The sequence below is a fragment of the Dioscorea cayenensis genome, chromosome 19, assembly GCF_009730915.1.
Source record: "Dioscorea cayenensis subsp. rotundata cultivar TDr96_F1 chromosome 19, TDr96_F1_v2_PseudoChromosome.rev07_lg8_w22 25.fasta, whole genome shotgun sequence".
Lineage (NCBI taxonomy): Eukaryota > Viridiplantae > Streptophyta > Magnoliopsida > Dioscoreales > Dioscoreaceae > Dioscorea > Dioscorea cayenensis.
This window is the reverse complement of record NC_052489.1, coordinates 21,333,227-21,385,586: the sequence shown is the minus strand read 5'-3', so window position 1 is coordinate 21,385,586 and position 52,360 is coordinate 21,333,227. Positions and strand designations below refer to the sequence as shown.

Here is a 52,360-nt window from a genome sequence, read left to right as displayed (position 1 = left end):
AAACTTGATTATTACAACAAGTTAATTACTAGTGAATTAAATCTCTGCCCAAAGACTAAATTTAATGTCACAACAATTGACTTGCAGATGGATGGTTGTTATTTATATGTTTGATTATTAGATTTTTGTTATTTAATTGTGAGTTAATTTTATTAATTGCTCTATGTACAGTTGATATCATGAGTGTTGGCAATGTGTTTGCTACACTCAGTGGTGTTCCTGTGCTTAACGGCATAAACTTTAAGACCTAGAAAACAAGGTGACATTTGTTTTGGGATGTATGGATCTGGATCATTCATTAAGAGAACCATGTCCTGCACCTCCCACAGATCAAAGCTCTCTTGAGGATAGGAGAGTTTTTGAGAGGTGGGAGTGGTCTGATAGCATAGGTTTGATGATCATAAAGAATACAATCCCAAAGACTTTTCTGGATACTATGTTTGAGGAAAATGATGGTAGGCACTTTCTCGACACCTTCGAGGAATGCTTCGTAAGAAGTGATACAACGGAGAGGAGGGCTATCCTAAGGAAACTTGTCTCTATGTGATATAAGGGTGATGGAAACATACGTGAGTACGTTCTCGATATGTTTCATCTTGCTGGGAAATTGAAGGGCTTAAAAGTTGAGTTTCCAGAAGATGTTCAGGTGCATCTAGTTTTGATTTCCTTTCCTCCTTGATTCAGTCAGTTTGAAGTGAGCTATAACTGTTAGAAGGATAAGTGGACATTGAATGAGCTCATCTCATATTGGTATAAGAGGAAGATAGAATGAAACAGTATAAAGTTGAGAGTGTGCATTTAACATCTTCTAACTCAGGCCCTCAAAAGAAGAGAAAATACGATAAAGCTACGGAACCAAAACCGTATAAGAACACCAAGGCCTTGAAAAAGAGCAAAAATAACTGAAATGCTTCTTCTTCAAGAAGGCTTCTCATATAAAGAAAGACTACCCTAAATATCACGCTTGGAGCGTAAAGAAAGGTATGTTTTTTGCTCAAGTTTGTACTAAAGTTAATTTGGTTTTAATTCTTAGATATACTTGGTGGTTAGATTCAACTTCTACAATTCACATAAGTGTATCAATATAGAGTTGCCTAAACTACCGAACGGCTAGTGATGGTGAAAGATACATCTATATGGAGACTGGAAGGGCAAAAGTTGTAGGCGTAGGGACTTTTAGATTGTTACTTAGTATTGGTTTTTATTTAGAATTGAATAACACATTCATTATATCGTCCTTCAAATGGAATTTAGTTTTTATTTCAGTTTTAGACAAAGAATGTTATTTTTATTCATTTGGTAATAAAAATGTGTTCTTCATTTTAATTCGATGTTGTTTGGAACCAATACATTAAGTGAAAGTGATAATCTTTATTTGCTTGATATGGTTAATACAAACAATAAATCACACAATACTGAAACTAAAGGAATAAAATCTAGATTACAAAATGAAAATTCCTACTCATTATGGCACAAGCGTTTGGGTCACATATCTGAAAAGAGAATTGATGGGCTTGTAAGAGATGGAATTCTTGATGTAATTGACAAAACCGACAATAGTGTGTACATTGAGTGCATTAAAGGAAAGACTACAAACAAGAGAAAAATAAAGGCTGGGAGAAGTAAAGAAGTCTTAGAACTTGTACATACCGATATTTGTGGATCTTTCCCTATAGCATGTTGGAATGGTTAACGGTATTTCATTACGTTCATTGATGACTACTCTCATTATGGTTACCTCTACTTGTTACATGAGAAATCAGAGGCATTAGACTTTTTTAAGTCATTCAAGGCAGAAGTTGAAAATCAATTGTACAAGACTATAAAGGTCGTTAGATCTGATCGTGGTGGTGAATACTACGGTAGGTACGATGGATCAGGGAAGCAACTTTCAAGCCCTTTTGCTCAATACCTAGAGGAGTATGGAATTATTCCTTAGTACACCATGTCAAGTTGTCCTAGCATGAATGGTATGGCAGAGAGACGTAATAGAATCCTTAAAGATATGGTAAGAAGTATGATTACTCATACAACATTGCCTAACTTTCTCTGGGGTGAAGCATTAAAGACCGTAGTCTATCTCCTAAATAGAGTTCCCACTAAGGTTACTAAAAGACCCCTTATGAATTATGGACTGGCAAGAAGCCTATCCTAAGGCATTTATGAGTTTGGGGTTGTCCAGCTGAGGCAAGGCCTTATAGTCCTAATGAAAGAAAACTGGATGCAAGGACAATAAGTATCTATTTTATGGGGTATTATGAAAAATCAAGAGGGTTTAAGTTTTATAATCCTGCATCAAGAACCTTTTTCAAAATGGGAAATGCCCGATTTTTTGAGGATGTTGAGGTTGGGGAGGAGAATCGAAGTGATGATTTTGTCTTTGGGGAGGATTTGAATACGTTTTTCTCTGCTATTGCTAAGGATCATAGTCAGGTTTCTTTTTCTGTTGTCATTCAAATGCAACATTCGATACATGACAGAGAGGATGTTATTCCTACCTATTATGAGGAAAGTCCTCAACCAGTTATGGGTAAGGAACAATACATTCAACCTCAAATTTAAGAAGAACCAGTGCCTTTAAGGAGGTTCACGAGAGTAAGGAGAAGTCCAATTTCGGATGACTATTTGGTATTTCTGCATAAGCATGAAGGATTTGTTGACTTAATGGAAAATGATCCAGTTACCTTTAGTGAGGAAATTAATGGCTCAAACTCTCATAAATAGATCGAAGCTATGGGTGAGGAAATCCAATCCATGAAGGACAATGATGTTTGGGACCTTATCCCATTGCCGGAAGATATGAAACCTATTGGATGCAATGAGTCTTAAAGACCAAAAGGAATTCACAAGGCAATGTTGAAAGGTATAAGGCACATCTAGTTGTGAAAGGATTTACTCAAAAGGAGGGCATCGATTACAAAGAGACTTTTCCTCCTGTTTCTGCAAAAGACTCTTTTAGGACAATAATGGCACTTGTGGCATATTTGGATCTTGAGTTACATCAAATGGATGTAAAGACGGCATTTCTTAATAGAGACATTGAGGAGACCATTTATATGATGTAGTCATAGGGGTTAGTCGCTGTGGAGACCAACCAAATGGTTTGCAAACTTAAGAAATCTATCTATGGGCTTAAATAGGCTTCTCGTCAATGGTACCAAAAGTTCCATCATATCGTTGTCTCATTTGGTTTTGAGGTGAACACTGTTGAGAATTGCGTGTATCACAAGTTCAGTGGGAGTAATTACATATTTTTTTATTCTATATGTCGATGACATTATGCTTGCCAATAGTGACATGGGGATCCTTTGGGTAACTAATAAATTTTTCTCTCTGAAGTTTTAAGATAAAAGATCTTGGTGAAGCATCCTTCGTATTAGGGATCTAGATTCATCATGATCGTTCATAAGGCTCCTTGAGTTTATCTCAGAAAAGCTATATTGAGAAAATACTGCAAAGGTTTGGCATGCAGAACTATAAGCCTCATGGCACCCCCGTGTCGAAAGGAGATAAATTTAGTTTCAAATAGTGTCCTAAGGAAGGAATTGAATCCGAATACATGCAAAACATTCCCTATGTATCTGCAGTAGGAAGTCTTATGTATGCACAGGTCTATACCCATTTTGTCTTGGCATTTATAGTGGGAATGCTTGGAAGATATCAATGTAATCTAGGTAGAGAACATTGAGTTGCAGCCAAAAAGGTCTTTAGATATCTTCTGAAGACAAAGGATTACATACTCACATACAAGAGGTTGGATATTCTTGAGATAATTGGGTATTCTGACTCTGACTTTTATAGATGCTTGGATAGTCGTAAGTTGACATCTAGTTATGTCTTCATTATATTTGGTGGTGTTATTTCATGGAGAAGTGGAAAGCAGTCCTTGGTTGCTTCATCAACCATGGAGACAGAATTCATCACATGTTATGAGGCATCCAGTCATGCTATTTGGCTGTGCAATTTCTTTGAAGGACTGTGAGTTATCGAAAACATAGAGAGACCTTTGATATTGTATTATGATAATAGAGCATCAATTTTGTTCTCAAACAGCAACAGAAGTTCTTCTAGGTCTAAGCATATTGATATTAAGTTCTTAGCTATTAAAGAAAGGGTTCAGAGTGGCTTTGTTAGTATTGAGCTTATAGGGACAAATTCCATGGTTGCGGATCTGCTTACAAAAGCATTGGCGCCTACAGTTTTTCATGAACATGTTGCTAGCATGGGCGTCATTAGTATGAATACTTCTAATTAGTTGGAGATTATTTTTATTTTGTAGCTTGATACTCATATTGATGTTATGACACATTCGATTATTTTTTATAAAATTTACCATTTATTTCTATTATTTACTTTGAACTATGATCTCATAAAAACTTTAAAGTTGGACCAATTGGAAATAGATAAGCGTAGATCACATTAGCTTATAATTTCCATGCTACGCATCCACACCTTATCTATGTCCTTAGTTGAGTGAGTATGTGTGAGCATTGTGGGTTTAGTTGCATTGTACTGGTGACGACTGCCCCTATGTTCCATATGTATAGATGAGGCTGATGGACGAGATTGATTTAGATAATTTTCAGTTCTAATTACATTTGGTTGTTGATAGTAATTTATACGCGATTTTGAATTCCCGAAGATGCATGATTGTATGGTCCAAGTGGGAGATTGTTGGGTTGTGGACCACACGTTATGTAGGGATATAAGGACTTATGTGTATAAGTTGTGTAGACGTACATAACTAATGTTTATAATTGTGTATACCTTATTATATTAAAGTTTTGAATGAACCCAATTGCTGTGATCTAATTCAAGTTTGAATAGAGTTCTAATTATCTAATTTGAAATGTGTGGATTAACATATTAATCATATGTTGTGTAGAATTCCTAAGGGCAAAAGCGTCAAATCTATGATGGGCAGACTTGTAATTAGCCACATAAATTTTTTTTATAAATAGGGTGTGGTCCCTGACTGAGTACACAATGATTTGAGATTCAGAATTAAAGTTTTTTGAATTAGGGTTCCCATCTCCCCTCTCTGCATGTACTTAGTGAGAAGAACCACAAGACTCAATCATCTTCATCATAATCAATGAATTCAAGTGCAAGTATGCTTCCGCCACTTTCTTTGTTCCTATGCAATCTCCAAACAAGAAGATCTATGGTTTTTACAGTGTTTGTACCCATTAGATCCATCAGTGGCTTCTTATATTAGGATTTTGAAGAAAGAGAAAGGGTCAAGCTACTTGTCCTCATCTATTGCATCATCTAGCTTTATACCATCTATATGTTGCGCGTGAGGAAGCACGAAACTAGTGTGGCAATTCGTCGAACACTTGGTGTGAAATATCACAATACTTTGCAATAACACAATGATTGGGCAATGCAAGGATAATATATAACCAATCTCACAAGAATAAAATAAGAGACACCAATTTAACGTGGTTCGGCTAAGAACAAGCCTACATCCATGGGAGAATAATGTTTCACTATATCATGGGGAAAAATAAGAGTACAAGAGTACAAGAAATAGGCATAAAGCCACAAGAGGGTTACCAAGCTCTAAGAACTATCATTACTTCAAAAAGAAAGGTCTTACCTTGTTTTAATGAGATTAACCAAGAATAAGAGCTCTCCTCTACACCTTCACACTTTCCGCTGGCCAAATACAAGAGAACTCATACTCTTTATCTCTCTCTTTTCTCTCATTACACAACACCCAACAAACATAACCCTATATAAACAATAGAGTAATCTATATCGTTGGATTAAAAGAGATCAAGATTTGGTTTCATCCCGAGGATATCAATCCAATATTTAACACTATATAATTAACCTTCTTATGTCTTAATCCCTAATCATGTGTCTTGATAGCTTGTGGCTGTGAAATAGATAAAGCAAGCGAAGGATTCCTCTCAACAACTTTCATATTGGTCCTTAAACCTAGTTCATATCACCCTCTCAAGTTCTATAGCCTGATCAATTTTTCCTACAACACCTTGTGAGAAATAAAATATCCTAGCAGCTTTATAATAAGGTCATTCACCTATATCTTCCAAACGTGGTTCCTAAGACCTTTAAAAAACCTAATCTTGGGCTAACTTTCTAGAGTAAAGATATCCATTAAACCATCATTAAAGTATAAAAACCTCTAGTTTATCCTCCTTAAGAAAGTTCTTATTTATAGCCGATCCTGGAATAACCTTCTTGAAAGAAAGTTTTTGTATCCTCCTCCCTCTCCCATAGGCACCTCTAGGAATGCTGAAGAACTCATATTTACCTTACCCTTCAAGTGTTATGAGCTAATAGGTTATTTTTAGGGAAAATTACTATTCACCCCTCATGAATTTCAAATATTCCTAAATAGCCCCTCCAACTTTGGCAAACCCCGGACAACCCTTTTGTTAGTGTTTAAGTTCCCTTTTACTCCCTACAGTTCACTTCAAATGGGTCCATGTTATGAAATTTTATTTTTGCCCTTGAAAATGGTGGGAAAAAACCGCCCAATCACATAATGTCTGACCTTTATACATACAATTTTGCATTTTTTTTTGCCTTTCTGTTTGCTTTTTGTCAAACAAAGTTTAGAAGGCTCATCACATCTTCTTCTTCTTCTCCTCATTTGGTTTGTTCGATTTGAATTCTGCCGGTTTCCTGATAAGGTGAGAATTTCTTCGATTCGAGTGCTAATGTTCACGGTGCTGACTTCTTGGGGATCAGTGTTAGCTGAGATATGTGAGTGATGGGGTCTCGATGTTTTCTTTGTTAAGGTGAAGTTTATCACACCAGATGGATATAAAACGGTTTGTCCCATAGAAAACGAGGTTGACTTCCAGCGGATGTGTCAAGTGTACTTCATCTTCAAATGCATTGTACTCGATCTTGTTGTCGAGACAGACGATGTGCCATTGTCGAATTCTATTGAAAATGAGTTCTTTTCGTTGTAAAGTTTTTCTCTTTTATGTTTATCTGGTTGTATAAGTTAATTATTGTTTAACTGTGCAAGTATATGTTTAAATATATTACGTTTAAATTTAAACATTGTCTTCTCTGTTTAATTTCTTTTGTTTATGTTTAAATATTTGTGTTAATGTTTAACTTTTTACTTTATCATTTAAACACTTTACATATCTGCTTAAAATATTGATCTTTTTCGTTTAAACTGAAGTGTTGGCAGGTGACAGATGGTGCGTTTATGGTATCCCATGCACAAGAATTAATGACGCCATTAAATTTTCTAAATTTTGACATAAATATCGGAAATCCCCTTCCTCGTTATCAGTCAAGCTCTGTCCCCCGTGCGTTTTCCTTTTTTTTCTCGGATTTGAAGCGTCAACCGCCTTATGGACTTCATACCATAAATGAAAAGGAAGACCCTTTTCCCTGGACACTCCCTCCTCCTTCACTGCTTCTTTTTGGATGAGTTTCTTCTTCATGTGTCCAGGATATTCGCTTCACACCATAAAGGATGTCTCGTGATCATCTTTTTCTGGAGAATCAATCAGCCGCAATCACCCAACAAGTTAAACTATCTTTTCTTACCCAAGTCGGAATGCTCGCGTAATTGCCTGAATGTGGAGGATTCTCTAAAGGAGGATGACAAGCAAGCAATTAAGCGGGCATTTCGACTTGAGAAAGAAAAGAAAGTTTTCACTTATTGCTTGATTGCGGAGGATTCTCCAGAGGAGGATGACCATGAGTCATCCTTTAAGACGGAGTTGATGTTGATCACTTGAGAATTGTTCTTATCCTTTAAAAGCTTTTCTTTACTGTGCAAACATCATTGTCTGCGTTTAACTGTCTCACTCTTCGTTTAACTTCTAATATTATAGTTTAAATATAATTTCATCTATTTAAATATCATTATCTTTGTTTAATCTTGTTTAATTGTTCGTGTTCTACGTTGTATAAGTTCAAGTTGATGAGCATGTTATACAACCGCCGCGAGCAAGCGAACAAATGAGAGACCTTCTTATGCTCGGACATACATTCGAAGGTAGAGATACTTGTTGAGGAAAGCTGAAATCTTCATGTTCGTCATTTTTAATAAACGAAAGAGGATCGAGTCAGAAGTGTCCGATGTCCGAGTAGGCATTGTAAATATTTAAATATTTTAAATGAAACAAACTTATTTGAATACTTTTGATATTTAAACTAAGACATTCTCTCTTAACGTTGTACTTAAACGTTTTGAGAAACAAAAATGGCATTGTAAATAAACAAAAAGTTAAACAAAAATGCTTATTATTTAAACAGTGATAATGGTATTTAACCCCAAAATAATGATATTTAAACAGTGAGATAATTTTGTTTGAACTGGTAAACTTAGAAATCAAACAATGAAAATGATATTTAAACAACATCAGTTATAATTAAATGAGATACAATGTTATTGACACAGTATCAGTGTCGTGAATAAAGGGGATGTTGCCGTCGGGGGAAAGGGTGTCATTAGGCGTCGAGGGCGCATTCAATTTAAACAATAACATATATTTTTAAACAGTTAAGCCAAAATATTTAAACAATTTACATATGTTTTTAAACGATAGACAAAATATTTAAACAATGAACCGATAGTTTAAACACTAAATCACATGTTTTAAAAATAAAAGCTTGAAGTTTAAACAGAGGCTCATGATTTATTGCCCTCTTTCCTTCGAGCAATGACAATATCGTTTCTATCGTCGCTTGCATTCTTCCCGACGCATCTCGTTTGCAGTCGAGCGGCTGCTTGTGGGACGTCCTCCATCAGCCACTTGTGATTAGCATGCGCCCATTCATATCAAACTTAGAAATCAAAAAATGAAAATGATATTTAAACAACTTCAGTAATAGTTAAATGAGATACAATGTTATTTACAAGGTATCAATATTGTGAATAAAGGGGATGTTGCCGTCGGGGGAGGGGGTATCATTAAGTGAACGACGTCGAGGGCGCATTCAATTTAAACAATAACATATATTTTTAAACAGTTAAATGAAAAATTTTAAAGGTTTACATATGTCTTCAAACTATAGACAAAATAGTTAAACAGTGAACCGATACTTTAAATACTAAATGACATGTTTTAAACATAAAAGTTTGAAGTTTAAACAGAGACTCATGATTTATTACCTCCTTTCCTTCGAGCGATGACAATATGGCTTCTATCGTCGCTTGATTTCTTCCGACGCATCTCGCTTGTAGTCGAGTGGCCGCTTGTGGAACGTCCTTTATCAGCCACTTGTACGTCGCTTGCAGTCGAGCGACCACATATCGTTCCATCAGTTTGAAAAAAAAACTATAAACACACTGCAAACTGGTGAAATGCACAATACTTCTTCGAGATAATAGTGGAAAGCGAAGAAGAACTTTGAGACAAGGATGCCCAGCCAAAAAAAACATAAAGAGGCAGAAAGAGAAAAAAAAGTATAACCGACGCTAGTAATGATTGTCTCTCAGGATTACCCCTTGTCGATCACTTCAAGTGGGTCCATGTTATGAAATTCCTTTTTTACCCTTGCGATGGAGGGAAAAATACCTCTCAATCACATCATGTCTGACCTTTATGCATACAATTGTGTACTTTTTTTGTTTGCCTTTATGTATGCTTTTTGTGAAACAAAGTTTAGAAGGCTCTTTACATCTTATTCTTCTTCTTCTCCTAATTTGTTTTGTTCGATTCAAGTTATGCCATTATATTATGGAGAGTTTTTATGGTATTGCTAGATACAATGGGGAGGAAAGAGTGCTAATGTTCAAGGCGTTGACTTCTTGGGAGTCGGTGTTATCTGAGATATATGAGGGATGGGGTCTCGATGTTTCCTATGTCAAGGTGAAGTTTATCACATTGAATGGATATAAAACGATTTGTCCAATAGAAAACGATGTTGACTTCCAACGGATGTATCACGTGCACACCATCTTCAAATCCGCTGTCGTCAATCTTGTTGTCGAGACAGACGATGTCCCATTGTCGAATCCTACTGAATATGAGTTTTTCTCGTTGTAAGATTCTTCTCTTTTTTGTTTATCTAGTTGTATAAGTTCATTAGTGTTTAACTTTGACAGTCTCTGTGTAAATATATTGCTTTTACATTTAAACTTTATCTTCTTCGTTTAATTTATTTGTTAGTATTTAAATATTTGAATTAGCATTTAAATTTTGAAGTTATCATTTAAACACATTATGTCTCTGCTTAAAATATTCATCTTTTTCGTTTAAACTGAAGTGTTGGCATGAATTCGGATTCTGTGAGTGCTCCTGGTCAACCCCATGGCTACCCTGACGGTGTGGGATGCCTTCCTTCCTCGTCAGATCATTCTGAAGTATTGTCGTTGGATATCATAAAACGTTTTGAAGGCGTTGAACATTTCAGGAATGCACTTCAAAATTTTGCAATCAAACGGAATCTTGACTTCAAATTCATAAAGAACGAAAAACACCGGGTGACTGTGGAATGCTCTGCCTTCGGTTGTCAATGGTGCCTTCTTGCATCAAAAGAATATAATAAAAATAATTTCAGAATCAAGACAATCAACCGGTCACACACTTGCGGTGGTGGAGTAGGATCGGCCTCACTTCCGAAAGCGTCCAAAAAATGGGTAAGTGCACGAGTGATTCAAAAGCTCAAGGATCGGTCCTTGTACAAAGCTATTGACATTCAGAAGGACATGTTACGGGAATATGGTGTCCACATTCCATACAAGCAGGCTTGGTTGGAAAAAGAGCATGCCCGGGTGGTCCTCGATGGCAATGACATCTCCAGCTATGATTTGTTACTTTGCTACGTGGATAAGGTGGTTGAGACAAACCCCGATAACATTGCGATTGTGGAAAGAGACGGTGAGCATTTTAAATGTGCTTTATTTTCTTTCAGAACGTGTATTGTGGGATTCAAGAGAGCTTGCAGGCCATTGCTATTTCTCGATGGTACCCACCTCCTTGGAAAGTATCGGGGTACTCTACTGGGTGCCACAGGCAAAGATGAAAATAATGGCTTTTTCCACGTCACCTTCGGTATTGTCGACAACAAAACCGATGCCAATTAGACTTGGTTCATAGCCAAGTTAGGTGATGCTTTATACGAGGAAGGAGATTATCATGAGATACTTACATTCTTGTCGGACAGGTCCAAGGGCCTTGTGAATGCTATTGCGAGAGTCTTCCCTTCTTCCCCACATGCATACTGTCTTTGACACTTGGAGGCCAATTTTATGAAAGCCAATGTCAGACTTGGGAACGCATTGAGGGAGGAGTGCTGGTCTATATACTTTCGTATTGCGTGGACATCCACAGCTAAAGAATTCGATAATACTGTGAATGATCTGCATGCCACATCACCCTAAGCCCATCACTAGTTTATTAATAAATCGGATATGGCACATTGGTATAATTATCTGTTCAGAGGTGAACGTTGGGGTGAGATGTATTCAAATGTTGCGGAGTCATTCAATGCTTGGGTCAAAGAAGCTCGGCATTTACCGGTGATGAAAATAATCGACTCCATTAGGTATTCGAATGTTCATTTACACTTAAGAATTGGTCTTATCCTTTAACACTTTTTAGAAATATACAAATATCATTTCCTGTGTTTAAATATATGCCTCATCGTTTAACTTGTTATCCTACTGTTTAACAAAATATATTTCCGTTTAACTATCAATGTCTTTGCTTAACCTTGTTTAAATGTCCGTATTCTATGTTGTACAGGTTCAAGTTGATGCGCATGTTATGCAACCGCCATGAACAAGCGAACAAATGGGAGACCTACTTATGCCCAGACATACATTCGAAGGTAGAGATAATTGTTAAAGATAGCCAAAATCTTCGTGTTGGTCGTTGTATCAATGATCATTATGAAGTGATGGACCAGTGCAGCAACTCTGTAGATCTTGCCATTAGAACATCCTCATGTCGCAGATGGCAAGTTTATGGTATCCCGTGCAAATGCGCTTCCGCTGTAATAATGCAGACAGACACCAACATTCATCAATTTATTAGCGGCTACTTCACTATCGACAATTACAAACTGGAGTATAAGGAAGCTATATTTCCCATACCAGACGATGACAAGCCTACAGACGAAAATCATGAACTACGTCTGTGACCGCCTGTGACGAGAAGGCAAACTGGGCGTCCTAAACAAAAGAGGATCGAGTCGCATGTGTTTGAGGTCCGCGAGGTACATTGCAGCCGCTGCCATGGCTCCGGTCACAATCGCAGATCTTGCAATGAAACTGTCGCCGACTAGCCATTGTAAATAAACAAATTTTTAAAAAGAAACAAACTTAATTGTGTCCCAACTTTTGATATTTAAACAGAGAAACTCTTATTTTAACATGTAACACATATATTTAAATAGAGACAGTGTTTGCTTAAACAGAGACTACTTTATTTTAACATATTATCCTATGTTGTTTGTTTAAACAATGACTACTTTATTTTAAACTTAAACAGTGATATTTAAACAATAAAATTGAAAGTTAAACAAAGAAAGTCAATTACATAAGTATACAGACTAGTAAATTTACATTGAAAAATAATTTTCATGTTCTTCAAAAACAATGAATTTAATTTAAATTTATAACGACATCATCGAATTACATTTGAAAACAAACAAGATCATGGCAATTTTATTTCCCCGCTGTCGAAGACCCCCCCTTTCTCAGTGATGCCGGCTGTCCTAGCTTCCTTAAGTATGCGGGCAACATACTTTAATCTCAAATAAGGGACGTCCGTTTGCGGTAGCCGTAGCTTTTCATCGTTGAGTAATTGCTCGATAAACCGCATGACATAGACGGCGCAGTCGACACTTCCTCTTTTTTGTCATGGGGTTCCCATGTCGTGGACTAGTGGGTACTTTGTGGTCACCGTCTCTCCGAACTCCATATCGATATATGTGTCGAATAGATTACGCTGTCGAGGTATATAACTTGAGATTAGAATACCGATTATTTACCAAACACTATTAGTCAAACTCTATTTAGCAAAGAACTTACCATTTCTAACGCGTCTTTGTCGTACTCCACACTTTCGCATGAAGAATAATGCCTGTATTTTTGTTTGTTATTGTCAAGGACCATGACATGGAAGTGGCCATTCATGATTATCGGGAGGATGATAATGTCAATATCATGCAGCTTGCGCGCGGCATCTTAGATCATAGCGAAAGTCGTGTCAGACGTGTCATCCTGTTTTGACATAAACAAAGCCAGTGGTTGTGTGATGGAGGCGTGCTTCTTATAAGGATATAGTACTCTGCTCAATGACTTTTGTATTATGCATACAAAAGCATCCATCACATCGTCTGAGAACGTCTCCTTCCCCTCAAGCAGCATGAATAGTCTGGCCTGTGTGGTGCTGAGAGAATTATTCATCCACACGATAGTCTTGCGTTTAAATGGTAACCAATATTATGAAACGACATTATAATATTTAAACTATATACCAAATATTTAAACGATATAGCAAATATTTAAATGATATTATACATATTTAAACGGTAAGTATATAAATTAAATGTTAACATACAAATTTAAATAATAACATAAAAACTTCAAACTTATTTGTCCATAAAGCAGTTGAGGAAGATCCTTATCAACTCCTGCTCGAATTTGTTGAGGCGCAATTGTCCAGCGTATTTTTTTCTTCTTCGGAATAAAGTCTTTCCGAACTTTTTCATATTGTTGGTTGGCAAGGATCATATCTCTCGTTGCTTGTTCGGTGGCGTTCCCTTATCCCTCGTCAATAGCTATTTTGGGATTATCATGCGGCACTGTTGTTGACGGTTGTCGGTGTTCAGCACCAGCAGCGTTATCCTTCGATGCGGGCACGATGACAACATCAGTAGGAGGCATATCCTTACATGCTTCTTATTGTTGTGGGATTGTGTCTGCCTTCGATGCGGCACTGTCAACAGGTGGTTCCACCGTCGCTATGATTTCATTGACAACAAAGTCAACGATCTTCTCAGCCACGCCCATGACAACAGCATCAACGGGAGACACACCCTTAGCTGGTTCCACCGTGATGGGGATAGTGTCCACCTTCGATGCCGCGCTATCGGCTACGGGTTCCACCGTGACGGGAATGTCGTTGACAACAGAGTCAACAATCTTATCAACAGCGGTAATGGCAACATCATCTACGATCTTCTCCACCTTGACGGCCATGTCATCAATGGTAACCGACTCAATAACAGCATCAGCCGCCGATGGTGCTGCTATTGTTTCATCATCAGCCGGTGGTGGAGACAGAGGCATTATTATTTTTCTCATTTTTGCAATGGGCATCCCGATGCAATCGTTGTCAACAAATTCTGACGCCTCGTCCGTCCTAGGTGCTTCATTTGTTTGGAGGGATGGCGCATTCGATTGTGATCGTCCTTCCAATGCCTCAACCCAAGCGACAAGCTGAGGAAACTAGGCCATCAATATCTGGCACGCCTGCAGAAGAGTTGCAGTGACAACATCGCCTAGTGCCGTCGGGGGGCTGCCACAGTCGGGAGGGCTGCTAAGGTCGGCGGGCTGAGGCGATCAGGGGGGAATGTCGTTGTCGTGGTCCGGGGGGTGTTGCAATCGGGCGGGGTAGGGAAGGGCTTCTCTAGCGCCGAGGAATGCGTGTGCACATTGGGTTGGAAGTATAAGAACGACGTCGAGCGTACACAGAAGAGATTGGTCTCTCATCTTGCCTTCAAGAAAGTGGTTCCGGATCAATACCATCCACCCGGCGGTTGCTCCGAACAAATATAACTTCATTAGCATTCACTGGGACCAGCTCAGGAAACTAACATATATAAACCAAACAATCTCAAAGAAATCATTCAGTTTAAATAATAACATATATATTTAAACATTTAACTTATATATTTAAATATTATCGCATATTTTTAAACGGAAAACAAAATGTTTAAACTTCCAAGAATACTTTTAAATGGAAAATAAACACTGTTAAACGCTAAATGCTATATGTAAACATTGACTGCTGCTGTTAAACACATTATTCATGATTTATTACCTCTTTTCCTTCGAGAGATAACAAACTGGTTTCTATCATCGCTTGCTTCCGGTAACTACTTTCACCATAGCACAACATTCTTGGGGTCTTGCCAAAACGGACTTTCTTTCCGATTCCGGTTAGCTTGTAAAACCAGATGTTCAGCGCGACCGAGCAACCCTTAATATACCCTGTATTGGTCTTCTTCCCCGCGCATCTAGCTTGCACTTGAGCGGCCGCTTGTGGAATATCCTCCATAAGCCACTTGTGCGTCGCCTATTCCCATGTGTATCACCCCATGCATGTAGATCATCAACATAATCAACGATCCAGTTCGGAACTGAGCATGAGGTATTTGGGAAGAGGTTTGTACCCATGAGGTACACCATCAAGAGTTTGGCAAAAAAAATTTCTTCTCCCCTCTGTCCAACAAGTTGCTCAAGAGTGCTCTTGATGGAGTCTCTGTGTCTCTCGTAGGTTTTTGATAAATACCTCTCTTCGAAAACTGAGCGTGTTTTCTTCTTCTGAAACACAATTACGTCTCCATCGCAACGCAGACCAAGAACAAGGGCCACATCTTTAGGCCTGAAACTCAACAGGCTTTCCCCGATCCTGAATTTATTGGTGCGGCCATCATTTTTTGCAATAGAGAATCAAGAAGGGCCCTCTCTTGGAATACAGCTTCCAGCTCAGTAAATGCTGCAAACGGTGTCCTTCGGATGATCTCTCAGTGTCGAGGGGTCATGTGAACTTTCAATTCAGCCAAGGTCTCCATTGCCGGTGTTAAGTAGCATCGCCCATTAACTAGGTTGACTGTAATAATCACAAGACTGCGATAATAAAAACACATTCTGCAGTATTCACAAATTTTAAAGCGAAAATATAAGGTTTTAAACAACAACATCTCAATATTTAAACAGAGATATCACTTGTTAAACAGAGACCTATTTTCTTAAACAAAAACAACAATACTTAAACAGAGACAACAAAATTTAAACGGTAACCTCTCATTTCTTAAACGTAAACCTCATTTGTAAAACTGCGACCATATCAAATGAAGGGGGAAACTTACATTATAAATATTACACAAATCATAACAATCAAAAAACTATTTTGATCGTGTACACAGACGAAAAATGTAAAACAAAACAAAACCCAAGCCGAGAAATCTCCCTGCAGACTAACAAAACTCCCCAGCCAAGAAATTCCCCTGCAGACTTCAATATCTTCCAATAAAAACAGAACCACAAAACAAAACCGAAAAATCTTTCTTGTAATAGAATAGTTAACATAAAACATAATCAATACCTAAGATTGCAAACTGATGAAATGCCGAATACTTGCGCGGGACTTCTCCTTCGAGACACCGGTGGAAAGGGAAAAACTGAAATTACAGAGGATGTGCCGGTAGAGACAACTTCGGAAAGGGATAAGTTGAGTTGAGAAAAAACAAGTATACGGCTCCAGTAAAGTCGTCTCTTGGGTTACCCTAAGAAAAAGCCCCCACTTCCTCTCAAACCGCCAAAATGGTTGTAGTGCCATGACTTCCCATACAAGGGCAATTTCTTTCATAAAATTTAAAAATAACTCCGTTAACCACCATTACATGGTTTGGGGGTTTGGAAAACATTGAGTTTAAAAGGAAAGGGTTTTTAGGGATTTCCAAATTAAAAGAGTATTTTTGACAATATTGCAAACTTATAGGATTTTTTTAACAATTTTCACTTGTTTTTATCACTAAACATGCTTTGTGTCTCATTCCCCATTCACATGATGCATATTTTAACCTCATTTACTTAATTTAATTAATCCAGAATGAATATTTGACTTTGTTACTCGTTTGGACATTTAGGAATGATTTTAGGCTTTGTTTGTTTAGAGATGGAGTCAACATGGAAAATTTGTTAATCTTGTTTGATTTGAGGGCCCTGCAATAGTGGCGCACTATCCAGTCCCACTCTTTGCATGTAAATGTGTTTTAAAATTTTTGTAAACAAATAGTAATAATTTTTAAAATATAAAAAATTATTAATAAATTTTAAATATTACACAGATTAATTTATAATAGAAAAAATTATAAAGATAATTTTAAATAAATATTATAGTTAATTAATTATGGTGGAAAAAAGCCATTTTCTATGAATATTATAAATAACAAAAAACAGATGTCTATTTCCTATCTCTTCATTCAAGTCAAGCACACCGAATATATGTTATTTGGTAAGTTTACAGTAAAAAACATAATAAGTTTTTTTTTCCGACAATTAGTGCCACAAAGTCACATACTGCAAGAAGGATGCGCATAAATTAGGAATTTGATCACCCAGATAAATTAGGAATTTGATCACCCAGCTAGACTATACTTCCTCACCTAGTGATATGGGTTGAGGTTATAGACTCGTATCTACAGTTAGTGCTTAGCGGAATTTGAATTTGGGGCTCTTAAATTTTCACATCAACATCTTTCGTAGTGAAGCTAATGGATTGTCAATTTGTCAGAGCTAAAATTCAAAAAACAGGGTCATGGCCAATGCGGGATGTAAATCCTTATCGGGGACTAGGCCTGGGATGGGAATCCCTTCTCCACCCTGCCGTGTCCCCAACATATAATTTCAATATAATATATATATATATATATATATGATGGGGATGGGGAAAAGATTTTTCCTAAATTCAGGTTCGGGGACGTGGTCGGAAATAGGTTTAGTAAGTTGGGGTCAGGATCGGGGAATATATCCTTGGTAAATCTTTACCCCATTGACATCCCTACCAATGCTATTAGGCTATGAACTGTTTTTCTCAATAATAAAATTTTGTTCCATCAAAATGATTTTTGTTACTTAAAAAATAATAAAAAAACACTAAATTCATTTACAAGGTGTATAACTTCTAAAATTGCGGCGTAGAAGAAAATTTTAAAAAGAATCTTTTTTCTTGAGATGTCAATTCAATTATCAGAGCAAAGCATATTTAATAGTTTTTGAATTTTGAAAATAAAAAAAAATTTAACAAAATACGCCAATGAATCTACCAATATGAGCTCCAATCTTCGACTTCTTCCTTTTCTCTGAAGAAATACTAGCTTTAATAGTAAATCCAAAAGAAATTAAGACAAAGTTTGAGTCCTTTGACACGTCAAAAACACGTGCATTTTAAAAAAACACGAAAGTTAGGATTATGAAGAAATAAACATTGGTTAATACTTAATAGTAGGGATGGCAATTTGTACCCTATCCGACAGGTATATTACCCTTTTTAATCGGGTACAGATATGAGTAAGGGTATTACCTGTTATTTTTTGAGCGGATACCGGTAAAGTAAGGGTATGTTCCTACTTTATCCATACTCTTACCCTTAGTCTTACCACGGTACAAGTAAAAGCTATACTCGTACCCTTACCCTTATCATCTCATATATATATATATATATATAAAATTTTTTATTAAACAAAACATTTACCCACAATTCACCAATAATCTATTTTTATGGTGATTAATTTGAAAATAATACTTCAAATTTTCTCTTAATATATTATTTTAATTTTATTTAATTTTTATATCTATATTTGATAAAGTATAATATTATAAAAATTGAATTTTGGATATGTATTAAGAATCATAATTAAATTTAAAAATAAAAATTATAAAACAAATATTAAAAATAATATTATAATAATTTATTTTATAAATTATAAGAATATCCTGAAAAATAAGATACTAATAAAAATCAATTAAATATAACTTATGAGAATTACTTATAATGTTTTTTTAATTCAAAATCTTGCTAGACATTTATAAAATTTGAAGCTATATAAAATATAAATAGTAGATATATGAAATTTGAAGCTATATAAAATATAAATAGTAGATATATGAAAAAATTTAAAACAAAAACCAAGATAGTTAAACATAAACAAAAAAAAAGTAAAGTTACCATTAAGTCCTAAATAGACGTCATTTTTATGTGATTATATAATTTAAGATAAACAAATATATATCAACTTGTGATTTTGAATTTATGGACATGTGTTTAAAGATTATAATGTAATGTATAATTAATTTATTATTATTATTATTATTTAAATTTATATTTAAATTTAATTCGATAATTTAAACAACGGGTAAGCGGATACCCTGTGGGTATACCCGTACTCTACGGGTAATGGTAAGGGTATGATTTTTTTTACCCTGAAGGGTACGGGTAAGGGTACGGGTATGGGGTAGGTGTTACGGGTACGAGTAAAAGTTTTAGAATACCTTACCCGTTGCCATCCCTAGTTAATAGTAAAAATATCTTTTTGTTTTTCTTAATTTTTTTATGTTGATTATTTATAATTTTCATTGAGTTTTATAAATTGTTTTGAACAAAACAATGGTCACATTAACTAATAGTGGCATTTCTTTAGCCATGAACAAACATTAGTGAATTAAAAGGTTAATTAAAAAGTTAATTACCAGGCATAAGGTAAATTTTTGAGGAGATCACTGTGTTATGACCGACTTTTATTTTGATCACTGTGTTTTAATTTGTATCCTTTTTGTTATCATGGATTGATCTCTTTTCACTTGGCTGCCACTCATGGATTCCCGGTCAATTTTGATTGACGTTGCAGTTGGAGATGCCGCATCACATTATTTTAAAGTATTTTCAATGCCTAGCTGGATTGAACACGTCAGCCCTATGCCATGTCACAAAGAAAGGGGAAAGTACACTCATTGTCAAGCTGACAGGGAAAATGACCTGGATCAAGTAAGGTAACATGGCATCGGGTTGAGGTGTCCTCTCTAGATGAGATGGAATAATCTTTAAAATAATGTGACATAGCATTTTTGGCTGCCACATCAGTCAAAATTGGTCGGAAATCCATGAGTGATTACCTGGTGAAAATAAATCAATTCATGATGACCAAAAATATATAAATTGAAACATAGTGATCAAAACAAAAATCAACCGTAACACAATGAGCTCCTTAAAAATTTACCATAAAAAACTGGACTATGCATAACCAGAGAGAGTCAAAAGAATATATATATATATATATATATTATTAAATTCAAACCAATACTTTTCTTCATATTTATAATTGCATAAATTCAAAAATTCTTGTTTTACACCGGCTCTTTTTCAATTTTTCTTTTCTTTTTTCAAACGACGCTGCGACACACTAAGCACCAGGTGTCTTGATAGAGACATTATAAAAAAAAGAAGAATAGGAAAAGTAAAAATGAAAAAACAATAATTAAAAAAATCAAAAGAATTTTTCTTCATTTATTTATTTATTTATTTTGACAAATAGATTAAAAATCCGTTGGTCATTTTTTATAATTTATGCCACTAAATTTTATATATTATACTCATTAAATCCGTGACTTTATCAAACTTTTGCGATTGATTGATAATGATTATAATTTATGACCCTTTTTATTCTTGATTATTTAAAATTTATTTCATTTGTCCAAGACATAGACTACTCCATTAATTTTGTTGACAAAAAAAAAAAAAATTTCTTAACTTAGAAAATTTTAGAAAAATGATATATGTTTCATAATTTTGGTGACATAAAAAATGTAAAGACGTATTTTTCTAAAATGTTAACAAGAAAATGCTTATGTAGATTCCATTGTTTAGGGTTAAATTTCAAAAATGACGTGCAGAACCTTCATTCAAAATTTTAATGGAAAAGTTCATTTTCTCAATTATTATGATGTTATGTTATTGATTAATTAATTTATTGTGTAAAAATTCCTAATATAAAGTTGTCTTATTAAATATTATTAAAAAAATCATCAGCGTAACAAATGGAATTTTTAACAGACAGTCGAGCATATCAAGAGAAAATCAAAATTAATAAATAATAAAATTGGTGATAAAAAAAATACAAGTAAAATATAACCAATGACATAAGTGTGTGTGTGTGTGTGCAATTTTCAAGAGGAATTATCATAATGAATTCTTTTATTATTTACAAAAACTAATATTATCACAACACTTTGAATTTTTAAGCTATCTATTTTGTTTCTATTTTTAAAAAATATTCATTTTGATTATTTGAAGAATTAAGATAAACTCATTTGAATAAGTCATAAACTAAATTTTTTTAAAAAAAAGTAATAACTCTTTTCACAAAATCAGTGATCATAATTTATCAAAATTGTTTGATATAAATAATATTAAATGACTAACTGAAAAACTATCCAAGTCTTCTTGGAGTCTTTCTTTTATTTATTCATTTTTTAATTAATAATCAAGTCACTTTCAAGGCCAAATGATCAAGCATTGAAACAGCAAAGATTAGGGAAAAAAGATGATGTCATTGGCATGACATCACCCCTTAACATCACAAACCCATAAAATGGTGATATTTATTTTAAAACCGGTGAGTGATAGGCATATATACCAAAAACCACTATTTATTTATAGTCTATTGACTTGACACCAATAATGTCTTCTCAATATAATATATGAAGGAATCTTTTCTGATTTAATTTAATGGTCGGCAAAATATTAATGCAATTCATATTTATTTATTTATTTTATAGCAATAGTAAAGCTCATGTATATCTATAAATAGAGGAGGGTGGATGGAAGGCATGAGCAATAAATTAGATTGCATGGGCATGTGTGGTGAGTTTAGTAACATGGTTCTTTTGAGTGATATGGTGAGCAGGGAGAGGAGTAGATGCATACCTTCAAGTTATGTGTGGCCTAAGAATGAGAGGCCTAACTTGTTAGAAATGGAGAGCTCTGATGTATCAATCCCACTCATTGATCTTCATGAAATGGATGACCATCAACATTCACTTGTTGTCAAGGCTATAGGTGAAGCTTGCAAGAGTGACGGCTTCTTTATGGTATTTTTAAGGTTATTCTTTTCAATAGTTTTTTTTGTTTTTTAAATATTTAATTCACTGGGGTTTTAAATTAGTTCGAGCGAGATATTAAAAACCCTATAATAAAATAGATCTCTTCCACATATGTTTTTTTTTTCTTTCTTTTTTTGCATAAACAAAAACTCAAACTCGAAACTCAAACTCAAAGTCCAAACGAGATACTAATGTCTATTAGCTTATTTTTTTTTTTCTTTTTAATGTTTTAATATATATATATATATATATAATTTTACAAGAGTTATTTATTTCACAACCTGTAATGTTTTATGTATATGAAAATATATATATATATATATAATTGAAAGTTCAGAAGTAATTTTATTATTATAAATTAGGCATATTACAAGAGTTGTTATTTATTTCACAACCTGTAATGTTTTATGTATATGATAGTATATATATATATATATATATATATTATTGAAAGTTCAGAAGTAATTTTATTATTATAAATTAGGCATCTTACAAGAGTAGTTATTTATTTCACAACCTGTAATGTTTTATGTATATGAAAGTAAAAGTAGTTTTTAAGAATAATAATACTTGTTTGAAAATATGTTTCTATTATCAAAGATCATTTGTGGGGGATATAAAAACAGTTATCTATCTTTTCTACGTGTTTTGTTTGAACTTTTAGCATATAATTTGTTAAATTTTTAGTATTTATTCATCATTCCAACTCTAATTAAAATATGTTACAAGTCACTAATGGAGGTTGGACCAAGTGGTAAGAACTTGGGTCATTTAAACAAATTATTTTGAGTTTGAATATATAATCACACTAATGGAGGTTGGACCAAGTGGTAAGAACTTGGGTCATTTAAACAAATTATTTTGAGTTTGAATATATAATCAGAAGAGGTACCTTTTTTGTAAGGCTCTTCTTGGTACCTCACCTTCAAAAATTGACAAATCAATGAAAAAAAAATTTAAAAATCACCCCTTTCCTATTTTTACATTTAAATATATACTAAAATTCCGCTTCTGTCTTTACCAAAGGAAGACAGGGATTGGGGCAATTTTTTGTAAAAAAAATTATGATAAAAAAAAAAAATACTCCTATAAAATCCTAGAACTCAATCAAAGCTTGTTAAATAAGAAAAATGTATATGTTTAATTTTCCTGAATTAATATATATATATATATATATATATATATATATATATATATATATATATATATATATATTTATATATCATAAGATAAACTTCATAATAAAACTGATAAATAAAAAAAGTAAGGGTCCATTTGATAAACAAGATTTCAAGGGACATCATAGGACAAATTCTATTATTATGTGTTTGATTTACATATGGAGTAGGAGTACAACACAAACAAAGAGTCCATTTGATAAACAAGATTTCAACGGACAACATAGGACAAATTCTATTATTATGTGTTTGATTTACAGATGGAGTAGGAGTACACCACAAACTACCTAATGGGTACAACACAACTTTCTAATTTTTTATGCAGCTAAAACCACGGTAAAAAAAATCTATCAAAGTACATGACAACTTAACAAAATTATCCTTATTTAAAATTAAAAATTATATTAGTATATCACTGATTAGAGTGTTTTGATAGCATGATTTATTTGGTTTATTTACTTATTTATTTATTTATTTATTTATCTATAATTTATATATTTGTTTCTCGTTTAGGATCAAGGTTTAAATGAAAATTTCTTGGTTGTTGTAGATTTAAAGTTTTTAAAATTGTGTTGTGTTTGGATTGATTTCTAGAGGAAGGAATATCAAAACTGTGACACTTCGTCAGATTATATCCCCTTTTAATTAGAAATCACCACATCAAATCGAATAGGTTTCTTGAATGACATGGTGCCAACTTGGCATCTGTGTCATCATCCCTGTCATTTTTTCTATAAACTTCAAATTGAAACTGTATGAATCTCTAAATTTTTAAAATTATAAAATATTATAAAACACTACCTAAAACTCTAAAATTTTAAGCCAAAATACTATAAAACATATATCCAAAATTCTAAAAACCTAAACTCTAAATCCTAAACCCTAAGCCCTAATCCTAAATAGTAAACCGTAGCCGGTTTATTATTTACAGGTTTTGATAATAAAGAGAAATTATTTTTAAAAAGAAAAAAGAAAAAGTTCATATGGCAACTTCTAATTTGAGGGGGGATAAAATCACCGTTTCATTGAATCCTAATTCGATTTTCAAATTTGTTGCTATGGTTATTGATCCTTCATTTTGTGTGGAATTTGATTAGATTTTCACTATTGTAATTTTTTTTTATTGCTAAACAAATATAGAATAGTAAAAAAGTATTATCATAATTTTATTATTTTTTGTTGGGTAGTTATACAAATCATACACTAAACAAAACAATAAATTTTGTATTGTCCAATGAACATAAAATATAGAACAACACAAGCACTTGTGTGCGCTGTACTTTAGCAGTTTGTAATCAAACATACCCAATGGAGCTCCTTAGATATCGGTGCTATTTTTAAAATTTTATTTTTAATTAAAGTGTTGTGGCTTTTGTTTTTTATTTTATATGAAGAAAAACCACAGAAGTGGCTTTTTTTTTATAATTTTTTTAATTATGGTTTTTACATGGACCCTAAGACGCTTTACCTTTTTAACTGTATGTTTTACAAAGTTTATGGAATTTTTGAATACGAGTATTGGAACAAATTTATCCATTAATTAAATATAATTTAAATTTATTTTTTAAATTATTTTCCATTTTCATACATAATTATGTATATGTATATATAGATCTAATCTATTATATTCCATCAAACAATAAGTTCACAAATTTTAAAAACAAATAAATATTTTTTTTAATCCACTCTTCAATTCTATGTCCTAATCGTACTGCCTCAATTCACATTCTATGTGTAACTTAGAATTTTATAATAGTATATGTCTATAAAATTATATATTTTTTAAAAATACAAAGAAAATTTTTTAAATATTTATTTGTAAAACTAAATAATATTTTAAAAAATGCTTAAATAATTATTCAATTTAAAAGATCGTCTAATTTTTAGAGAGTAGAGAACTGAAAATATGCCTAAACGAGCCTTATACAACTTGATATTGTGGTGACTCTAAAATAATTTATTTCATGCTCGTGAAATCTTCAATAATTATATTTTACATTTATATCAAATTAATTATAATAAATTAACTATATAAAATAAAATATAATATAAAATACAACCACCCTACAACAAGGGAGTTGGTATGTCATGGCTCTCCCTATTAACAGTTCTTATTTAACAAAAAATAAAAATAAAAAAAAGCATAAATATGTCGTAACTAATAAAATTTTATTTGATGAAATAATCAGGTGAAGAACCATGGGATACCTGAGACAGTGCTGAGTGAGATGTTAAGAATCAGCAAAGAGTACTTCAAATTGCCAGAGTGTGAGAGAATGAAAGCATACTCTGATGATCCAAAAAAAAACATGAGGCTCTCCACAAGCTGCAATGTCAAAACTGAGAAAGTTGCCAGTTGGAGAGACTACTTAAGACTCCATTGTTATCCTCTTGAAGACTTCATTCATCAATGGCCTTCTAACCCTCATTCCTTTCAGTAATATAAATATATACACACACAATAAATACATTATCAACCTTTTCCTTGATTAATTAACAATAAATAATATATAGATATTTATCTTCTAAATGAAGGGAAATAGTTGGAGAGTACTGTAAGAGAGTGAGGGAGTTGGCATTGAAACTACTTGAGGCCATTTCAGAGAGTTTAGGAAGGGAGAAGAAGTACATGGAGAAAGCATTAGGGAAACAAGGACAACACATGGCCATTAACTATTATCCTCCATGTCCGCAACCAGACTTGACCTTTGGATTGCCAGGACATAATGATCCAAATGCCATCACTATTTTGCTGCAAGACACTATTCCTGGTTTGCAAGTTCTTAGGAATGGCAAATGGCTAGCTGTTAACCCTTTACCAAACACTTTGATCATTAATATTGGGAATCAGATTGAGGTATGTTCTCTCTCTTTGTTTATTTGCCTTTTTTTTTCTTTTAACAAATTTGCATTGAAAATATAATATGAAGGAAATAACCTGTGATAATAAGCGAAAGAAAATAAAATAAAAACACCAATTTAAGTGGAAAACCTGATCTCGGGAAAAACCACAAGTAATGAAAGAGAAGATGATTCACTATGTTAAAAATTGAGTGCAATCGTGATGGTTTAATTTGGGAAAAGTTATTTTATTATTATAAATCAACAACAATTGGCGCTATTGCTAACTGTTTTAGGGGTTTGCTCCAAGCTTTATCAAAAAATTGTGATAGGTAGTGGTTAAACTTTTGTCAAAATATAAAGAAAATTTTATCATAATAAAATATGTTTAAATTGGTCTTAGTTCAATTACAAGTCAGGTTGATCTAGATTAGTTTGGGTCATGGATTAACTTTTCTACTCCTCAAATACAGTATGATCACTTGAATTTTATAAACAAATCTATACAGAGGAGGCTCCCTATCCTCATATTGCTAGTAGGATTAGTGGTGGACTATAAAATAGGATCTATAGACCCAATTTTTCTACTACCACACAAATTCCCCAAAAAAAAAAAGAAAAAAAAAAATCATAATTCAAAAAATTTTATAAGTTGTATCATGAGGTTTTTAAATTTTAATCAAATATAATTTGGATCACAAACCACAACATAATAATTCACATTGTTTAATGTGTTGTAGGTGTTGAGCAATGGGAGGTACAAGAGTGTGTTACATAGGGCCATTGTAAACAAAGACAATGAGAGGATCTCAGTAGCCACATTTTACTGTCCGTCTTATGATGCTGTTATAGAACCAGCGAGGGAGCTTGTGGATGAAGAACATCCAAGAATCACAAAGACCTTCACTTATGGAGAATATTATGATCAATTTTGGACTCTTGACTTGAAGTCTGAGTCATGCTTGGATTGTTTTAAAGTTTAGATCCAATATATATATATATATATATATCCATGTGTGTGATCCAATCAATCTTTTATCATTCAACTCAAACTCCTCTCTCTGCCATCCGCTGTGTTTTTTTTTTGTTGTCATGTTAATTTAGTAGAAGAAAAATAAGTGCAATGTTGGAGACTTTTTAGACTTTTATGTATTTTAATTTTTCAAAGTTTAAAGTGTTATATTTTGCATTTAGGGGGTATTTGGTTGTAGGTAAGCGAAATTACATATAAGTGAAAATGTTGTATTTCAATTTACATCACTGTTGTTTGATTGGTTATAATTAAAAATGCTGCATTTACTTTTTGTTTATTTAGTTTGATGCAAGTTCAAAAGTATAGTTATTGTGTGAGTAAAATGATGAGATTACCCATTATCATCATCATCTAACAATTTTTATAAAAATTAATTTAAGTTAAAATAAATAGCTAATTTAATAAATTATTTATTAAAATTTAAAATATATAATATTTCTTTCATTTTATTACTTGAAAGAATTTATAATTAATTTTTAAAAACACTTACTCTATTAATTATTGTTATAATATTTTAAATTATAAAATATTTTAATCATAAAAATATAATGTTATTATATAAATATTAAATTATAAAAATATAATATTTTTTTAATTTTATCATTTCAAAATATTTTTATAATTTTTATTAATTTTTAAAAATAATATAATATTTTCAATTAAAACATCATTTTGTCATAAAAATATTTAATCATATAAATATTAAATTATAAAATATTTAATATATAATTTTTATAATAAATTTGAGAACAACTTATTTTATTAAATATTTTTATAATTAACTATGAGATGAAAATGGGGTGTGTGTGGATACCACTTACTTAATTTACTGTATTTTAATTTTCAATAAATTTTGTTGAAGTTAAAACACTGTAAAAGTAAGTGAGATATAAATTCACATATGTTATGAAACATTAAAATATGAATGCCCATTATGTTTCTTACAAACTCCTCTTGACTCTTGGCGTTTCATTTGCCAAAAGTTTATTCGGTTTCAAATATAAACCCTATATATATATGTACCAAAAGAATGAAAATAAGAACAATAAGAAAGAGAACTTCCTCTACTTTATGTTTGTTCTATGTTTGTCTTAATATATTATATAGTTTTATAACACGTTATCAGCATGAGGTTTTAACCAAGCTCTGACTAATCCAATTTCTCGGCAAAATCCTTTTCACGTAAGTACACAAACATTTTTTTTTTCATGTCAAATCTTGCAAAACTTGATTTTGTTGCCCTTGACATTTCGGGAAAAAATTATTTGTCATGGGTGCTTGATGCTGAAATACATTTGAATGCTAATGGACTTGGAGAAACCATCAAAGATGGTAATCAAGAATCCTTACAAAACCGTGCAAAAGCAATGATTTTCCTCCGACATCATTTGCACAAGGATTTAAAAATTGAATATTTAACTATGAAAGATCCACTTGAATTGTGGAAAAATTTGGAGGAAAGGTATAACCACCAAAAGATGGTAATTTTACCGAAAGCTCGTTATGATTGGATGCATTTACGATTACAAGATTTCAAAACAGTAAGTGAATATAATTCAGCCATATTTCGAATCAGTTCTAAATTGAAATTATGCGGAGAGAGGATTGTTGATTCTGATATGCTAGAGAAAACATTCTCTACTTTTCATGCCTCGAATATGCTCCTGCAGCAGCAATATCAAGAGAAAGGGTTTACAAAATATTCTGATTTGATTTCATGTTTTCTTGTGGCTGAACAAAACAATGAACTACTAATGAAAAATCATGAATCTCGTCCTACTGGCTCTGCTCCATTCCCAGAAGTAAATGCGATGACATATGAAAACTCCAAACGAGGACATGGTCGAACCCATGGGCGTGGTCGTGACCATGGCCGTGGTCATGGAAGAGGACGTGGTTGGAATAAATATCTGAAAAATCATGATGATAATAAAGATGCATCTTACCACCAGAAGTGGACAAATTATGAAGAAAAACAATTTAAAGGCAAAAAGAGGATCTAGTAACAAATCAGAAAATATATGTTATCTATGTGGTGTACAAGGGCACTGGTCGCGTACTTGCAGTACACCAAGGCACCTTGTTGATCTCTATCAAGCATCAATAAAAGAGAAAAATGTCGAGGCAAATTTTATATACCAAAATGATGACTTCAACAATAACCCTCTTGTGGGTATGTCGTCACATTTAGATGTTGCTGATTTTCTTGAAGATTCTCAGTTTAATGGTGGCAATTGAATTGACACCATAATTGTTTTTTTCATGCGTTTTGTTTTAATTAATCTATGCATGTTTAATCTTGTTCTTACCCATTATAATACTTATTTACTTTTATTTATTTTGTGAAGAATATATGGATACTACAAAATCCATGGTTAGATTGGACATCAAAGATGAGGATGTATGCCTTGTTGATAGTGCAACAACGCACTCAATATTTAAAAGCAAAAAATATTTTTCCCATTTAATAATGGGTAAAACCAATGTCAATACAATATCGGGCAGTATAAATTTGATTGAAGGCTCCGGAAGAGCAAATATATTGTTTCCTAGAGAAGCAAAATTTATTATAACTAATGCATTATATTCTCCAAAGTCCCACAGAAACTTATTAAGTTTTAAAGATATACGTCTCAATGGGTATCACATAGAGACGTCAAATATGGGAAATACTGAATATTTATACATTACTGTTGTTACTTCAGGTAATAAGCAAGTATTGGAGAAACTGCCCGCATTCTCATCTGGTCTTTATTATACATATATTCGAACAATTGAGGCAAATGCTATAGTAAACCAGAAGTTGACTAACTCAAATGAATTTATTCTATGGTATGATCGGTTAGGCCATCCTGGATCAATAATGATGCGAAAAGTACTTGAAAATTCATATGGACATCCATTAAAGAACTTGAAGATTCTTCAATCAAATGAATTTTCATGTCCAGCATGCTCTCAAGGCAAATTTATTATCAGGCCATCCATAAATAAAATTGGAACTAAATCTCCTATGTTTTTAGAGAGAATTCATGGTGATATATGTGGACCAATTCATCCACAATGTGGGTCATTTAAATATTTTATGGTTTTAATTGACGCATCAACGAGATGGTCACATGTTTGCCTATTATCAACTCGAAACTTGGCGCTTTCAAGGTTGTTAGCTCAAATTATTCGATTACAAGCACATTTCCCTGATCATGTAATTAAAACTATAAGGCGTGATAATGCTGGTGAATTTACATCTCAAGCATTTGATGACTATTGCATGTCCATTGGAATAAAAGTTGAACATCCTGCTGCTCATGTTCATACACAAAATGGCTTGGCAGAATCATTTATTAAGCGGCTCCAATTGATTGCTAGGCCATTATTAATGAAAACAAAGCTTCCGATCTATCCTTGGGGACATGCAATTTTACATGCCGCATCACTTGTGCGCATAAGGCCAACAAGTTATCAAAAATTCTTCCCCCTTCAATTGGTTTCTGGGCAAGAACCAAATATATCTCATTTGAGAGTTTTTGGCTGTGGAGTATACGTCCCAATTGCTCCACCACAAAGAACTAAAATGGGACCTCAGCAGAGATTAGGAATATATATTGGATATGAATCTCCTTCTATTATTAAATATCTTGAGCCATTGACAGGGGATGCTTTCACAGCTAGATTTGTTGACTGTCATTTTGATGAGACGGTTTTTCCAACATTAGGGGGAGAAAATGAAAAGATGAAAATGTTGGAAAAAGAAATCACATGGAATGCTCAAAGTTTAAATCATTTTGATCCTTGCACAAAACAATGTGAACTGGAAGTTCAACGAATAATTCATTTACAGCGAGTTGCAAATCAACTACCTGATGCATTCTCTTATCCAAAACGAATAACAAAATCACATGTACCTGCGGAAAATGCCCCTATTAGAATTAATGTCCCGAAGGACCTTTTTATAACAAATGAATCTAAAAAGTGCGCTTGAGGCGTGGAAGACCAGGTGGTTCAAAAAGATAAAAAAATCCTCGAAAGAAAAGGAAATAAAAAGATCATAAAGAAAATGCGAGATAAAATAAATATTAAAAATAAATAATACCAACCTTCGGAAGAAGTTCAAGATCACGAAATTGAAGAGGAAAATCATGAAATTTCCATAAATTATGTCTCAAATGGGAAAAAAATGGGATGAGAAATGAAAACAATTGTTGACAATATCTTTGCATATAATGTGGCAATTGATCTTTTTGAAAGATAAGGATTATGAGCCTAAATCTATTGAGGAATGCCGAAAAAGAAATGATTGGCCGAATGGAGAAATGCAATACATGTCGAATTAAAAGTTCGTCTCACAAAAAGCGAGGAGTTTTTGGATCCATAACTAAAACACCTGCAGATGTTAAACCAGTTGGTTACAAATGGGTATTTGTGCGAAAACGAAATGAGAAAAATGAAATTGTTAGATATAAAGCAAGGCTCGTTGCACAAGGGTTTTCGCAAAGACCTGGTATTGACTATGAAGAAACGTACTCCCCTGTAATAGATACAATCATGTTTCGCTATCTAATTAGTCTTGCAGTACATGAAAAATTACATATGCAATTAATGGATGTTGTTACTGTGTACTTATATGGCCAAATAGATAATAATATATATATGAAAGTCCCAGAAGGACTTAAGATGCCTGAAGCATACAATTCGAATTCTCGGGACATGTATTCAATTAAGTTACAAAGATCTTTGTATGGTTTGAAACAATTTGGTCGTATGTGGTATCATCGCCTTAGTGAATATTTGTTAAAAGAAGGGTATAAGAATGACCCTATTTGCCCATGTGTGTTCATCAAGAAATCCGAAAAAGGATACGTGATAATTGGGGTTTATGTTGATGATTTAAATATAATTGGAACTCCTGAAGAGCTTCCAAATACAGTTAATTATTTAAAGAAAGAATTTGAAATGAAAGATCTTGGGAGAACAAAATTTTGTCTTGGACTGCAGTTTGAGCACTTAGAGAGTGGTGTTTTTATCCACCAATCGACATATACAGAAAGGGTTTTACAACGATTTAATATGGATAAAGCATATCCATTAACAAACCCTATGGTTGTTCGATCCCTTGATATTCATAAAGATCCTTTTAGACCTCAGGAAGATAACGAAGAATTACTTGGTACTGAAGTACCATATCTTAGTGCAATTGGTGCCTTGATGTATCTTGCTAATTGTACTCGGCCAGATATAGCTTTCGCTATAAATTTATTATCAAGATACAGTTCTGCACCAACTCGGAGACATTGGAATGGTATTAAACATATACTACGTTATCTTCGAGGAACAGTTGATATGGGATTATTTTATACACATGAATAAAAAAGACAATTAGTTGGATATGCAGATGCGGGATATTTATTTGATCCACATAAAGCCCGATCACAAACTGGTTATGTGTTTACACATGGGGGAACGACTATATCATGGCGTTCTATGAAACAAACTATAGCTGCTACTTCTTCAAATCATGCAGAAATACTTGCAATTCATGAAGCAAGTCGTGAATGTGTTTGGTTAAGATCAATGACACACCATATTCAAGAAAATTGTGGTTTGTTGTCCCAGAAGAACAGCCCAACAATATTATATGAAGACAATGCAGCTTGTATAGCTCAATTGAAAGGAGGATACATTAAAGGCGACAGAACAAAACATATATCACCAAAGTTATTTTTCACACATGATCTTGAGAAAAATGGTGATATCCATATTCAGAAAATACAATCCAGTGAAAATCCTGCAGATTTATTCACTAAGGGAGTCATATACGCACTTTACTCTTTTTCCTTCGTCATGGTTTTGTCCCACTAGGTTTTCCTGACAAGGTTTTAATGAGGCAGCAGATGAAGCGTATATAAGGAAAGTTGTACTCTTTTTCCTTCATTAGGATTTATCCCACTGGGTTTTTTTTTTCTAGTAAGGTTTTAACGAGGCAATTCCTATATAATGGACATTCAAGGGGGAGTGTTATGAAACATTAAAATATGAATGTCATTATGTTTCTTACAAACTCCTCTTGACTCTTGGCGTTTCATTTGCCAAAAATTTATTCGGTTTCAAATTTAAACCCTATATATATATATATATGTACCAAAAGAATGAAAATAAGAACAATAAGAAAGAGAACTTCCTCTACTTTATGTTTGTTCTATGTTTTTCTTAATATATTATATAGTTTTATAACAACATAAATATAATTTGAGTTTTTATATCAAATCAAGCAATAAAATCACTTACATCACAACTATTTATATAGTCACTTATGTTACTTAATAACACTTAAAAGATGTTGTTATGCTTTTTCTTCAATCAAATTTAAAAGCAGGCATATCACTTTTTAAAGAAAATTAATAATAAAATAAAATATTGAATTTAGTAAAATAAAGCTTAATCACAAATTAAAATTAATAAATCACTAAATCACCTCATAATTAACTTAATTCTTTACACACACAAATATATATACACACACGACAAATTCTATAAGGTCACATGCATCATTACATAATTTAAAGATATTTATATTATATGATTAAAAAAATAAATTTTATAAATGAGGACAAAATAAAAAGGACTTTTTGTTTCAATGAAAGTTTCCAACTGTGTCGCTAAAAATTTCCACAAGAAAAGTACTCAGAGCGTTGACTCATCATCTTCTCCGGCACCATCCGCAACTGTGCTCTTCCATTTCGCCATGGAATCTCTTACCCAGTTCAAGGACCGTGCTCGCCTCCCTGATTTCGCAATCCCTAAACGCTATGATCTCACCCTCAAGCCTGACCTCACCGATTGCTCCTTCTCCGGCACTGTCCGCATCGTTCTCGATGTCCTCCGCCCTTCTCGCTTCCTCGTCCTCAACTCTCTCGACCTCGCCATCGCCGCTGGATCCGTTTCCTTCTCCTCCGGCGATCAGGTACCTTATTTCTGAACTCATGTGATTGATGATTTAACTATCTTTTCTTCTACTTTTTATAATAACTTTTCCAAAACATATTGACTTCTAGTGAGCTAAAATTTCCACAAGAGGTTTTGGCATATTTGCATTCTGATATTGTTGACCTTTGTAAAAGACTTTACGTCAGGAACCAGGTAAATCATCTGCTTTCTGCCAAAATATTGTTTTTTTAATGTGTCCAACATTATCATTCATAGTCTAAACAAGAAAGTTATTCTGGTTAATTTACTTTACTCATAGAGTGTTCGTGTACAATTGATCTTTTAATTACTTTTGCAGTGGAAAAACTAACTTTTGAGGAATTCTTCAATAACAAGTTCCTTGCTGTCCAAAGGTGAGTTTGATATTCATTTACACAATGTGGACCAAATTTCTTAAGTGCATTTGCATTAATTTCATGTCTATGGAGTTCTGTAAGCTGAATATTCTGCATCCTTCTTTTAGAAGACCTTGCCTTAGCTGATTTATTTCACTTGAAAATTGTAATGCTTCTTAACTCTTATTTTAGCCAACTATATTATTGTCTCTAATATTGGTAAGAGCTATTCCTAATGATTAAACATTGGCCAACGACCTTTGGGTCTATTGGTACACGGGTTGCCGATAGAGCTCTCACCGAGTGGTGAGAGTTCGATTCTCGGCTGAGGGCACATTTCTGAGAGTTGTGAATAGTGGTTGTGTATGGGTGGTTCCAGCGCCCACGTGAGCGCGGCCCCATCCCCATTTATTCCATCAAGTTTTGTGCACGTCCCTGAGTCTTTAGTGGGTTCGCCCCGCTCCTCTTTCCCAAAAAAAAAAAAAAAAAATGATTAAACATTAGCCAACAATGTTATCCTCCAAGCCAAGTGAATGTGTTGAATCTGTACTAGCCACTGCAGATGATAAGGTAGGAATGACACCTGATTGTGCTCCATCAAGTTCATCAAATGCTCGGAGTGTACAGGTTGAAAGCATGGACCATAAGCTTTTTGGCTTAGTCACATCAAAAGGTTTGTCTTTACAGTCATATCTCCAATTATAAATCAATGTGATTGTAATGAATTTCTATTTATCCAGTTACAGACTCATTGGAAGCCATTGAACAAGAATATGTACTTGTTTACCGTAATCTTGCTTCTTTGGAGACCTTGGCCTCTTCAAATGAGGAGACATCATGGAAGGACAGTAGTGGAGCCAAGCTTCCTAGCAAGAGCACTTCTGTTCAGTTTCCAAAGGATGAAACATACATTACCTCATTATGTCAATCTGAAAGCGGACAAGACAATCTGCCTTCTCATTCATCAGTATTACAACAATCCTTTGCAGCGCAAAAACCACAAGGAGCATCATCATTGCATCCTTCTAGTAAGCTTCAGTTTTTATATCACTATATTCGTGCTATAACAGACGTAGTGCAAGAAAAGGTAAAAAAGTTGAAGCCGCATTAAGTTTTTCTTAACATTTTCATATAGTATGATTTCTCAGTAGCTGTGATTGCAGCAGTTCGAATTGTTGAAACAGCCACATTTATCAATGAATATATGATTTGTTGTTTTTGTAAAACGCTGACGTAGTTGGCTGATGTTTGATCTTCTGGATTTTAAGTGTTTATCAGTACTTGATACTGTCTCCAAAACCCACAGAGCTAATGCCTTTCTTTTTTGCTTAAACCATATGCCACTTAACATTCTTGAAGTACATATGTCTAAGACAATAAGAGCAATCTAATTAGTTACTTGGAGTTAGCTAATATTTGTAGTCTGTGCAATATGATAATCAAGAGAAAAATTTGTGATATGTTAGCTTTGGGCTTGGCTATTGTCATGACACAACAAAATAGAACTAGATATGAGTTCCTTTACAATTGTTTAGGAAGTGAAAATAAAAAATTCCCTAGGTGATGATCCAACTAAAACTGTCTTTTTTTTTTTTTTAATTTTTTTTTAATTTATTTATGATTATCTACAATGAGTGTTGATGTCTCTTCGGTGGGGTATCATTTCTTTTTGAAGACAAGCAAAATGGAAATAAGCTACATAAAAAGGAAAATGCCGCAGATGATTGTTACCCGGGGATAAGAAAAAAGGAAGCCTCCGTTGTTTTCATCTTTCTCAGCCTCAGTATTTAAAAGTTGACTGAATCCCTGTTTGTCCCATAAAATTGGTAGTTAATAGAAATTAACACATAGCCTGCTCGGTCATGCATAATTTTCTCCCCTTGCATTCTTAACAGAGGAAGATTTATTTAAAGCTTCATTTTGTTACAAGCTTTCTTTCAAATGCAGTCTGCTATTTGAATTGCTTACCATGTCTATTTTGTTATTATTAACTTAACATCACTTGATATCATATTATTAATTTGCTATTTTATGGTATCTTTATAAGCTATTTTGCACTAAATCTTCACCTTGGACAATTGGTCATCACTTATGGTCTCTTTGTCAGCTTTATTTCCCTGCATTGTGGCTTTGCTTCCTATAAATTGATCACGAATCAATCAATGTCTTGAGATGTCTGATGACAGATTGTTTGTAATGATTACAGCTTACTGAAGGATTGCATTTGGAATCATTTTCAATTGAACTTGTTGCGTTAGCTGTGTGGAGAGAAGCTCTTAGAATGTGCACTTGCTGGATGTCGTCAGCCAAGGGAAAAGCCCTCAATACCTGTTTGCCTAGCATTGCACCTCAAACAAATGATAGTTCATTTCCATATACTGTTCAAGAGGTTGATTTCTGGAATCCATCCTCTGTGTGCTCCTGGGTGGAACATGGATTTATTAATGCCTATGAGCTTGCAGAAAAGATAGCTGACAATTTTCAAAATATTGATGGTTTGAATATTTTCTTTTCTTTTCTTTTTTAAAATTGTATTCCTCTGATCAACCTCTGCCAACCTTCTCTTTTAACTTGTTTAATGATATTTTTTCAGGTGATATCATGATGCCAGATGCTATGGAAATTTTATTTCAAGCAGCTTTGTGTGCTGGGAAGAGTGGTGCTGTAAGTGGCTAAGTCATAATTCTAGTACTGCTTTAATTCCAAGAAAAGGAAATATTTCACGTACTCACTACCGGCTAGGGCTAGCTTAACTTGATGCTAATAAGTGTGCATTTTTTGGTTATGGATTGTCTTAAAACCTTTAGTATGGACACATCACATACATAGAACTAATTTTGATGCAAAGGTTCTGAAGTCATGTAGAAGTTGGGATTCCCATATCAAGATTTCTGAGGTTTGAGTGGTTGCAAGGCCAAGCCACTTTTGTGTATATGCATCGATCCCTAGTTCTTGAATTCCTAAATTTTAGAACATGGCAATTGATTCCCAAAAATGAAGTATTATCATCATCTATTCAGATCAGACAAATGAACCTATCTAAATGCCATCTCTTTATCAAACAACCTACAAACTTAATTTTCTCTGGGGTTATATGTGCCTTGCCATACCCAACCATGAAACAGAGTATCTCATAGCACTTATGCATGCAGCCTCTATTCTGTCTTCCTAAATCTTTTGTCTTCTTTCTTTAAGCCTGTGAGTTATAGAAAACAGATATACTATGTACACATGACTGATAAAAGCAAGCTTGCTTCTATAAATTAATTTTCATCTTTGAAGAGATCTGTTTTGTGTTTGCAGTATCTTTTGAGTTCTGGTTTTTATGAAATGGCTCTTTCTGCTGATTTTAATTTTATTTATTTATTTTTTACAAGCAAAAATTGAAATCTAAATTGAATAAAATAATCCTTCGATCATGAATACTATTTCAATAAACCTTCTCGGGCATAATAATTAAATATGTAATATAAGGTTAATCATTTGATTAATCAAGTTAGATAATGACCATTTAACAACCAACTTTTCTAAGCAAAGGTCACTGCACCATTCACATGGTACATTTGAAAAACTTAAAGAAGTGTTTTTTTTCTCATACCTAAAACTTCTTGTTCTTTTTCTTTTTAGTTTTTGATTAATGCGAGTTAGATAATGACCCTCCAACAACCAATTTTTGTAGCCAAGGATTTATGCATCATTTACATGGCACATTTGAAATAAAAAACCATAGAAGTGTTATCTTCCAATACCTAACATTTCCTCCTCATTTTTTTTTATTCTGCTTTGAGACTTGCTAGATTGATCTGTAGATATAAAAAAGAGTTACTAATAAAAATGAGATTCATGATAAAAAAAAATTATAAATCTTTATTAAATTTCAATTGATTCATGTTTAATTTTTATCACTTAATTTGTGTTTGATCATATAATTGAGATCAACCCATATGAATTTAAGTGTTTAATAAGAAGTGGTTGAGTTTAGGATAGAATTTCAATTGATTCATGTTATCATTGACTTTACTTTGATCTTATAATTGAGATTAACTCGTTTAAACATGGACGTTTGTTTTCTTATATATATATTTATATGTATATATTCATATATTTAAAGTTGATAGGTTTTGCAAGTCATTGAGTTAACTTTGATCTTAATGTTTTTCCCTAAATCCAAGTTTAGGGATAGGGTTGAGGGTAGATTTGGTAAGTTAGGATCAAAGCCGAGAAATATATCCCTCAATAATTCCCCTCAATTTGATATCCCTACCAATACCCTTGGACTATGAACCTTATCCCAATATAAGATTTTGTTCCATTAAAATAATTTTGTTATTTAAAAAATTAAAAATACTAAATTTGTTTACAAGGTGTATAACTTCTAAAATTGCGGCGTACAATTTTAAAAAGAATCCTTTTCCTTGAGATGTCAATTCAATTAGCAGAGCAAAGCACATTTAATAATTTTTGAATTCTGAAAAAAAAAATTTACAGAATACAACAATGAATCTACCAATATGAGCTCCAATCTTCCACTTATTTTCTATTATTTCCTTTTCTGTGAAGAAGTACTAGCTTTTAAAAGTAGCTTTAATAGTAAGTCCAAAGAAATTAAGATAAAGTTTGACACGTCAAACGAAAAAAAATAAATAACATGTGCATTTTAAAACAACACGAAAGTTAGGATTATGAAGAAAAAACATTGGTTAATAGTAAAAATATCTTTTTTGTTTTTTTATGTTGATTATTTATAATTTTTCATTGAGTTTTATAAATTGTTTTGAACAAACAATGGTTACATTAACTATTGGTGGCATTTCTTTAGCCATGAACAAACATTAGTTATAATTAAATGGTTAATTATTGTTAGTCCAGTGCACACAATTGATTAACTTTCTTCTCACAAATACTTAGAAATTCTAAGCTTAATAAATATCTGATAAATGAATGAGGTTTTAGTTAACCTATAGTGCCATGTGGAAAATAATATAAATAAATTTAAATTACATTCAATGTCCTAATAGTAAATAGTATTATAACATCACCATCTTCGCAAAGGAGAAGTTTGATGAAAGAAATATGGATTAATAGTAGAAAATTATAAGATGATATTTTTATTTATTAATTATTTATAACTTATGTTAATGTCATTGAGTTTTATAAGTTATCTCTAATTAGTAAATTAGTGGACTCATCTACCTCTTGATATTTAATATTTATCATTGGACAAACTCTCTTTATAATTATCTAGTTATTAATTACTAGTCCAAGGCACACTAAAACCTGACTTTTTTTTTTCTCATAAATGTTCTAAATTTCTAAGTTTTGAAAAATTAAACTCATGTAAATGAGGGTGGCGTTGGACTATGCATAAACTGTTGGAAATATAGTACCACATCGGTTGTGTAATAGAAGTGTAATGGGTTTATATATAGGTATAGAGGTTGAGCCACTAAGTTTTGAGACTTTTTGGTGTAAGACCCCTAAGCCCATATAAAGCCCATATAGGGCCCACTAGTACCAAAAATATAAAATCTAACAACTGATAACTTAAAAGAAGAGATGAAGAAAACTGCACACTTTATTCATAATCATTGAAGCCTTTATAAAGGCAAAATTCTAGAAAGATAATCTCTACTAATTTGAGTTTTAATCAACACACAACTAACTTAAATATTTAAATCAAAGATATCCTAACCAAACTAAAATAAACATCATTATCTTAACACCCTCCCTTAAACTTATGTTTATCTCATAAGTTTAAAGTTATCTTCCTTGCATGAATGCTTTCATTTTTGAATTGAAGTTCTTCAATAATATTTCTCAACCACCCTACTTGAGAGGCACGTGTTGTTGCTGCTACAAATTCAACCTCAGTAGTTGAAGGAATACCAATACGTTGCTTCTTTGATAACCATGAGATAGCTCCAAAACCCATGACAAATACATAACCAGATGCGCTTTTCCGATCATCTAAATCTCCTGCATAATTAGTATATGTAAATCTAATCAAATCTGACATCTCTCCTTTCTTGTTTAATTTTGTTTTGTATGCCCACTTTAAAACAATTGTTTTTTGCCCTTTGGGAAGTTCAGTCAATTTCCATGTTTTATTTTTTTCAATGGATGCAATTTCATTATCCATAGCTTTTTTCCACTTTGAATGTTGGATAGCTTCTTCAAAAGATAAAGGATCACAATCTGAAAATAAAGCAAAGTGAGTAGCAAGGTCTTCAGATTGGTTGAAATCTGTTACTTCATAATCTGCCATCCAAGCCGGCCTTTTTCGGACACGAGTAATAGGGGATTTAGTTGATGTTTCTGTTGCTGTTTGTGAAAGTTTATTAGTAATTGAGGCTTCATTAGTTGAAATTTCTTGATGTTGGACTTGCTCTCCTTCTTCTTGACTTCATCATTAATTATAATTGAAGTAGATCTGTTGCTCACTCAATTCCAAGTGCTCTCCTCATCAAAAAAATAACATCCCTACTCACCACAATTTTTTTGTTAATGGGTCATACAATTTAAAAAGCTTTGGATATTTCACTAATCCCAAGAAAAAAACACTTTTGCCCCTTTATCATCAAGCTTCTTTTCTTTTTCTCATCTGGAATATGTGCATATGCAATGCAACCAAAAAAATTCAAGTGATCTATTGTTGGTCTTCTTCCACTCCATGCTTCCTCTGGTGTTTTTGTTTTTGAGCAGACAAAAGTAGGACTTCTATTCAAGATATGAATGCTCGATTCACGCTTACGGCCAAAAAAATTCTTGAATTACGCCCTTTGTTAACAAGGTTCGCACCATATTGAGGATGGTTCGATTTTTTTCTTTCGGATACACCATTACATTTGTGGGGAATAGGAAGGCGTGAGCTCTCTTCGGATGCCATGATAATTACAAAAACTTTCAAAAGTCTTTTCGAGCGATACTCTCCTCCACGATCGGTCTGAATTGTTTTAATAGGCTTCCCGATTTCACTTTCAACATATACCTTGAAGCTTTTTAAATGCACTAAAAAGCTTCGATTTCTCTGTAAAAAAATAAACCCAAGTTTTTCCGTGAATAATCATCGATTGAAAGTAATAAAATATCTTTTACCTCCATTAGAAGTAGGATTTATTGGTCCACAAATATCGAGTGAACAAGTTCTAAAAACATCTTTTTGCTCTCCAAGACTTTCCTTGAGAGAAAGGAGTACGATGTTGTTTGCCAACAACACACTCTTCACAAACTTGGGAGGGAATAGTGATTTTAGGAAGCCCTATCACCATATCCTTTTCTTGGAGTGTCTTCAATCCACCAAAGCTCAAGTGACCATACCGATAATGCCATAGCCATGAAGGGTCTTTTGTTTTAGCCATCAAACAAGGTTGAGCACATTCAATCTTTATAGGAAACAACCTATTTGAACTCATTGGCACAATTGCAATTGCACCTCTACAAGGATCATATATTTCACAAGTACCTTTTTGAATAGTAATTGTATATCCCTTCTCTTGCAACTGACCAGCACTTAGTAAGTTACTTTTCAAGTCAGGAACATAAAAAACATTAGAAATTTTTTCTATAAAACCATTCTTGGTTTTTATATTAATATCACCCTTTTCCCATCACATTCACGTAGAGCAATCTCCAAAGCTAACGATGAGGGTGAAAATCTTCATTTAAGTAAGAAAAGAAGGACTTACTTCCACACATATGGTTGCTACAACCCGGTGTCCACAAACCAAATATCCGACTTGTGAGATTCACGACTATCTTGAATTGTCATTAGCAAAGTCTCCGCTTCTTTATTTTACGTAAAATTTGACTTTTTCTCCTTTGTCTTTGTCATTAGGTAGCTTGGTATAACATTCGAGCAGTGAATGACCAAATCGATGACATCTAAAACACTCAATTTTTAGATTTATCAAATTGTTGACCTCGTCCTCTTCCTTTACTTTGTAGATAACCATCATCGATATTTACTTTGCCACTCAGCAGCCTCTATCCGCTCTTCCTCTTCCTCTACTTCCATCGTGACCTCTACCTCGTAATATTGAGAAGTTGTTGGTTGTAGAGGCCTTCAAAGCTTGCTCCTCAGCAATAAAATTACGGTTGATCTTCTGTTCATGAACTAATAAAGAGCTTTGAAGTTCATCAATTGAGAGTGCATCTATGTCCTTTGATTCTTCAATTGAGCAAACTATGTAGTCAAATTTTGCTGTCAAAGATCGCAATATCTTTTCAACAATAGTGACATCATCCATCTTCTCCCCATGAAACCGCATATTATTGGCCAATCCCATGGTTCTTGCAAAAATAATTGTTATGATTCTCCATCCTTCATCGTAGATTTTCAAAATCCCTTCTCGAGGCTTGAAGTTGTGCACGCTTCACCCTTGATGAGCCTTGATATTTTTTTCTTCATCGAATCCCATATATCCTTGAGGTTTCTTTTGCAAAGAATCGTCTCCAAAAATAGATCGATCAATGGCTCGAAATAAATAATTCTTTCGCCTTCAAGTCTTTTCAACTTTGATGCCTCAAGTTCCTTCCTCCGTGCTACAGAGGTACTACTCCATCATCCGGTTTTTGCCACTCCAGATTCAACAATATTCCAATACTCCTTGGATTTTAAGAAATTTTTCCATCAACATGCTCCAATGATCGTAGTGACCATCAAAAGCGTGGAATAGATGGTTTGCACGAAAGTTGTCTGCAGACATTGTGAATTTCTTCACTACAAAACTCTCCCTTTTTGTTGAAAAACCTCGACTCTTGATACCTAGCTGATAAGCTTAAAAGAAGAGATGAAGAAAAGCTGCATGACTTTTATTCATAATCATTGAAGCCTTTATAAAGGCAAAATTCTAGAAAGATAATCTCTACTAATTTGAGTTTTAATCAAACACACAACTAACTTAAATATTTAAATCAAAGATATCCTAACCAAACTAAAATAAACATCATTATCTTAACATAAACTAGAGAGAGTCAAAATCCAAATAAATACTTTTTTTCATATTTACAAATGCATAAATTCAAAAATTCTTGTTTTCCACCTGCTCTTTTCCAATTTTTCTGTCTTTTTTTTAAGCAACACACTAAGCACCAGGTGTCTTGATAGAGACATTAAAAAAATAAAAAAAGAAGAATAGAAAAAATAAAAATAAAAACCAATAATTAAAAAAAATCAAAAGAACTTTTCTTCATTTTATATTATTTATTTATTTATTTATTTATTTTGACGAATAGATCAAAAGTTCGTTAGTCATTTTTTATAATTTATGACACTAAATTTTATATATCATATTCAATAAATCCGTCACTCTATTAAACTCTTTGTGATTGATTGATATTGATTATAATTTATGACTTTTTTTTATTTTTGATTATTTAAAATTGATGTCACACACATTTGACTACCCCGTTAATTTTGTCAACAAAAAAAAAAGCAGAAAATTACCCAGCTTAGAAAATTTTAGAAAAATGATATATATATCATAAATTTGGTGGCATAAAAAATGAGAAGACATATTTTTCTAAAATATTAATAAGTAAATGCTTTTGTAGGTTCCATTGCTTAGGGTTACATTCCAAAGATGACGTGCAGAGCCTTCATTCATAATTTTTAATGTAAAAGTTCATTTTCTCAATTATTATGATGTTATCTTATTAATTAATCTATTTATTGTGTAAAAATTCCTAAAATAAAGGTGTCTTATTAAATATTATTAAAAAAAATCATCAGAGTAACAAATAGAATTTTTAATAGAAAATTAGTAGAGCAAATCAAGAGAAGATCAAAATTAATAAATGATAAAATTGATGATAAAAAATATAAATAAAATATAACCAATGACATAAGTGTGTGTGTGTGTGTGCAATTTTCAAGAAGAATTATCATAATAATTCTTATTATTTATAAAAACTAATATTAACACAACACTTTAAATTTTTAAGCTATCTATTTTGTTTCTTAAAAAAATAATTTATTTTGATTATTTAAAGAATTAAGATGAACTCATTTGAATAAGTCATAAACTAAAAATAAAAGATAAAACAAAAATAATAACTCTGTTCACAAAATCAATGAATCAAACTTGTTTAATATAAGAAATAATATTACATGAGTACGTGAAAAGCTATCCATATCTTCTTACAGTCTTTCTTTTATTTATTTATTTTTTATAAATAATCAAGTCACTTTCAAAGCCCATAATAAACTAGCATTGAAAAAAATAAAATTACTTATAAGTCCCTACAAAGTTTCATTTTTCCTTTGCGGTCTCTTTGACATTTTCACTTCCTATATAGTCCCTCCTTTTTAGACAATATCCTTTTCAATCCCTACCGTGACATCCGTTAGTCTCTTTTCTTTAAAATGACAGAAATGCCCCTCTTTTCCTCCCGCCCAGTCACATCACCTTTTTGGTATAGCGTATCTTGAGAAGATTCACCTGCCACATCTTTTATTGAACTTCATCTTCATCATCTTCTTCTTCTTCTTCTTCTTCTTCTTCTTCTTCTCATTATTGTTGTTCTTCTTCTTTGCCTCCTTCTTTCTGCCGTTCAAATAAGCAATATCTCCATTTAGTCTTATTATATTTTTACCACTTTGTTCCTATCATTCAGTTTTGTCAGGGATATAGTTCACTTTCGGGTAAACTGGTATACTTCCTCTTTAGGGTTTTTTTTAACCTATGGGTTTGTACAATGTTTACACAGGTGTTAGTTATCATGGAGACATTTTGTGCTATGGCTCATTTTAAAGGCGAAGGATGACTGCTACAATTCATGGTCCTCACCGCATAGGATGTTGTTGTGAGCAAGATATGTGAGCGGTGATCACTAGACGCTTCTCGGGTAACTGTGAAGTTTGTTACACCTGACTCATACGGCATGGTTTGCCCAATTGAGTCAGATGCGGATTTCCAACGTATGTGCTACATTCACTACACTTTTAAGAAGAGTGTGATGGATATCATCGTTGAAGAAGTCAGTGGGACAGCAGTTGCAACCATTAACAGCTCCTTATCACCATCGTAATTCACCAACAAAGATAGCTCTAATTATGTTGTGTGTCGCCCTGTGTATTATCACTACTTTTCCTTGTAGGTGTATATGTTTCTATGTATTATAATCTCATTTCTGTGTATTATACTTATTTCCTATGTGTTATATGCGTTTCATGTGTATTATATGTGTGTTCTGTGTATTACTTTGTCTTTTCTGTGTATTGTTCGTGACTTGTTCCCCACCTTCTGTCATGCGCTGGCATCCACAGGGAGGCAATCTCAGAAAGTATGAATGCACACGTGGAGATGTTTATGTCCTATCATCCGCCTGTAGGGCGCTCAATATTGCTTCATTTTCACAAACATTTGGTGGATCGATATTGCAAGTAGGACAACGGTTCGAGAATGTGGACACCTTCAAAGATGGCTTGCGCGACCACACCATATGGCACAATTTTGACTTCACATTCATAAAAAATAACAGACTTCTGTCAACTGTGAGGTGTGCTTCTCCAGATTGCCAGTGGCGCACATGTACATACATCCAAAGAGAGGAGCAATGAGACGTTCCGAGTGAAGACAATGCAAGTGACGCACACTTGCGGTGGGGGTATCAGTATGACAGTCCACCCGAAAGCTAATAAGAAGTGTTGGCAACCATATTATGTAGAGACTAAAGGAACAACCTTTGTATTGAGTTACTGATATACAGAAAGACATCCTGCGAGAACACAGCGTTTGATTACCATACAAGCGTGCATGGATGGGTAGGGAGGTCGCTCGGTCCACTATTCACAATAGTGAGGTGAGCAGCTATGTTTTGTTGTTGTGGTATGCTGATAAGGTGGCAAAGACGAATCCCGGAAGCATTATCCCTATTGAGAATGACGGGGAACGATTCAAACGCGCTTTCTTCTCTTTTCGGTCTTCTTTGGTTGGTTTCAAACAGGCGTGCAGACCATTGCTATTTGTTGATGGAACTCATTTGCTGGGCAAGTACACTGGGATTTTATTAGGGGCAACCTGCGAAGACGGGACCGAGGGTATGTTCTATGTGGCATTGCTATTGTCGACAATGAAACCAACGATAATTAGACCTGGTTTCTCGCTACGCTATGTAAGCTAATATACTTTGAAGATGACTACTGTGAAATTATTACTTTTTATCGGATCGGTCGAAGGGCCTTGTAAGCACTATTGCAAGAGTCTTCCCGTCATCGCCGCATGGTTTTTGCCTACGGCATTTAAATGCAAACTTCATAGAAGCGAATGCTAAACTTGGCAGAACATTGCGGGAGTAATGTTCGGTTGTGGTTGTTAAAATTGCGTACGCTTACACAACGAAAGAGTTTGATGATGTGGTGGTCATTGCACTTGAGATGACATCACCGGATGTACACAATTGGTTAGTGCAAAAGTCAGACGTTGATCACCAGTCTAACTATTTATTTAAGGGTATGTACTGGTGTGAGATGTACTCCAAAGTGGCAGCATCATTCAACGGCTGAATTAAAGAGGCACGCCATCTATCGGTAACAAGCATGGTTGACTCAATAAGGTTAGCTTCCGTGTGTAATCCCAACACTTTCCCGAATATTACTGTCATTTTCTGTGTATTATTCGGGCATTTCCTATGTAATCCTTTTCTGCATGCATGAACTTTACTAAGTGAATGTGTGTGGTCATAGGTTCAAACTTATGAATATGATGGTCAAAAGATGCGCACAATTAAACATGTGGGATTGGCATCTTTGTCCTGAGATACACAAAAAGGTTGGATCGATTATTGAAGATAGCATGTTTTTAAGGGTGGGCCGGTTAATGGTAGACACTTATGAAATAGTTTACGATCACAACAGTGTTGTCAGTCTACAGAATCAGAAGTGTTCTTGTAGAAAATGGGAATCCATGGTCTCCCATGTAAGCATGCATGTGCATTGATTATGCAAATAGACACAAACGTGCACAGTTATATAGTTGATTACTTCACAGTAGAATGGTACCACCTTGCGTATGCTGAACCTATATACCCAATCTCTAACATCGACAACCATGCAGCGACAACCGAGAACTGCGAATCTGGCCCCTTATAGCAAAAAAACAACTCGACTTTCCACGAAGGATGAGAATCAAGTCACAAGGATTCGAAGTTTGCGAGTTACATTGTAGTTAGTGCTACGAACCTGGCCATAACCGTCGATCATGTAATGCAGTCATAGCAGACTGAACAATTGGACAACTTATGTGTTAATTTGTGATCAATTCTGAGTTTATGTGTTTCACTTTTCCGTTCTGTGTAATATACGAGTGATTCGGTGTATTATACTAGGGTTTTTGTGTATTATGTTGCTACATTTAGAGAGTTTTTGGGATGTTTCATATGATATTTGTTTTTTATTTAGATTTGTTATTGTAATGCAAAGAATGTTAATGCAAGGAATGAAGGTAAAAAAGGAAATATTGTCTCATAAGCAATTTACTGTGTATTATGGGTCATTTTCTGTGTATTATAGATGCGTACCTATGTAATATATTAGGTTTATGTGTGTTGTTAGTCAATTCTGTGTATTATGAGTATTTCTATGTATTATACACTTTTCTTTTTTGCTTTTCTTGTGACTTGACATTCTCATTTTCAAAAATCTACATATGATATGTTAAACGACTGAAAAGTATTTGGTACATACGCAACAATCAAGTAAAACAAATAAGATAGAGTTTGACATAACACAAATATCATGGGGGTAGTACGGAATCATGACGGGGATTTTCCTTACTGCCTTCCACGGTGTCAATGCCATCGATTGCCTTCCCTGCCTCTTCCTCTCCCGCTTGTGGGACCTATTCGACGGCTTGGACTTGGACCCCTTTGTTGGGTTGTTCAATCTCGAGGGGGCTGGTTTCCTCTATTCCGGCCAGTTTGTCCTCCACGTGGGCGTGCGCTTTGGCAACGTCACTGCTATTATCCTTGCTGGCCGGTTCGTCAACCTCTTTGGCGATTGCCTCGATCTCAGCGGTGCCAGTGTCTTCCCTCCTGGCTGGCACATTACCCTCCTGGCCTTTCTCTTCAACTATGTTGTCCTTTGATTCATTCTCCGTTACAATGATCTTCTTCTGCATGTCATCCCGCCAGTATCCGTGCGACGTATCTTAGCCATATCAATGGGACTTCCGCTCATGTACATTGAGCGATTCGTCGTCCACGATTTGCTCCATGAAGCGATTGAGGAAGACGGGGCAGTATATACTGCCAGATTCTTGTTGTGGGCAGGAAAGGGCATGTATTATGGGTTGGTTCTTAAATGGGTTCTCACCTGTGTTAACTTCAATGACGAACTAGAAGAAATCCCGCTATAACCAAAAAAGATAGTCGTTGTTAGCATTAATTTACCATTGTTGTATATTACACAATACAATTGTTGTCATGTGTACCATAGGGATTTAACTTACCATTTCGATAGTGTGTTCATTGACGATGAGCATAAGAATCAGTTGCCTAGTTTTGTAGCCATAGATAATATCCTCCATCATGTACAGTATCTGATTTGTGGCATATTCCAGCTTCAGCATTGCAAGAGCCAGCGACCGAGTAACAATTGCAAGCCTCCTATGTGCGTAGGGATCTAACAACAACACCTCACGCAGCATTAGGACCATAACGTCGACCACATCGTCAGGCACCTATTCCTTCCTTTCAAGCAGGACGAAGAGATGGTCACAGGTAGTGAACCCATAGTCATCCCTCTAGATGACAGAGCTGCGTGACATAAACAGAAAGATTATGGTCAAACATAATCTAAATATATTACACAGGAAATAGAAATGATTACATAGAAACTACAGATATTACATAGAAAGTATCAATATTACACAGAAGATATAAATTACACAGGAAATAGCAAAGATTACACAATAGCTACATATTTCACACATGAAGGGCATTTTGTCATACAAAAATATATATCTTACACAGAGATGGTAATGTGCACAAAAATGACATATCTAAATTATGTAGATAACATTAACACTAAAAACCCCAATATGCAACACAAGAAGGAAGTTACCTGTCGACGCGCGTGTCGAGATAGAGCTCAAGAGCTTCATGTTCAATTTTGTTCAGCCTTGAGAAGCCGGGGTATGTCTTCTTCGTCGGTAGGAAATTAGTTTGAACAAGGATATGTAACTCACTATACGGCCGAGCTTCCACTTTATGTTCTTATGGTACGAGTGGAAGCGCTTCTTCCTTTCTAACACTCGGGCTCGCTGATAATGTGTCAAGGAGATTGTCAATGGCTTGCATGGCCGTCGGGAATATATTGTCCAACTCGTCGGATGGGTCGTGCGGCGGGGAGCACGCTTCTTGGGAGGGGCGCTTCTTGTTGGGGGAGGGAGGGGGCCTGGGTTGGCGGACCTCTCCTCGAGGGGTTTTTCTTTAGGCGGGGGCATCGCTTGTGGTGTCCTTTTTGAAGGGACCCTCTTTACTGAGGCCTTTTTCGATGATAGCCTCTCTTAGGAACTAGAATGGACGGGAACCTCATTGGTGGGACTTGAACGGACAGGAACCTCATCAAGGGCGGGGGCCTCTAATGCCTATTGCGAGGCTATCGACGATGACTCCCACTGGGTTGCAGCTTTCCCTTCTCCTGCGCCCGGTGATAACTGCCCTTGAATCGCTTCATCCCCTTCTACCTCGGCCGCCGACTCTTGCCCCTGGACTTCTGATGGACCTTCTGGTGACACCACAGAATCTGGGTACTCACCTTCACTCGCCGCCATAGGGGTTACCTCGTTCATGGACTTGTTTGCGCTGTGCTCCCCAACAGTCTTCCGCGCCATCCTTTTCAAAGACATACCCGACCGGCAACGAGTCCAGGAAGGAGCCTGAGCGATGACGTCTTCTTGCCGGTTGATGTCTACATCTTCCACCTACGGCTTTTGGACGTCGGGCCTATCTCACTGAGCATATCTAACGTCGCACTCGTCTATTCGGGTGCACAACACATCAAAATAGGTGAGTAGGCATTGAAGTAACCTCTGCAAATTATCTGCATTGTGCAGAGCATCAACAGCTCTGTCAGTCCTGTAGGCTAAAGACTATCGGCGAGACCTTTTTCCGGGTTAACTTCAGGGGGAAAAGTCCCAACCTTATTTTCTGACAGGTCGTCGGCTTCTTTTCTTTGGATCATTTTCTTCTTCTTCCAGTGTTAGGTCTACTTTATTCTTTATTGCTCTCCTTAGTGGGGAAGATGCTCAGGCCCTCGTTTTGGAGTCGCCCAATTGGGACGACCTCATAGAGGTTTTCCTTGCCTCCCTGTTCTACAGCCAAATAGTGTAATTTCTTCATCATTGGCTGGAACAAGACTAGAGAACTACAAAGGATGCATGAGATAAGATGTCACCCTAACAATATAGTATATTAAACATGGATATTACACTGAACACCATAATAATACATAGAAAGCTAGTATATTACACCTGACTATATTATATTACACAAAACATGTACAAGATTATACAGGAAGTTAATATATTACATAGGAAATTAGGATGTTACACAGCAATAAAAATAATTTACACATAAAGCCAGAACATTACACAAGATTAAAACAAAACTCACCTCTTTTCCTTCAAGGGATTTTAAAAGCGGATTGAATGATGCCGCCTTCATAAATGTACTCGCTTCATAACACAGTATACGGGTGTCCGACCAACGCGTTGCTTCTTCATGCTTCTGGACACCTCGTAGAACTAGACAATAAGGGTGACTGCGTACCCTTTCAAGTATCCGACAGTGTGGTACTTCCCTTTACAATGCCGCTGCACTTGTGCGGCCGTTTTGAGAAGATCATCCATCAGCTATCAATGGAAGGCATACGCCCAAGAGTAATTACTGATAATCTCTAAGTTGTCGTCATACCTGTCCACGAAGGTGGGCGCAATTAGGGAGATGTTCGGGAAGAAGATGATGGTCATGAAAAGCACGATGAGGAGCTTCACAAAAGTCTCCTCTATTTTGGACTTACTTCGAATAAGTCTGAATTGGTTATCCTTGGTGGTATCACGATGCCGATTATGCATTTTGTTTAGGTAGGTACGCTCAAAATCAAATAAGTCCCTCTTGTGCTTGAAGGAGACAATGTCTCCCAAGCAAGGGATGCCCATAACAACAGTGGTGTACTCAGGCCTGAACGACATCATGCTATATCCAATCTTAAACCATTGGATTTGATCATCATATACATGGAACAACGCGTCTAGCACCCTCCTTTCTTGGACCATGGGTGGCAAGTCAATTAGGTGCGCAAAAGGGGTCCAGCAGAGGATTTTCTAGTGCATCTTGTTCATCTCCTTTTTCAATCCCTCTATCGTCTCCACGACACGGGTCAGGTGGCACTAGCATTGACTAGAGTGGAAGTCATTTTTGTATTAATGGAAATTACATAAAATCATTAGATAATACACATAAAGAGGATATTTTACATAGGAAGAAATGTATATTACGCATAAAAACCCAAAAACCCCAAATTATACCCCGAAAGAGATGAGACCCGTTATCATTCTAAACACCGCCGAAAGTCGAATTTTACACAGGAAACCCAAAAAAAATACAAATGAAAAGCACAAAATATCAATCTGCAAAAACTTGGGCTACTTCTCTTTTCCTTTTCGCTTGGTTTTTTGATTTGCGAAGAGAAGTCCAGTTGGCAACGTCTCTCTAAGAAAGTCGTCAGCGAAAGAAGAAGGAGAAAAAAAAATGATTTTACTGTGATGAGGTCTATAAGAATAAGACCAAGAGATGCCTACGCAGTTTCCAACAATTGGGATGTTACTAATGCCATTTGAGGGTATTTTCACCATTTCCCAGCCTCCAAAATTTGGAAGTTGAACAAGGGTCAAAGAGGTCATTTCCCAGCCTTTGAATTTTGGAATTTGAACAAGGGAACAAGGTTGCATACCTTCAAGTTATGTGAGGCCTACGAATGAGTGACCTAACATGTTAGAAATGGAGAGTTTTGATGTATCAATCCCTCTCATTGATCTTCATGAAAATGGATGGTTATCAACATTCACTTCTTGTCAAGGACATAGGTGAAGCATGCAAGTGACGGCTTCTTTATAATATTTTTAAAGTCATCTTTTCAATAGTTTTT

At 34.3% G+C, this 52,360-nt stretch overlaps 2 protein-coding genes across 9 annotated transcripts; both read left to right on the top strand.

Annotated features, from left to right (window-relative positions):
• Positions 1 to 21,570: 21,570 nt before the first annotated feature.
• Positions 21,571 to 27,118, top strand: LOC120283437 (protein DMR6-LIKE OXYGENASE 2-like). The gene is made up of 4 exons (XM_039290123.1): positions 21,571 to 21,832; positions 25,212 to 25,459; positions 25,558 to 25,879; positions 26,604 to 27,118. Exons 1-4 carry the CDS (start codon positions 21,572 to 21,574, stop codon positions 26,844 to 26,846), a joined length of 1,074 nt encoding a protein of 357 aa, XP_039146057.1. The 5' UTR covers position 21,571; the 3' UTR covers positions 26,847 to 27,118.
• A 6,430-nt stretch (positions 27,119 to 33,548) lies between these two features.
• LOC120250306 (serine/threonine-protein kinase ATG1a-like) lies at positions 33,549 to 37,517 on the top strand. Of its 8 annotated transcripts, none has more exons than XM_039259108.1 (7): positions 33,549 to 33,854; positions 33,946 to 34,030; positions 34,176 to 34,230; positions 34,775 to 34,885; positions 34,953 to 35,299; positions 36,419 to 36,707; positions 36,806 to 37,517. In XM_039259108.1, exons 4-7 carry the CDS (start codon positions 34,789 to 34,791, stop codon positions 36,886 to 36,888), a joined length of 816 nt encoding a protein of 271 aa, XP_039115042.1. In that variant the 5' UTR covers positions 33,549 to 33,854; positions 33,946 to 34,030; positions 34,176 to 34,230; positions 34,775 to 34,788; the 3' UTR covers positions 36,889 to 37,517. The 8 variants fall into 8 exon arrangements, with proteins under 8 accessions (XP_039115042.1, XP_039115043.1, XP_039115045.1 ...); XM_039259109.1 differs by having other exon boundaries at positions 34,766 to 34,885; XM_039259111.1 differs by lacking the exon at positions 33,946 to 34,030.
• Positions 37,518 to 52,360: the final 14,843 nt, after the last annotated feature.

Excerpts from the sequence above, each read along its gene's own strand:
- LOC120250306 (XM_039259106.1), top strand. The coding sequence starts at position 34,723 with ATGTTATCCTCCAAGCCAAGTGAATGTGTTGAATCTGTACTAGCCACT. Across the intron at positions 34,886-34,952 it reads TGGCTTAGTCACATCAAAAG|TTACAGACTCATTGGAAGCC; the intron begins GTTTGTCTTTAC and ends CTATTTATCCAG. Across the intron at positions 35,300-36,418 it reads CAGACGTAGTGCAAGAAAAG|CTTACTGAAGGATTGCATTT; the intron begins GTAAAAAAGTTG and ends TAATGATTACAG.
- LOC120283437 (XM_039290123.1), top strand. The coding sequence starts at position 21,572 with ATGAGCAATAAATTAGATTGCATGGGCATGTGTGGTGAGTTTAGTAAC. Across the intron at positions 21,833-25,211 it reads AGAGTGACGGCTTCTTTATG|GTGAAGAACCATGGGATACC; the intron begins GTATTTTTAAGG and ends TGAAATAATCAG. Across the intron at positions 25,460-25,557 it reads TCTAACCCTCATTCCTTTCA|GGAAATAGTTGGAGAGTACT; the intron begins GTAATATAAATA and ends TTCTAAATGAAG.